The sequence below is a fragment of the Salvia miltiorrhiza genome, chromosome 5 (assembly GCF_028751815.1).
Source record: "Salvia miltiorrhiza cultivar Shanhuang (shh) chromosome 5, IMPLAD_Smil_shh, whole genome shotgun sequence".
Taxonomy (NCBI): Eukaryota; Viridiplantae; Streptophyta; class Magnoliopsida; order Lamiales; family Lamiaceae; genus Salvia; species Salvia miltiorrhiza.
Window position 1 is genome coordinate 56,145,667 of NC_080391.1, and position 53,010 is coordinate 56,198,676.

The 53,010-nt window shown below is 37.8% G+C and overlaps 5 protein-coding genes across 12 annotated transcripts; 2 read left to right on the top strand and 3 right to left on the bottom strand.

Annotated features, from left to right (window-relative positions):
• Nucleotides 1–1,111: 1,111 nt before the first annotated feature.
• On the bottom strand, nucleotides 1,112–9,392 carry LOC131025279 (AP-1 complex subunit gamma-2-like). 4 transcript variants are annotated; one of them, XM_057954981.1, is made up of 18 exons: nucleotides 8,964–9,392; nucleotides 7,906–8,208; nucleotides 7,584–7,725; nucleotides 7,072–7,245; nucleotides 6,780–6,959; nucleotides 6,220–6,374; nucleotides 5,768–5,858; nucleotides 5,205–5,368; nucleotides 4,679–4,733; nucleotides 4,317–4,439; nucleotides 4,130–4,225; nucleotides 3,466–3,593; nucleotides 3,102–3,206; nucleotides 2,752–3,008; nucleotides 2,204–2,449; nucleotides 1,953–2,128; nucleotides 1,716–1,820; nucleotides 1,112–1,586 (listed from the first exon to the last, which is right to left on the bottom strand). In XM_057954981.1, the coding sequence occupies exons 1-18, from the start codon at nucleotides 8,993–8,995 to the stop codon at nucleotides 1,491–1,493; spliced, it is 2,628 nt and encodes an 875-aa protein (XP_057810964.1). In that variant the 5' UTR covers nucleotides 8,996–9,392; the 3' UTR covers nucleotides 1,112–1,490. The 4 variants fall into 4 exon arrangements, with proteins under 4 accessions (XP_057810964.1, XP_057810963.1, XP_057810962.1 ...); XM_057954980.1 differs by having other exon boundaries at nucleotides 1,953–2,134; XM_057954979.1 differs by having other exon boundaries at nucleotides 2,192–2,449.
• Nucleotides 9,393–10,033: 641 nt separating this feature from the next.
• Nucleotides 10,034–15,599, bottom strand: LOC131025280 (potassium transporter 6-like). 5 transcript variants are annotated; one of them, XM_057954984.1, is made up of 11 exons: nucleotides 15,470–15,562; nucleotides 14,544–14,618; nucleotides 14,256–14,321; nucleotides 13,704–13,781; nucleotides 13,145–13,631; nucleotides 13,004–13,057; nucleotides 11,984–12,244; nucleotides 11,857–11,909; nucleotides 11,643–11,760; nucleotides 11,298–11,552; nucleotides 10,034–11,207 (listed from the first exon to the last, which is right to left on the bottom strand). In XM_057954984.1, the coding sequence occupies exons 4-11, from the start codon at nucleotides 13,740–13,742 to the stop codon at nucleotides 10,144–10,146; spliced, it is 2,331 nt and encodes a 776-aa protein (XP_057810967.1). In that variant the 5' UTR covers nucleotides 13,743–13,781; nucleotides 14,256–14,321; nucleotides 14,544–14,618; nucleotides 15,470–15,562; the 3' UTR covers nucleotides 10,034–10,143. The 5 variants fall into 5 exon arrangements, with proteins under 5 accessions (XP_057810967.1, XP_057810966.1, XP_057810969.1 ...); XM_057954983.1 differs by lacking the exon at nucleotides 14,544–14,618 and having other exon boundaries at nucleotides 15,470–15,599; XM_057954986.1 differs by lacking the exon at nucleotides 14,256–14,321.
• A 7,267-nt stretch (nucleotides 15,600–22,866) lies between these two features.
• LOC131026163 (uncharacterized) lies at nucleotides 22,867–23,697 on the top strand. The gene has a single exon (XM_057955932.1). The coding sequence runs from the start codon at nucleotides 22,867–22,869 to the stop codon at nucleotides 23,695–23,697; it is 831 nt and encodes a 276-aa protein (XP_057811915.1).
• A 2,796-nt stretch (nucleotides 23,698–26,493) lies between these two features.
• LOC131025282 (uncharacterized) lies at nucleotides 26,494–33,711 on the top strand. Its single transcript, XM_057954988.1, has one exon. The coding sequence runs from the start codon at nucleotides 27,113–27,115 to the stop codon at nucleotides 33,467–33,469; it is 6,357 nt and encodes a 2,118-aa protein (XP_057810971.1). The 5' UTR covers nucleotides 26,494–27,112; the 3' UTR covers nucleotides 33,470–33,711.
• A 139-nt stretch (nucleotides 33,712–33,850) lies between these two features.
• On the bottom strand, nucleotides 33,851–38,465 carry LOC131025283 (uncharacterized). The gene is made up of 3 exons (XM_057954989.1): nucleotides 37,945–38,465; nucleotides 34,794–36,711; nucleotides 33,851–34,717 (listed from the first exon to the last, which is right to left on the bottom strand). Exons 2-3 carry the CDS (start codon nucleotides 36,702–36,704, stop codon nucleotides 33,995–33,997), a joined length of 2,634 nt encoding a protein of 877 aa, XP_057810972.1. The 5' UTR covers nucleotides 36,705–36,711; nucleotides 37,945–38,465; the 3' UTR covers nucleotides 33,851–33,994.
• Nucleotides 38,466–53,010: the final 14,545 nt, after the last annotated feature.

The following is a 53,010-nucleotide window of genomic DNA, read 5'->3' on the forward strand; positions in this document are numbered from 1 at the left end:
CGTGTATGAACACCAGCTGCAGTGCATGTGCTGTACTATATTTTACGCTACAACTATTAATAAAAAAAAAAACCTTATTTGAGAAGTATCTTGTCTTGAAATTCGAGTAGCCAATACATTTAGACATTGGAAAAAACAATGAAAAAATCTTATACAAAGTACAATATTTGCGTTGTCCTATTATAATTCACATGCACTAGAAAACATGAAAGTATTCATGTGATTTTGAGAGTACAATACGTTAGTCTTGAGCAATTTTAAATCATTTTTATGCCATTCGTATTTTATTGTACCAATACATATTCGATATATATTGACAATAACTCAAACTAGAGATACTAATATCATATTCAATATATATTGATAATAACTCAAACTAGAGATACTAATATCATATGCATGCATGTCTTAATCAAGTAATATAATGATTATACTCCCTCCGTCCCACTGTATGTGAGACTTTTTTTTTACACGGAAAATAAGAAAGGTGTATTTTATTTGTAGTTAAAAAAGTGAAAAGATGTTTAAAGGATAAAATCTTTACAAAAAAAAAAGAATCTCACTTACAGTATGACGCCTAAAATAGAAAGAGTCTCAGATACAGTGGGACGGGGGAAGTATTATCTAAAGACAAAAGTCTCATATTTAAGTCCATCGCTACACTATCTTTGAAAATATTTGTTTCTCTTAACAAATACAGAAGACTAATATATATTTATTCTGTGTAAAAAAAAAGTATATGTATATCTTATGGAAACTTGCCTCACAAAATGCAAGACCTAATGCAATAAAATACAATAGAAAAATACTCCCATTGTCTCGTTATAAACGCCCCAAAGAAATCGGACACGTAAATTAAGATAATGTAGATACAATAAATAAAAATAAAGCAAATGATGAGAGATAGAAAGAGTAGATAAAATAATTTATTTCATTTTTAGAGTTAAGATATTATAAATGAGACATCCCATTCCCAGAAAGGAAATTGAAACGTTTTAAGCAGAACGGATGGAGTATTATTTTACGACCAAAGTCGAAATGAGAAGTTTAGAATAAGTAAGGCACAATGCTACAAAATCAGAATATTTTTTTTTTTTGAGATGAACAAAATCAAAATCAGAATATTTTGAAAAGTCTAAATTACAAAAATGCTTCTTCAATTGAATACAGACAGTTCTATGACAAATTAGGCTTACAAAATCAGAATTCAAGACCTTGTTGAGTAGAAATAAGTTTTGGCACAAAATTTTTGAACATTCTTTTTCTTGTAACAATGTACACAAAGTAACCCATTCAGGGGAAGAAATGACTGAGTAAAATAGAAGCACTCGAAGGGTACCCGGTTGAGCCACTCGAAGAGTCCAAATGCTGCTGTCCCGACAGTCAGAACGACATGACAAAATTTTGCCTCAAACGACCGAGAGACGAAGGATGCTTCTTTACTGTGAAAATTTAAAATGAGTTATATTGTCAAGGGCCGGGACGTTGCCTCACAGACCACGGGGGAAGTTGTTGATCTGTCCCTCCTCGAGGATGTCTTTGTCGTTCGCCTTGTAATTTATCCTCATACGCATGACAAGAGATTTCTGAAAGGCAAAGCATACATTTGTACGTGCTCAGAATGTGTGAACGAACATTGATTACTGTTTCTTTCTCATGGGAAAGCGCATGCTAAACTATGTGAACTATGTTTCTGAATTCATAAGCACACATACCTTGCCGTGTTGGCTGTTCGAAACTCGCAACGTCTGCGTGATCGAACCATCGCCACTCGCAGGAAGTGTATTGCTGCTAGCAGGATCCAAGTGCAATTGAAGAAACTGCAAGGACATGCAAGAACATGATTTAGGCTCTCCAAAGTAGTTACAGGCCGGACTTATCTTAAGACCCGCCTCCTGATTGGCTGACTTTGCCACAAGATAGAAGTTAGGACGACGGTGCCCTTAAATTACCTTGGGAACTGCAGCCTGGAATACAAAATTTGAGTAGATATTAGGTGACTTGTTCATAAATTGAGCCTCGATTAATGTGGTCTGCGGGCTGCCAGGCTCCTTTGAGAAGTTGAATGTTACTTTCAGGGAGCTGCTCTCGAATGCAACAATTGATGGATAGGTTGGGACGTCGGTTACTGCAACTAAAGCGAAAACATGAGAAATTTACCAAGAATATATAGTGATGAATGCAGACGTACAATGATGATTACCGGGCACAGATGGGCTGGCTCCAAAACCATCCAACAAATCCATCATTGAAGAACTTCCAGCAGGGTTAGAAGCTTGCACTGAAGGCGAGGGCGTGGGCAATTTCCCCGAAAGGTCCCCTGCGCTTTGGTTATCTTGACTTATAGATAAAATATCGAGCGTGGATGAGCTACTTTGTGCTGGAGGAGCTCCAATTGACAAAAGGTCCAGCAACATATCGGTACCACTTTTGTTGGTCTGATTGGTTCCTGAATGACATACAAAAGAAGAAAAGAAAAAAAGCATTAAACCAAAACTGGTACAGAAATTACATACAAATAAAATTATATGCAAACTTATCGGCATCTCTTTGAATTATTAATAACAAGCAAACACAGCAACTCTCTAACCAGCAACATACACTAAAATCTATCTCTAACTGCTTATGCATTTTAAAGCAACCAACAAGTTAAATAAGCGAGCGCTTCAGGCAAACATAGAGAAGGGTTTCAGATTATTAAAGAAATCAAAGCTAATTATATTTTCAGTTAAGTCAATTAGCAAAATCAACCTTGTAAAGGAGCTGGGGACATATCGACTCCAAGTAGATCCTGAAGAAAATCTCCGCCAGAGGGGCCAGAGATTGGAACGTCATCAGAACTAAGATCGAGCAAATCAACTAGAGGAGGTGATACGGGTTTGGCAACTCCATTAGGAATTTTTGGTGGAGCTCCTTGCGAAGTTGAAACTGCATTTGGCACAGAACCAGCTCTCCTCCCACTGAAAGTTGCCTCATCAAGTACTGGCATCCTTTCTACCAATGCAGACCTGAAGAAATGCATGTAGCATGCTCATAGAACCATGTAACTGAACCATAGGTGGGGGATGTAGATGCATACAAATTAATTACTCTAATTTTACCTGATTTTCTCATGCTTCCCGATAATAGAATTAAACTCAATTGCTCTCTGTTGCAGTTCAAGCACAAGGCTTCGTTTTTGATGGTGAATAATGTCATTTACCCTCCTGTGACATATTAGAAATGGTTCCTTGCTTGAGTAAGGAAATTATAGATATCAATGTATCTTAAAATGCTATCACATAATGAACGTTAGCAGCCAGAAAAATAGAGAAGCGGAAGTATATTCAACATAGCATATTAATATGGGAGACATTTTGCGCTAGCAGTCAATGAATACTGCAAAAGTTCTCAACAGGTGGGAAAATGTGGTCCAGCTCCACATGATAAATATCAATATTTTACAGTGGAATGATGGTAACGTACTTTGAAACGGAAGGAAATCGACTCGATAGCTTTAACAAAGCAATCAAGCACATAGCTTGAGTCATGAGATCGGAAGAATCGCGTCCAATTGCAGTTTCTACAACATCAACAGCATCAGCCTCTGTTACCTGTTCCAGACAAGAAAAATGGCTGTGATGATTACAAGAATGAAGATTTCATGATTTTATTCACAGCAGATCCTTCTTGACTTCCGTACTAACTAAGGAACCAATGACTGAAAAGGGGCTACTAAGCAAACCAACTGCAAACGATGAAGAGTTATATTTACTTTTTAAGATTTGGGTAGATGCCCCTCTAAGAAAGAAAACTTAAAGAGCTAAACTATTGCAGCCTTACTTATCTCTATGAAGTACCCTAGAGAAATAACTCTATTCCATTAATGTCAAAAAGGGAAAGAAACTTGAGAAAAAGAATGCTTGATGAAGAATGAAAAAAACCAGAGATTCTTCATAACTAATCTAAAGAGTAAAGCTCAATGCAAACTATTATAAAAAAAGCATAGGTGCTCCTAGCATCTATTAGGTCCAGCTGCCACTAACTCATCACGAGAAATTAGCGGACAATTTGAATTCGTAATTGGTAGAAAAAGGTTGATCAAAGTTTGTCATGAAAATTAAGAATGCGTTGAAAAGCATGAACTCACGGTTATTGGGTCCTCTATATCAAGCATTCCGGCATTACTAATCAGCATGTCGCCATATTCTCCAATGCACCAAACAGCTACACGAAGAAGAGTTTCCTAGGGGAGAGACAGCACAACTTTAAGAAACAAGTGGATAAGTGCAGTAAAAACATACCACAATTATTATCCTTCCTCAGCTAGGGCACACCTGTTCAGTTTTCCTTTGCACAGCCTTGTACAGCGATCTTACCGTGTAACCATGGAGATTAGGAGCATTAGTAATTACAACAATAAGGGCATGCCACACGTCATCCTTCACATTATTTCCAGCCTGCACTCAACATTAAAACAGTATAAATCATTAGTGAAATGGTCCGCACATCATAGAATAACAAAAAGATTAGCTACATGGCATTTCTTCTTTGTGCATCCTAGTGTTGCATGAATTCATAAGACAGACAGTATCAGTACACTGAACAATAGTACATGATTTCTTTGTCAAGTATTAAGAAAAAATTTCACAGCCAAGTTCAGTATCAAGGGAAATCTCAGAAAGTATTAGTAGCATACCTCTGATAGGACCTTCAGCATCTGATCGATATACCATATTTTCTCAGGGGAAAACCTGGAGCACCACACAGCAGATGATATAAAGCTATGAAGAACTGCAATAAACTAGAAGACATTTAATTATTCAAGTTCAACCATTTCAAATATGTTGAATGATACTAATAAGGCCCAATGAATCCAATCACTGCTTCAGTGAGAAGAGCCCACAAAAAATGAAAAATGAATGGAATAGCTGCTAACTAAAACTGACAGAACATAGAGATAAAGATAAAGGAAAGAAGTTTTGACACGTAAATACAGTTGTGGGATGAGGGTTAGACAAGGGAGAGATGACTACTAGGAAAACAGATCAAATATAAACTATTGTAAATCCCCTATATGAGTATATGTTAATGTTATTTCCTCCCAAAATAAGACATGTATACGGTATACCACACATTCTAGCACAGCACACATCAATGATTATATCACTTAAATTATTGGATCATGGATAGAGACTAGAAGTCATTTAACTCGTCAAACTTACTTCTCCACAATAGAGCAAATTTTGGCACTGAGGTCTCCCTTAAATTCAAGGTCACTAACTTCAAGATAGTCAACAAGCTCCTTCGTCAACTGCTTCACATTGTTTTCATTTACCAGAAGATAAACAAGCTCAAGGGCCCTTTTACGAATTGAAGCATCTGAATCCTGACATCAAATAAGTCCATGAGTCCCTAAGATTGCACATCCAATATGTGCTTAGAAAAATAAGTTCAGCAGATAATTGGAAAAATGAAAAGAAACTGAACAAAAACAAGTGTACTTTGGGTTGGAATCAGAAAAGTTACCACAGAAACTCAAGAAACCATGATAGTTCAGTAAGATTGTTGGGCTGTTTTTGTTTTCTAAGGAGGGATTGGTTTGTCAAGTCAAAAAGTTGCAGCAAGCACCCAACAACGATGATACTCATTACTTTAGAGAACTAACCAAAAACTAAAGAGATTTTCCAACAATGAAACCCATACAATTAAGTGATATTTTTTTGGAAGCGAAAGAAAAATATATTAAGTTTTAGCATCCACGCAATAGAGATGCATTCCATCACACCTTTACACATTCCAGAATTGTGGCCCGATGCCTTTGCACTGCTTGACTATCTAAGGCCATAGCTTTCATCAGCATATTCAACGCGACATATCTGAATCAAGACCTAAATTCATCAGATATATGAAAATACAAATTTAAAAGAAAAACATTGAATAATACAGAACAAGACAGAATTCTTAGAGAATCTTTTGTCTTGTATGGTACAAGAAAACTTGGATATTGGAATTGTTTGTCTCATTCATAAGGAATAAATTCTTAATTATCACATTGAAGAGGACCAGTTCCTTTCGACAAGGAACACAGGGAAATCATTAGTATCTCAATGAAACTGGAAAAACTTTAAATGAAAATTCGTTTGATTGTCTGAAGCTCGAGAATCCCCAGAAAATAAAGATAACAGATGTTATTCCTGACAAATAGTATGAAGTGTCAAACCAAATTAATAAACAGACCTGATATTGTTGTCCCGGCTGGACAAAAATCTTCCCAATATATTGACAGCAAGCACCCTTAACCCTCCATTATCCTCAATGCTCATTATTGCAGCAACACATTCATAGAGGATGGCATTCCCAGCATTTTTGTTTGACTCAGTTTTGGTTGCCACCTGCAATAAAGAAGCAAAACAAATTAAATTTGTTACTATAGAGATACTGAGATAAAAACACTATGAAGGAATTCAAGAGACAATATCATTTTCATTTTTACAAAAGAACAATGTCTTTTTTTCACTTATTTTCTCATTTACAGTTGTAAAAGGGAGGGCAGATGTGAACAAGATAAGGATGCATCAGATTGTAAGTTTCTTAAGTTTCAAGGATGGTTATAAATAATTTCAACAATATGCATGTAACAGAAAACATATTCCCAATATAAAAATTTATAAAAAGTGCCTCGTGATTGCTTCGAACAACATGTAGAAAGCTAAATGGTTGCAAGAACATCCTTCAACATAAAGAATTATGCCGTCTGAAAAAGAAAGCAAGTTAATGCATGAGAAATGCCAAGTTACCTGGGCAAGAAGATCATTCATGATATCACTAGCATCAGCATCTCCTTCGCCCAAAACGCGCAAGAGCTTGAGCAATCGAATATGAAGAAAAGGATCTGTAATCCCAGAAATATCATACTCAGGTGCGTATGGACTGTTCGTAAGATCCCTTAGAAGTTTGACTAAGCCATCGATGGATTTCTAGAACCAGAGGAAATAAAATAGGAAAAAGATCAAAATCTTGTAAGCTGGCAGCTTCTTCATATTTTAATTTTTAGTAAGAAATACATAGAGATAGTTTTGGAAAAATTACCTTTTTGAAATACTCAAGAGCCTCATCACTGATTTTGCACAGATCCGTGCATAGTCGGACTCCTGTTATTAAGACACCGTGATGCTTTTCCTTCAGTAAGGCAGCTGCAGGATTTATGAAGTTCTCTGCCAGGTCTGGTACTTTCTTAATTATCCTTATTGTGCATAACGCTGCCTACATTATATAGATTGTTGGGTCATAATGAGGTCCGATTCTTAGAGTCTGTGTTCTAAAGCTGCTAGCCTACTACTCTGGAGCCACAAAGTACTGTAAAGGCATGATTGATAAAACTATAAAAATTTCTGATATTTTTTTATCGTTCTCATAAAAACACATTCATCTTAGTTTCTGAAGAAACGAAATACAAAAAAATCGGAATCGTCACTGATAGATAGATGATTATGGTACCACTAGAAATAACAGTAGTTCTTCAACTTGAACCAAGAACACGAAAGGAAGATCTTCTTCGAGATAAGCATACAAATATCAATTTTATTAAGAGAAGGACTTACTTTTTTCCGTATATTTGGGTCTCTAAATTGAAGTAATCTTTCAACATCTGGGGCAAGATCACGAGCCATCTCTGCAGAACCGATATTCCCCAAGGCACACAGAGCAAGTCCAACAATATACTGGTTGGTGTGGTTTAGATCCCTGTGTACAAGTTAAGGTATCCAAATGCAATTAACTTTTAATAGCAACAAATAAATAATCATCTATGGCATCAATAGCTTTGTGTTTCCTTGATTCTGGGTGATCTTGTGTGCAAGAAGAAGTATTCTTGTCAAGTAGGAAACATATATAAAGAAAATCAACTTTAGAGTGGTTACTTACTGTTTTATTGAGTTGGTGACAAGCATCAGAACTTCCTGTCTTTCATCAAGAAGCAACATAAGGCCAAGGTATCCTATTCTCTTCTCTGGGAATCCCGGTGATGCAATTAACTTCAGGCACTCCATTTGACCAAAATGTGTTGGGTATCCAAGCATGTGAATAAACATGAGCTTCGCCAAATTGCGATGGCTATAATCTTGGTCATTTTCACTAATTGCAGCTCGAATTGCAGCACATTCTTTTCTTACAACAGCTCGTTCCTCGGCTGCAGTTTTGCATGCACGTATGGCTCTAATCATGTCCCTGCGAGAAAATAGTCAGCTTAATGGACATTTCCTGACCTAACCCAATTATCATGATAAATAAACAACTCATACATCAATGCAAGGGCAGAAGAGAATAGTTAAAGTTATCATAAGGATATGATGTAAGTTGCAGATGTAGTGATGAGATGGAGGAGGATAGTACGATTGATTACATCAAAATAAACTTTTCTTATTGCAGTCGAAACGGTTTCTGCATTCTGCTCTACCATGATTGCAAATAAGAGAAGAAGAATGGTGAACGAATTTTCTAGACATATAAAACTTTACTTCTCATCTTCATTTACCACTGCTTCATAAACCCAGGATTGAGGATTCCATGTCTCAAATTCCTCAAGATAAAAATCAGAGCTTGACTTGAGACAAGTTCCCATAAGTCATCTCGTCTCATCTCAGACCCTTCTCCAATCACAGCTACCTTCTCTACTGGTTCTTCTCCTTGCATAGTGATTGTCTTTTAACAAATAAGACATGCTAAACTCCCTAAATTAACTCCAATATCCAATCAAGATTTATAATGAACAGACTGCCTCATATTTCCAAGAAACTAAAATGCTACATCGATATCCTACTGCTATCGGTTGCTCATCATTTTACAGGAAAATACAATCTTATCTTCATAAAACATTATCCTACGTGCCCTAACATACTACCAATGCCATCATTCAATCAAATTCGAGCTCATCAAAGCCCAAACTGACTCAATTCCACAAAATCACAACAAGGAGTGCTAACCTCATCCGCGTGCCAGAGGAAAACGGATTCATGGTTGTGCCCGTTTAAAAGCTCCGAGATAGCTCAACCAGATCCAGCTATGATTACTGAAGAATTTTCCTCAAAATCCGAACTCAAATGCTTCAGCAGAATCCTCAAACAGACGAGATCACGAAACCAAAAAAGGTAAAAACCGACCGAGAGATCTGCAGGAGGTGAAGAATAAAATCTGAGATACTCAATTTCGGACAAACGAGCTGATAAATGGCGCAGATTGAGAGCTGATTGATCGGAACAAATGGCGAAATCGATCGAATTTAATGGTGGAAACTCTTGTGTGCATATGATGACGATGATGGCATTGAAGCAGGAGATGGAAATTTTAGAAATTGCGCACTGGAAAAAATTTCTCCTTTCGCGGGAGGAATGTTCCTGTGCGGTGCGGCGTTGGGAGCCGCGGTGTCAGTGAATTTATTATTGGGCTTTACTTTTCACTTTTCTGGTTTAGTGGGCCCATCAACAAAATATTGATGGGCTTTGATATGGCCCAATAAAGCAATTTCAAGTCGAGGCTTCTATGCACGCTCCCATTAATTTTATTAATTTAATTAGTTATTAATTAATCATTGATTATAGTTGAATAATTTCTAGTTAAATTCCAATTATGATTAAAATATTTAATTACATTCCTGTTTATAATTTAATTGAAATTTATTAATCTCCAATTAAGATTTATTAATACTTAATTTTAATTATTGATTAATTAAATAAATCATATCCAATCTAATTAAACTAATTACTAAATTCTAATTATGAATTTATTCATTTTACTAATAATTTAATAATATTTACTATGAATTACTTTTTTTTTGATAAAATATTTACTATGAATTACTAAATCCAAATTAAGTAAGGATAGATACTAAATTGTTAGTATTATTTATTAAAACCGTAAATATTACATAACCCTTAATTGGTAATAAATTATACTAGTAATTAAGTATTAAGAGGATGAATCTCTTAATTGCTAACTAGTTGAGTTGAGTTGAGTTGACAGTAATTCTCATCTCAAATACAAATTTTGAACCAACTTAAAACAATTTAAATCACCATTAACACATGTAAACTTTGCATCTATTCCTTCTTACAATTACAAAAACACATTTTTACATATAAAGAAAAAATATATTTACAACCAAGATCAAATATGGTACACCATCCCAACTTCTAATGTTGAAGCATGAGGCACACTCAATGCATAAGTTGGAGCTCTACAATTCCTCCTCAAAAAATCATACCCTAAATTTATCATCATCTTCTTCATCCAACTTGATCCTTGCTTTGCTCTTACATACGAGTGCCCCAAAATATAAGCTACACCGCCTTCCCGAGCTTCGGCGAGGTCCCGCAGCTCATCCCGGGCGCGTCTCTCGATCGTCGGGCTCTCGGGGATGACGAACCGGACGCGTTTCCTCACATTCATCACCGGAGGAGACCGTATTTCTCTGAGTTCCGATGTGCCCGCCGTTTCACGATCCCCTCTGTCGTCTTCGTCCTCGCAGAACCGGATCCCTTGATGGGTTGAGGGCGATCCGACGACGACCATTTCATCGCTATGCTTTGCGGAATCTACGTCTTCGTCGGTTAGGGCGGCCTTCCCCGTCCTTATAAACTCGGCTATACTACATACCAAATCGTTCTCGAACTCTAGGTCGTCTTTGTGGGCGTCTCGGTAGCCGTAACGAACGATGCATCGGTAGATCCGATGGTCTCTAGGGCCGATATGTCCGACAAGAAACCGTTCCTCGTGCCTAACGTGAGGAACGGGGACGGACTTGACGCAAAGGAACACGAGAACTTGGTGGAAGGCCGGGAGATTGGTGACGAAATGCGAGAATATTGCTGGGATTCCGGAGACCAGCTCCGTGTGTATGAGGCCGATGCCACGGACACGAACAATGCCGAGGCTCGGACCGAGTTTGAGAAGCCAATCGACGGAGACCTTGTTTTGAACGTCAAACTCATATGTCTTGAGCGTCCCGTAGTGCCAGATGCTCATCGTTATCATGAAGAAGAACGAGAGAGCAATCGGCACCCAGGCTCCTTCGAGAAACTTGACCAGAGAAGCCGAGAAGTAGAGGGCTTCGATCGTCCCAAAAAACACGACGAAGAGAATTGCCAGGAGGACGCTCTGATGCCAACACAATACAATAATGAGAGACATCAAGCAAGTCGTGACCAGCATCACGGTGATAACGGCTAGACCTAAATATAGAAAAACATAAGATTGTGATAACCTGAGCAGTAAGACGACCTCACACGAGACTCCTCCTTAACATTGAGTTATTTGCTTACCTGAAGCATTACCGAGACGTCTCGTGTCTCTAAAACCGACAGTTACAGCCAGGCATAGGATCATCAAACTCCAGTTGATTTCGGGGATGTAAATCTGTCCGTGGAACTTCGACGAGGTGTGGACTATCTTGACCCTCGGAAAGCAGCCTAGGGCCGAGCACTGCTTTATGATAGAAAAGGTTCCGGTGATAATGGCTTGGCTTCCAACCACTGCAGCGAGGATCGCTATCACCAAAACCGGCCATCTTAGTTTCTCTAACACAATAACACAAGCACGTCGTGTGAGTGGAAACGGCGTTATGGACATTCTTCCACATCAGATGAGATTCGATTAGGGATTCTTACCAGGTACGGAGACGTAAAACCCGACCTGATTCTGCATATCGTGGTGCTGAGAAAGATACGCAGCTTGCCCCATGTACGCGAGGACTAGGGACGGATAGACAAAAGATGTGAATGCTATCTGCAAATTTAGGAATGATCCTTTCAAGATTCACATTTTACATTTCAAGATTCACTTTCAAAACAGCAAATCACATAAACGACAACTGTGTCAAACCTTAATTGACAATTGGGAGAAGTGCCCGAGATCAGCAAACATTGCTTCCGAACCTGGAAAAACTCAATCTTATATTAAACATATCGCGTAAAGAGAAGACAATGCTATCTCGAGAGCTCCTACTTACCTGTTATGCACAGAAGAATCCCTCCCAACGACATCCAACCTTCTCTTTGAGTTTTCTTTAGAAATACATAAATGTAGTACGGCGATAGAGCTTGATACACGTGAGGGTTCCAATAGAAAATATTGTACAGCCCGATAGAACTTATGCACAAAAGCCATGTCACGACCACAGGTGCGAATAAGAATCCAACCCTGTGGGTGCCATAATGTTGAAGGGCAAACAAGGCTATCAGTACGATACAAGCAACGGGTACTTCTACATCTGCAAGATTATTGCATTTTAAGCAGAGCATGAATGCATCGAACAGATTACAGCGTAATTACAAATCATATCCATGAGGCAATTTTTTTAAAAAAAACAATGCCACAAACAGAAATAATTTGGTCAATAAGCATTCAAGTTGTGCACAAATATAGAAATGTGGCAATATTCTCACATCTCAAAGAAGAAAACCATGAAATGTATTAGGCTACAAGCCTTCAATAACAACTCGAAACTGAGGAATACGAGAGTCTAAGCAGTTGTAGGGTCATTGCAGGAGCATTAAAATTCTCACAAAATAAACGAATGATAGCAAGACATCTCACTTTCACGAGGAAAGCTCGTTGTACAGCACCTTGATTCTGATCCCAATTAAAGAAAACTTCACAACGTTCATATTCATAAATATCACAAAAACACTTCTCCCACACGTATGGTCGGGGAAACCAGGTAGTCAAAGCACGATCAAGAATCTTCCTGAACGATCATTTCAAACTTAATACACACGTTACACTATTCAAGCAGGCGAAAAAAGAGCTTCTAAAGTTAAATATATCCTTGAATTAAAAAAAATATATAGTTTGTGGTTTGAACAAATTTTAGACATTCCCAACTGTTGGAACACTATGCAGACACCATCTCATCCTAATCACTTTCGACTTTTTCGATAATAAAATTCAAGATAATGACATAATACAGTGGAACAAAAAACAATCTTTAGCACAATCAATCAATTCCATAAAAATTGAGAACTCTTACATTTGTGATGCTCTTTTGCCATGGCAACTTCAACACCAGAAACAGCAGAAAACACTGCAGAAAAAATGGCAACAAAACATCAACCAACCAAAAAACTCAAAATCCCAACAAAAAAACAACAACACACACACAGACACACACCAGAAATTGCTGGACTCAATATCCCATCGCCAATCACCATACATGCTCCAAGCAGAGCCAACACAAGCAAGAACCTCTGCAACACTCTGTATCTCTCCAGAGTGGACTTCAGCCTGACCCCGAAGCTTGTCGGCACGGGCCCCACAACATCCCTCTTGTAAGCTGACAAATCCTCATCAGCCTGTTGGAAGCTAGGCAATGGATTCACCCTGGCATGCCTGCACAAGAGTGAATACAAGGCAAATGTGCCTCCTTCGCCATTGTCATCAGCTCTTAACACAATGAACACATATTTCAGCAGAGGCACAAGAGTTAATGTCCAAAACACAAGAGACAAAACTCCATAGATTTCCTCATTCGTGTCTGAATGCTCAATGTCCTCAGCAAAAGTGCTCTGGTACACATACAGCGGTGAAGTGCTCAAATCTCCATACACAACTCCCAAGCTCTGGTAAGCTAGTGTGAGAATCGTTCTCCAAGACTCTTTCTGCAGCAATAACCCATCGCTATAATGCATATATATTGAGATTCTTGAAGGCCCAGAAAATAAAAATCTCACCTTTATTTGATTCTGATAAACCCCACTTTCTAGATCCATCAGAAATGCTCTCTCAGTGATTGAAGAAAACCATCTCCACTGAAAATTCAAGAATTTCAGCTAAAGAGTTTGCGGTGGCAGCCCAATTTATAGATACATATATAAAAATTGATAGTTTATGAAAATATGCCTAAATGTGCCACAAGCGGCAGTTGAACAACCTCCAAAGGAAAAACACCAAACAAAGGAAAAGGCAACCAATATAAGAACTCAAAGAAGTGTGTGACAACAAAATAGAAAATGATTAAGAAAAGTTTGACAATCGGAATCAAAGATATGGTTATTCGGAATATTTTGTTTGTGACTGAGACTGAGATCGAGTTTTTGAAACAATTTTTTTTATAAAGGAAATAAATGCTTAAATAAAATATTTTGAAGACTTGACTCTAAAAAAAACAAGCCCAAAATACCAAGATAATATAATAATAATATTAAACTTAATAAGTCAAACATGAATTATAAATAGTTTAAGACTTAAGAGTTATATATACTACAAAGGGTTTCAAAAGAGACATTATTTTTTTTCAAATGAGTTCGACGTGCCCATTCGACTCTTCATGCGCCTCCAACATCAATGACCTGAAAATATTAAATGTGGGTTGAACATATAAAGTATACTCAGTATGAGATATCATATAATCATTGTCCATTAATAAAACAGTAACACATACAGTATAACATACATAAACTTCAATTCGCACAATGACATCCCAAGACTTTAATGTCTAGGACGCTATTAGAATACATCATATTAAAATAGACAATAAATAACTACGACATGTATTTAAATAAATCTCACACCTGAAACTTGAACTTGAACTTTATAATTATCAGTAACAAATTAATTTCAAAGTCCACGTTCTAATCGCGCCGCACCTAGTATGATAGATTCAATAATAAAGTATAAGGCCTAATTAAACTTTAGAACCTTAGGAATATATTCTATAAGACCATCAAAATCATTGGTCTAATTAACAGAATATCTTTTCATATAAAAATTTTAGCTCAATATTTAACTTAAAAATAAGTTCAAATTATATTCACATGCCAAGCTCAAATTAATTGAAATGAGAAACCCAATTATAAATAATAATGCAAGCCCAATTTGTAAATAAAAGTAAACCCAAATAAGAGCCCAATTGATGAATTAAAGCTTGAGCCCATCAACTTAAGCCCAAAATCTCTTCTCTCTCTCTTAAATTCTTCTCTCTTTATTTTCAGCACACAACTCACGCACACAGCACACACTCACGCCACACCCTCTCTCTCCGCCGCCGCCTCGACGGCGGCGCAGTCGACGGAAACCGCCCCCTCTCTCCTCAACATCTCTCTCTCCCTTCTGACCCTCCCTCATCTCTCGCCCTCCTCCAGATCCAGCGCCCCCTCCAGCCACCCCTGCCGCCGCCGCCCCTCTTCGCCAGCCGCCGTGGCGCAGGCGGCGCCGTCGAGCCGGTTCTCCCCTTCGGCTCGGCAGCACCCACTCACCCCAAAATTTCCATCTCACTCTACCTCAAATTCTGATTTCTTTTCAGTTGCAATGAAAATAGAAGAGATTATTCATTTAGAGCTCTTAGATTAGTTAAATTGTTGATGATGGCATTTGATGTTTATGCGCGACTCAAAATGTTGGGTATTTGGATTTAAGAAGAATGATTGTGAAATGAATGAAAGATAGATTTGTATATTGAAAACAAAGTGTAAGAATTTTGCAGAATTAAATAAATTACCAGTTGAAGATCTCTGTAGAGGAATATAGAGGGATGAGAAGTCTGCTGAAGCAAGGCTTGTTTTTGGTGAAATTTTTAGAAAGATGGGATTTGATCAGCTGATGGGTGGGTGAGTTTAAATAGAGTGTGTCGATGATAGGATTTTTTTTTTTCTTAGATAAATTAGATAAGTAAATAAAAAAATTTTAAATTTTTATGATGGTGAAATTTAGAACTAGGTAGTGTGCGTGTGTTGACCAAGCGATAAGGGGTTAATGCCTAAGGCCAAAAGTTTTTGATTCGAGTCTTCGATCCTATAGCGCGGTCTTTAAAATTCTTTGAGATTCGAGTCTCCTCTTTATTTAATACTGTTTAAAAAAAAAAAAAACACATGCGCACACTAAGATTGAAATAAATGTACACTAAAGATTGAAATAAATGTGATAATAAATAAAGAGATGAAGATGAATTTAATGAAGTAATAAATATTATATAAAAGTATATAAATATTTCAATTAAAGTTAATAATTAATAATGAGGGATGTCAATCGGACCAGCCCATTCGGTTTCGGGTTATTTTCGGTTTGGGCTAGTCGGTTTTTTTATTTTTCGGGCTAAAATTTTTCGACCCTAACCCTAACCCACTCGGTTTCGGGCTAGCCCGTTCGGGCCCACAAGTATTACAATTTTTTTATATGTTTATTTTTTTGTATAGATAATTATATACTTGTAATAAAAATATGTCATATTTTTAAAATCAAGACATTTCACTCCATTTTAGATACAAAAATTAGTGTTTTTTTAACATAAGTTTACATAATATCTAACTTTAATTTCGTTTCTGATAAAAATTGTATATAGATTTAACATAAATGACAATCTTTCTATGATTTTTATATCATAGATTTTTGTTATTAACCTTTGGAAAAAATCAAAACATATTCTACAAGCATCAAAATGTTATTATCGAATTAAAAAGTAAAGTATTAAAGTTTAAAAATCAATTATTAAAAATGTGACGGTTAATCGGGCCAACCCACTCGGTTTTCGGGCCAACCCTATCGGGCTCGGGCTATTTTCGGTTCGGATCATTCGGGCTAAATTTTTTTCGGGCTAAAAAATTTCAGCCCTAATCCACATTTTTTATCAATCTATTCGGGTCGACCCGTCGGTTTCGGACTTTTTTGACATCCCTAGATTTATGTATATATTGGGCCTATCACAATTTGGCTCAATTTAATAGATTTTTCAACTTTCTAAAATTAAAATGAAAGGTTCAATATTAAAGAAATTGTACTAATGTTTATACATCTTTGAACATAAAAATTTATATTGTTAAAAGCATTAGTTGTAGTTCAAAGTCATTTTTCTAATTAGGGGCGCGAACAGACAAATTCATGAATTTGACGTATAATAAAATTTCAAAGGACTTCACCATTTAAATGTTGCACGGTAACTAAAGTTTAAAATAATTAAAATAAATAATTTTAGATAAATTACTCAATCCTAGTCAATTTTAAATCGAGCTCCAAATTAATTAGGATTTTAATAGAATAGCGAGTTATTTACTAATCGAGCTCGAACCGCGGCGAAATTTAATAACTCCTGTTTAAATTGAGCTCCAAATTATTCACTACTTATAGAAATTATGATCGAGCTCAGTTTGAAGCAATTAGACCCTATTCGTAATTAATAGAAAGAAAAAAAGAATTCTTTAATAGCTTTAGTTTAAATTGAGCTCGAACCTAATTATAGGGTAAATATCATTTGAAATTTCAAATTATATCAGTTCTATCAAAAATATATTGAACTATGAGAAGTGTCTTTTAGAACTTGAAACTATTAGGTTTGTATAAAAAGTATCGTTAGTTCATTTTTTCGGCCCGTAAAATCCTTGTGTGATTCATTGAAGATTAGATCATATTTTTGCATAAAAGAGATAGAGCGGCGCTTTTTTGCTGAAAACATACTTGAATAATAAATAAATACTCTCTCCGTCTCACAAAAATATGAACATTTTTTTTTGGTGTCTCACAAAAAATATGAACATTTTCGTTTTTGCACATTACTCCCTTACTTTTTATCTCTTCTTTTTATACTCATTCACAAAAAATCCATCATGGTCCACCACTATTTTTCCTTAATTAATTCATTACTCTCACAACACTTTATAAAGTGGGACACAATCATTTTTAACTAACATTTCTTAAGACCCGTGTCACTCTCGATTGTTCATGTTTTTAAAAAATAGAAATTATGATCGAGTTCAGTTTGAATCATTTACGAATAGGTTAGTGGGAAAATAAATTCTTTGATAAGTAAAATTTCTATTTGAAAAGGTGTGATTATGGTTTATGTGAATAATGGGAAGTTTTTAAGTGGGTGACAAACTAACTGACCATCACTATTTAACTTTTAGAGAGGGAGAGAGAGAGACGTGTAAACGTGTGCAATTATATGCAGATAAGTGAGAGATATTACATCAAATTATCAAAATAGTATCTTGATTTTGGCAAACTAGATTATAATATTCGACTACGTTTTCTACGTGGTTGACTCTTGGGAGATGAAAATGATTTTCGAAATTACTCCTTATTTTGGTTTTTAGCTAAGTGAGTTTTTTAATATTTTTCAAACTCTAATAATACTATATCAATTTTGGGACGTGGTCGAATTCGATATCGAGTTGTGAGTATTTTTAAACAATATTTTAGTTACATGAATCAATTCATGAAATAGTTTAAATAAATAAGTTGTCTACACTATCTTCACATAACACGTAATTAATATGTGTGATTTTTTTATTTAAAACAAAAAAGCTATAGTTCTTGATGTATATTTTCTTTTATGGGAGTTAATGATTAGGGTTTAAATTTACTTCGTGTACATAACTATTGGTAGGGGTGGAAAATCGGGTACCCGCGGGTACCCTACCCGCGGGACGAAAACTGTCGAAAACAGCACCCTCACCCGACCCTCTTCCCCGATGCGGGTACCCGAATACCCGCAGCGGATACCCGCTGCGGGTATGAGGGTACCCTCACAGTCCCGCGATTTTTTTTTTAATTGTAATTTTGCGGGTTTTTGGTCCCGCTGGAGGGTATTTCGTCCCGCGATAGGGTATTTTGTCCCGCATTTCACAAAAAAAATTGAAAATATCCTTTCTATTTCATCGATTATCCATAAAACCTGTGACGAATAAAATTCCTAATATTATTAAATAAAATTATTTAATTTTATTTTTAAATTTTGGTTAATTGGTTTAATTCCTAATATTATTAAATAAAATTGGTTTAATTCCTAATATTTATTGGTTTAATTCCTAATATTATTAAATAAAATTCCTAATATTATTGGTTTAATTCCCAATATTATTGGTTTAATTCATAATATTTATTGGTTTAATTCCTAATATTTATTGGTTCAATTCCTAATTGGTTTAATTCCTAATATTATTAAATAAAATTCCTAATATTTATTGGTTTAATTCCTAATATTATTGGTTTAATTTCTAATATTTATGGGTTTAATTCCTAATATTTATTGGTTTAATTCCTAATAAAATTGGTTTAATTCCTAATATTTAATTTTGGTTAATTGGTTTAATTCCTAATATTATAAAATAAAATTATTTAATTTTATTTTTTAAATATTTATTGCGGGTATGCGGGTACCCGCGGGTATACCCGCGGGTACCCTCTACCCGCGATTTTTGAGGATGCGATACCCGCACCCGACCCTCCACCCGAATTTTGCGGGTATCGGGTACCCGATACCCGCGCGGGTATCGGGACGGGTGAGGGTATACCCGATACCCGCAACCCGATTTTCCACCCCTAACTATTGGTGTATGATAATTGATAATTATAAATAATTATACCATGTCGAATTGGTATCATATGAATGTCATTAGCTAATTACTCCCTCCGTCCCACTGTATCTGAGACTCTTTCTATTTTGGGTGTCCCACTGTAAGTGAGACTTTTTCCTTTTTGGATAAAAGTTTTTCCCTTTAAACACTTTTTCACTTTTTCACCTACACACAAAATACACATTTCTTAATTTCCGTGCCAAAAAAAAAGGTCTCACTTACGGTGGGACGGAGGGAGTAATAGTTTCTTTTTATATATTTTTGTAATTTGGGACGATAGTTTTTCAATTTTTGTTTTCGAATTGTTGTATCTTCTTGTGTATCAACACCTATTGTTTTGTGAATATTTTTTTTAAAGCAAATTCTCCTGTGCGGTCAACTGTATACGATGCGGACGGTTTGAAAGTTTACATTTCTTCACAATAATGTTTACTTTTATTCATAGAACTTTTACTTTTAGTTATTTTCACTCATTAATACTTTTATTCTTAACTATTTGGTCGAGTAATTGTCGTAATAAAAAATAATTATTGTTACAATAAAATGTAATATTTCTAAACTATTACATTTATTTACGATAAGTGTTACTTTTATTTATAAGAACTTGTACTATTACGTAAGTATACATTTGTACGAACAAATGTACTCCGATCCCTCCGTCCCACGAATTTTGACACATATTCAAATAAAGTAATAATTAGTCCAAAAATAAGGGGTCTTAATTACATTCTCTCTCCTACTTTATGACTTTATTACATTTTATCTCCTACTTTATCACTTTTATACTTTATTAGCTACACACTTAAAACATTAAATCTACAATTCCTTAATTCTCGTGTCGAAACCAAACGTGTCAAGATTCGTGGGACGGAGAGAGTATATCTTATGCTTATTAAAAGTATCACACCGCATTCCATGCAGTCAACCGCACAGGAGACCAATTCATTTTTTTTTATGTATATTTGTTGGTTTTATGTACTAACATTATCGTATCTCAATGTAAAAAGAATTGGATTTGTTTAGCATATATTCTCACATGGTGTGTCATTAATTTTTTTTTTTTTGATCAAGTAAGAAATCAATATGAAATGGTACCAGGGGTACCAGCAAAAGTTTTACAAGAGATTGGTGACCAAGTTATCAGTACACCAATCAGAAAAATTCAGGTCTTTCGGAATAATCTCGAAGATTTTGTTCCAACTCCAAGTCCTAACCTTAATATCCGACAAGACGGTTTTACAATCCCAGCCACCGTCTTCAAATCTGCATTCGTTTCTGCGTCTCCACAGCATCCAAATGGAGCACACCCATACCATCATAAGAAACTTCCTGTTCTTCTTTCCGCTTTTCAGATCAACGAACGTCTCGAAGTGTCTTCTTGCCGTATTGAGTCTAACTGTGGTGAATCCCAGCCATTTCTGAATCTCGTCCCAAAGCTCCGCGGTTTTCGAACAAAGGAGGAACAGATGGTCAGTCGTCTCCCTTTGGCTTTTGCAGAATTTACATCTAACCTCTTCGTCGCCAAGCGTCACCTTGTCATTAATGTGTGAGTGAAAAATATGATGGAACTATCATATTTGAACTTCTTTTTTGAGGCGAAATATGAACTCGTGTATTAAAATTCGAGTGAACGATATCCAAAAGTCAAGACGAAAAATTCAATTTGCATATTATTATATTATTAAAAATAAAAATAAAACGAGAAAGCTTGGCACGGCCAACGTGATAAAAATCTAGTACTATTTGAATTAATTGATTGTATTTATATATTTGATTTAAATGATGAGTTTACTTGTAAACATCAAACGCATGCATCTTTATTGTATTGCATTTGAATAGCCGACTGGCTTTTCCCAAATAAAAATAAATAAATACTCCAGTAAATAAATAGCCGACAAACTATATATTAAGAAACTAATTTATATAATCTTAATTAGATCTGATTTAAAATTGTTACCACGAACTAATAATTGTCAGATACTGTGATGCATGTATTGTCGTGCAAGTCTCTTTCTCTATAGGCACCATAAAAACATTAATAATAATTGTCTCTATTATTAATAAATTATTGCCCCAAATTTCTTATACGTTTTGGCACAACGTTTGGAATAATCGTTAATAGTAATATTTTCCAGAAATATCCTATTTATTTTTGCGTAATATTTAATGGTCTAATTAATGAAGTGACGATATAATAAAATACTTATTTTTCACCGCATGCGAAAATAAAATAAAAATGTACAACCGTCAACGATTAGTATTAAATTTAGATACATTTTATGTGGTCAATAATGTTGATCGACGTCAATTCCCATGCCATTTTCATCTTTATTTTAGTACTACTTTTTTCAGATTGACAAATACACATATTTATAAATTTTGTTTCATGAGTGTGACCATATCTTGATATTTTTTTAAAAATTTATTTAGTTTTTTTTTTCGGATTGAAAAATACACATTTTTTAGACGGAAGACGATCGTTTATTCATGGACGATCGTTTTTTAGACAGGATTCAGGTTTATATTGATAAGATGTTTATTCTTCAATTAATAAATTATAGGTTCGAATCACCTAAAGAATTAGTGTGTAAATATGTTGTTTTTTCTCTGTTAATTTTTTTAAAAATAAATAAATTACTTTAATTTTCACTTAATGTATATATTATTTTTTTTTTCTTTGTGGTTTTCTTTAAATTTGAAAAACTCTCAACAATTGAACTGCCATTTTTAACATCTTATTTTAAGATGGGATGTATACTATGTTAAAAAGTAAAGATTTCAATTTGAAATCGATTTCAAAATTGAATGACAATTTTGTAAATAGTAAAATTGAAGGTTTAGTTTACTATATTTTATAATTTCCTTTTTCTTTATTTTTTTATTGCTTTTTAAAATTGTGAAATTTAACTAATTATATAGTAGTAATATTTAATATGCATATCAAATTAAAACCCACGATAAGCTTTAATTTGATACTCCCTCCGTCCCACGAATCTTGACACGTTTGATTTCGGCACGAGAATTAAGGAATTGTAGATTAGTATTTTAAGTGTATAGTTAATAAAGTATAAAAGTGATAAAGTAGGAGAGAGAAGGTAATAATTATTTAGAAATTTGTCAAGATTCGTGGGACGGCCCAAAAAGGAATATGTGTCAAGATTCGTGGGACGGAGCGTGTATATTTTATGTAAATATTTGATTTAAAATGTAAAAGTTACATTTATTTAAAGATTAAATTTAAAAAGAAATCTCTCTCCTCTATCATCTTTTTTTGAATAAATCTAATTTTTTTTTTATCATTTTTATGTCTTTTTATAATATTAATTTTTATTATTGTGAATTTTCTTCTTTATTTTTTATTTTTTTTTATATTTAACACAAATACATTCAATTGAAATTAACTTTTTTTTATATTTATAAATATGATAACTGAATTAGTATCAATTTTATATAAGTATAAAAATATAAAAATATTTTTAGTTTATTGAATGGGCTACAAATAATAAATTTAGTTTATAATCCTTGTTTTCTTCGTGTATACTTTTAAATGGATTATATGTTATTTTGTGATGGATTATTTTCGCTGAGTTCAGATCAACAGGGGTTGGTCGGAGAGTTTGGGAAACGGGTGGGAGAGGAGTGGAATTGGGAGTTCAGGTGGAGAAGAGATTTGCGTGAGAGGGAGATTGGGATGGTTAACAATATGTTGCTGGTTATCTCTACTTTGGCTCCTCGTGCAGGAAAGAAGGATGGATGGAAATGGAAAGCAGCAAAAGATGGAGTTTTCTCAACCAAGTCGGCATATGAGGCCATTTCAAAGGAGAAAGGCGAGATGGCATCTACCCATCACGAGGTGTTGGCCCAAGTTTGGGAGGCGCCAACCCCCCATAAGGCGAGGGTTGTTGCATGGAGAAGCTTGAGAAATAGATTGGCGACGTGTGACAATTTGGTAAAGACGAATGTACCGATTAAAGTTGAAGAGAAGTGGTGCAATGCATGCGTGTGTCATGAAGAGACGGTGGAACACATGTTTCTTCATTGCCCAAAAGCCGAACAAATTTGGGATCAAATTCAGCAATGGCTCAACATCAAAACGGCAAAGCCACAAGGTCTTTCTCAACATTTTTTGTCTTTTACTCATGGCGGCAAAGGTAAGAAAAGCAGAAAATTTTTGAAAGCTCTTTGGGTTGGAACAATATGGCTGCTGTGGAATTATAGAAATGAAAGTAGGTTTGAAGGAAAGGCGTGTGATACACAAAAACTTGTGTTGGATGTTAAAGGTAGACTTTGGAGTTGGAACAAGACTTTTCAAATTGTGGAAGTGAATGTTCCTTTTTCTTTGTGGTGCTCCCGAGAGTACTCACTTTCCTTTTTGTAACTGTGAGTAAAGTATCTACATACAATTAGTCAATACGATTTCGCTGCTCTGACTCTGATTTCTCTGGCGATGCATTTCGCTGCTCTGGCATTCGATTCCTCTGGCGTCTTTGATTTCTCTGCTCTGGTTTTTTCTCCCCTCTGACTGGTAGAATATGTAAGGGTGTTTAGTCTATAGCTGAGGGATCAGTTAGCAAATATGCAAGAGTTAAGGGAGTTCAGTTTTAGGTTAGTTACAACAGATCCAACGGATCTGTTCCTTCATTCCAGAAGTCAGCGCGCAACTCAACCTTCTCAACTGCTATTTCTCTTGTTTAAATACCTAGATTAGTTGTTGAGTTGTAGCTTAAGAATTTTCATTACTGTAAACTAGTTGAGAGTGAGGAATTATAGCAATCTTGATAGATTTGTAGGCTATACACTTCTTCTAGTGTTGAGTGTTCTCAATTGTAATTGTAAAGGTTCTTGAGTGTTCATAGTGAAATAGAATTGATCGTTTCTTCTCCGTGGATGTAGGATTGAAAAATCCGAACCACGTAAATCGCTTTCGTATTCTTTTCTTTTATGTTCTTGCTGCGTTGATTGTCTTCCCAAGCATTTCCACAACAGTAACTGTTTTGGTACTACTGGTACCAAGTTTTTTAATATATTGCACTTTTATTGATAAAAAAATGTTATTTTGTGATGGAAAGATGAGCAATATATATGACAGAAGAATAAAATCATTTATACTTCTTTTTTGAGAGAATATACTTTTGTTTCTTAGTCACCATCACCACAACAATCCTGATTTTTTATCTATATATTTGTATTAAATGCATAATGTCGTTTACCAATAGAATTGTCCTTTTTTAATTCTGGAAAATCGTGGTCCCTGATATTTCTTTTTAAAAAGGTGTTTTATCCTGGAAAAAATGGAATAAGCTAAATCACTTTTTTATAGTCACAATATAATATATTAATATTATAGTTTGTAAAATAAACTTTTTAAACGAAAAGAGGCCACGCAGCATTTTTTTTCTTTCTCGTGATTAGAATTGCATTATTTTAACTATTTTACCTATATTTACATTTCCATGTTATTCATGTTATTTATATTAATGATAATTTTAATGCTCGCTTTCTTTTTTAAAAATATTTATATTGACCCGAAGTGGAAAATATTAGTTTTCTAACTTTTCTTTATGTAATATATATATTTATTATTTATACTAAAATATTTATAGATTATATATATGAAGCATGCGGTTTAATTTTTACTAGTACTCTCTCTCTCCTTTATTTAATTCTCTCCTTTATTTAATTATCTCATGCCGCCAAAGGGAGTTCTAATGTAGGCTGCAAATAAATTAAGCTTTAACCTAAGCTCTAATTTTGAATAATTTTATTTTGAACTGCTGCGACAATCGAAATTTAATAACAGAAAATATTTACTATGCTCTTATTGCATTCCAGCAATAACACAGGATGGAAAATTGGAATAGAAATTTATAGGAGAGATTAAGATATGATGTGGTAATTATAAAATAATATCAATCAACATAATTTGCTATAGAGTTGAAGTAAGCTAGTCAAATTGCCTAAATATAGTATACGTACGTATTTAGTCGATTAAATACCTACTTCGTGAGAACGCATTATTTCTTAATTATTAGAGAAATTTTTAATTTTATAGTATTATATATATATGGGGTCCTACTTTGTTATAACACATCATTTCTTAATTATTAGAGACAAAATAAATTTCATATTATATATGGGGTCCTAGTATAAAACAAAGAGATGACACATGTCAAAGAATTTCAGAACGTCAAGAAAAAAAAAAGTTATGATCCTCATTGACAAATTAAATCCTTATAAGTAAGCATTTTGTCGATAAAAAACGCTTTGTGAAAATATATTTGATAAAAATGTCAATAATTGAGGTCTTTTACTTATATCATTGAAAATTCAGAATACTAATTTATAAGTTAGGCAAGTAATTTGGGATTTAATCTGATAATTATCCCTTTCAAATTTAAGAATTCGAAAAATATCACAGGGCTTGTCAATATTTTTTTAAATAAAAAATTAAAAACAAAAACTATAAGGTGATATGTAGTTCATGATTTTGTGGGGTTTTTACCTTCAAGTATTTAATTAAAGATTAGATACTCCCTCCGTCCCACCATTTTAGTCCTCTCCCATTTTTCACACATATTAAGAAAATGCATTTAATTTTTATACTTTTATCTTTTATACCCTTATTTATTATTTTCACACATCCTTTTCACATTTAAGTAAAGCATTAAATAAGGTTAATTTAATAAAAATAATATTTTTATATAGTATTAATTAGAAAAGTGGACTATCTTTTTGGAACATCTCAAAATGGAATAAGGGACTAAAATGGTGGGACGGAGGGAGTATATATTAACGACCAATTTTTGGTCGATTGGTCTAAAATGCTGTAGACAATTAAATTTGTCGTCGAATTAAATCGTGCCACGTGTAAATTCATGAATTAAATATTCAATTATATTTTCTATTTTATTAAATGGGATTTTATTCCTAAATTAAATAGATATATAATTAATATTTAACATAAATGAATTAATGGGCTTATGGACACCTAAAGCCCTAAGGCCCATGCATGGAGGCCCAAAGCCCATAAAGCCCATGAAGCCCATCTCTGAAATCTATAAATAGAGGTGTCGGGGTGCTCATTATCACAACGTGAAGGAGCGGAAGATCGAAGAGCATAAAGAATTCTCTCTAGTATCACAAGTTGAAGTGGAAGATTGAGGAGTTCAATGAATTCTATCAAGTCTTCGAGTATTCATCAAGTATCCTTCAAATCTTCAAGATCTTCAAGGCAACATTCAAGTATCCTTCGAATCTTCAAGTATTTGAGAATTCAAATCTTCAAGTATCATTCGAATCTTCAAGTATTTGAGAATTCAAATCTTCAAGTATCATTCGAATCTTCAAGTATTTGAGCGTTCAAATCTTCAAGTATCCTTCAAACTCTTCAAGTATTCCTGCAAATCTCTGAAGTGATCTTCAAGTATCCAAAGAAATCAAGTTCGAAAGCTTCAAGGCGTTCTTACAAATTCTAAGGACGTTCTTCAAATCAAATCAAATCAAGTTCAACGTTCAATCCAAAATCATGACTTAAGTCCCTTGGATTGGTGTCATCAAATCAAGTATTTCAAGAACCTTCGATTTTGTTCAAGAATCAAATGGAAGAGAAGAATCAGAGGATTAACTAGAGATTGCAACCCGCATAAATCTATCTTCAAATCTATCAAATTATCTTTGTAACACTTTTGTATTTTATCAAATTGAAATACAAAAAATTTGTGTTTACAAATTTTGGCACGCCCGGTGGGACATCTCTACCTCTCATCTCTACTCTTCACCAAAAATCTTGAACAATGTCCATTCAACCAAATGCAACTGCTCCAGCTTCATCTAAAGGTTCTTCGGAAAGCATCGGTGTGATCACGCGAAGCAAAGCAAAATTGATGCAAGAGGTGTCCAAGACGACCTCCCGTCTTCCATCTATCCATGAAGAAGATGACAACTTTGAGAGAAGCTTCACATTCCCCACTGAAAATTATCAACTCCATGCAAGTGTCATGATGACAAACACTTCCACCATGGAGGAACAACTCTTGAACTTGACAAAGATGGTTGAATCTCTAACCAAGCACATCCAAGAGCAAGATGCCCAGATTGCAAAGCTTAAAGGAGAAAAAGGAGATTCAAGCCACGCCAACAACGATAGGGAAGGCGAAGAAAGCGAAGAAGATGGTGAGAATAACGATGAAGAAATCTCCAAAGACAAATCAAAGAGTGATGGAAAAAAGCCTTCAGGAAAAGACATTCTCTTCTCGTCTGGTGGCCTCATTCCCATTGACCAACTCAAAGAGTTCATCGAAGCAACAATGAAGAATAACTCCGATGGAAGCTCCAAGTCATCGTTAACTTACTCCAAGCCATATACTCGGCGAATTGACAGTATGAGGATGCCTCTTGGCTATCAACCACCAAAATTTCAACAGTTCGATGGCAAAGGAAATCCAAGACAACATGTGGCTCATTTCATTGAAACATGCAACAACGCTGGTACTTATGGAGATCATTTGGTCAAACAGTTTGTTCGCTCATTGAAAGGTAATGCCTTTGATTGGTACACCGACTTAGAATCAAACTCAATTGATAGTTGGGAACAGCTGGAGCATGAGTTCCTCAACCGCTTCTATAGCACTAGAAGAACTGTCAGCATGGTGGAGCTCACAAGTTCACGTCAATTCAAAGAAGAGCCAGTCATTGACTACATCAACCGATGGAGAAACCTTTGTCTCAACTGCAAGGATCGATTGTCTGAATCATCTGCCATCGAAATGTGTATTCAAGGGATGCATTGGGGCTTGCAATATATTCTGCGAGGAATCCAGCCAAGAACATTCGAGGAACTAGCCACTAGAGCTCATGATATGGAGTTGAGCATGATGGCAAGAGGGATCGAAGGACCACCAATCCAGGAGTCTAGCAAATTCAAGCCAGAGTTCAAGAAAGGAGGAAAACCATATGACAAAGCACCAAAGAAGGAATCTATGGCAGTGAAAGCAACTTCTGTGAAATTTCTAAAGAAAGAAGTTAATCAGGAAGACAACCAGAATGCTCCACGAGATAATCAGAACTCTTCCCGAGACATGGGGCAAAGAAGACTTACCTTGAAAGAAATGCAACAAAAGCAATACCCTTTCTTAGACTCTGATGTTTCAGGAATTTTTGATGACCTGCTCAAAGAAAAGCTTATCGAGTTGCCAGAAATGAAGCGACCAAATGAAGCAGGGAGGACAGACGATCCAAATTATTGCAAATACCATCGTCTGGTTGGGCACCCCATACATGATTGCTTCATCTTCAAAGACAGGGTCATGCGGTTAGCTCGAGAAGGGAAAATATCTCTTGAAGAAGACGCTAATACTGTAAATATGGTCTCCACCGACTTGAATGACATAATAGAAGGTATTGGAACCCTGTATGATACATCTAACCAAGTAGATGAAGAACCTGAAATAAACATGGAAGAAGGCGATGATGCATTGGCAATCACATTCTCCAATGAAGACTTGCAACTTGGATTCGAACCTCATAACAGGCCATTGTTCGTGAGTTGTTATACACAGGAACAAAAGGTCAATCGAATTCTCATCGATGGAGGCTCGGCAGTCAATATCTTGCCACTAAGGACTTTGAAGCAATTGGGAATCCAAGCAGAAGAGCTGTCAAACAGTCGATTGATGATTCAAGGTTTCAACCATGAAGGACAAAGAGCTCTTGGAACTATAAGGCTGCGATTGCAGATGCAGGACATGGAGTCCACAGCGTTGCTTCATGTGATTGATGCAAGGACATCCTACACCATGCTTCTGGGTCGACCATGGCTTCACGAAAATGGTGTCATTCCTTCTACATTGCATCAATGCTTCAAATACTATCAAAATGGCACCGTAAGAAAAGTGGTTGGTGATCACAAACCTTTCACAGAAGCAGAGTCACATTTCGCCGATGCTCAATTCTATTTGGGAAGAACTAAAGCAACAATGGTGGAAAGGGATGTACCACAGGAGGAGTCAGGATCCCGCCAAGAGAAAGAATCTCACCCAAAGATGGAAGGTTTCACCATCCCTTTGACTAAGATTGATGCCAAAAAGCCCATTCCTCAGTCACTCAAAGATTTTGACCGACCAAAGCAAAGTGGCGCCACAGAACATGGAGATCTCTCAGACAAAGAACTCTCAAAACACTTTGGTCCGAAGGCATACAAACTCCTTGTGAATGCTGGATACAATCCCCAAGAAAGCTCCACGTCAAAGTCTTATGTGAGAAAAACTGCTAATACAAGCCAAAATCCCAAGGCAGGCTTGGGATACATGGTGCAAAGCCCCATTCGTATTGCCATCAAGAGAGCCACTGCTAACTATGCTAGCACCAAGCAAATCCCGAAATCTTCAAGCAATCCGAGAACCCAAAGGGTTTCTGTTTTCAAAAGATTGGATGAAAGAAAAGCTCAACGAATATCTGTCTTTAAAAGGCTTGGCAAAGGCAAGTCATGGAAAAAGGACGTGACAAAAGGGGCCAATGAATTGGACATAACAGAAAAGCTAAGGAGCTCGATTCCTTCTCGTATGAAGAGGTGTACCACTTTGCTCATATCATGTGGAAAAGAATTGAAGGCCAAAATGAAGACAATCATCTTTACACGGGATGCCGAAGACGATGAAGATAGAGAGAGTGTGGCTTCATCTTACTACACTACTAATAGTGCTAGTAATCCAGTTCCTCTTCCTCATACTACTCAAGGTCAAGTGCGTCGCGAAGATGTTGTTACATCAAACCATATCACCTCATGTGAAGAAGTGGTTGTCGAAGAAGAAGACGCTGAAATAGCTCCTCAACAGTTTGAAGAAGGAGTTAAGGCTACTGTTGATGAATTGAGAGAAATTAATTTGGGCACTGTTGAAGATCCACGACCCACTTACATCAGTGCGTTGCTGACCGTTGATGAGGAATACTCATATATCGAATTGCTCAAAGAATTCAAAGACATCTTTGCATGGTCTTATAAGGAAATGCCGGGGTTGAGCTCCAAGATAGCTGTTCATCATTTAGCTGTTAGAAAGGATGCACGACCAGTCAAGCAGGCCCAGCGCCGATTCCGACCAGAATTAGTTCCTCTAATTGAAGCTGAAGTGAACAAACTCATCAATGTGGGTTTTATTAGAGAAGTCAAATACCCAACATGGATTTCAAGCATTGTTCCAGTAAGAAAGAAAAATGGACAAATTCGTGTATGTGTTGACTTCAGGGACTTGAATGAAGCATGCCCCAAGGATGACTTTCCATTGCCAATTGCCGAATTGATGATCGATGCCACAACTGGGCATGAAGCATTAACCTTCATGGATGGATCTTCCGGTTACAATCAAATTCGCATGTCACCAAATGAGGAAGAGTTAACAGCATTTCGAACCCCGAAAGGAATCTATTGCTACAAAGTGATGCCATTTGGGTTGAAGAACGCTGGTGCCACCTACCAAAGAGCCATGCAGAAGATATTTGATGATATACTTCATAAGAATGTTGAGTGTTACGTGGATGATTTGGTGGTTAAGTCCAAAAAACGAAACAATCACCTACAAGATCTACGAATGGTTTTTGAGCGATTGAGAAAACATCAGTTGAAGATGAATCCACTAAAATGCGCATTTGGTGTCAAGTCTGGCAAATTTCTTGGGTTCATCGTTCGCCATCAAGGGATAGAAATTGAACAAGCAAAGATTGATGCCATACTAAAGATGCCCGAACCTCGAAATATCCATGACCTGAAAAGTTTGCAAGGGAAGTTAGCATACTTACGAAGGTTTATTTCAAATTTAGCTGGAAGGTGTCAACCATTTAGCCGAATTATGAAGAAGGGTATACCATTCGAGTGGGATGAGTCATGTAGAAATGCTTTCAAGAATATCAAATCTTACTTGATGCAGCCTCCTGTATTAGCAGCACCTGTGCCAGGACGCCCCTTGATTTTGTATATTGCTGCTCAAGAACGATCCATGGGAGCTCTGCTTGCGCAAGAAAATGAAGGTGGAAAAGAGAATGCATTATACTACTTGAGCAGAACAATGACACCAAATGAGTTGAAATATGCTCCAATTGAGAAGCTGTGTTTGGCATTGATTTTCTCCATCCAAAAGCTTAAGCATTATTTCCAAGCTCACACTGTCCGCCTTATATCCAAGGCAAACCCTTTAAAGTTTGTGATGTCAAGACCTGTTTTATCTGACAGGCTTGCACGTTGGTACCTCCAACTGCAACAATTTGAGATTGTGTATGTTCCTCAAAAGGCTGTGAAGGGACAAGTGTTGGCAGACTTCTTAGCAGACCACCCAATTCCTGCTGAATGGGAGCTAAGTGATGACCTCCCGGATGAAGATGCACTTGTAATCGATGTCGCCCTACCATGGTGGATGTTTTTCGATGGAGCATCTCATAAAGAAGGTGCTGGTGCCGGGATCGTGTTCGTGACACCAGAACGTCAAGTGCTGCCATTTTCCTTCACTCTAACTGAGAATTGCTCTAACAATGTAGCAGAATATCAAGCTCTGATCCTCGGTTTGGAAATGGCGTTGAATATGCAGCAATCTCACCTCAAAGTATATGGTGATTCTAAATTGGTGGTTAATCAAATACTTGGACTGTATGAAGTGAAGAAACCTGAATTATTGCCATACGTCAAGTATGCTCGCAAGATCATTGAGTGGCTTGGAGATGTGGAAATCGAACATGTTCCAAGAAGTGAAAATAAGCAAGCAGATGCCTTGGCTAAACTCGCATCTACCATAGCTATGATCAGTGGCGAAATTCAAATTCCAGTGTGTGAAAGATGGGTTATACCACCTATTTTTGAAGAAGAGAAATGCGAAGAAATTGAAAGTCATCTTGTTGAGGTCTTCGAAATTGAGGAAGAAGATTGGCGCCAATTGTTGGTTGATTATTTGAAGTATGATAAATTACCAAATGATCCACGTCGAAGGGTTGACATCCGACGGCGCGCCACTCGCTTCATTTTCTTCAAAGGGACGCTTTATAGGAGGTCTTTTGATGGAGTATTTCTCAGGTGCCTAAGTAGTGAAGAAGCTGCTAAAGCCATGGAAGAGGCGCATTCCGGCATTTGCGGTGCTCATCAGTCAGGTCCAAAGCTGCACTTTCGAATCAAGAGGATGGGCTACTACTGGCCAACTATGGTGAAAGATTGTTTGGATTATGCGCAAAGATGTCAAGCCTGCCAATTTCATGCAAACCTCATCCATCAGCCGCCCGAACCACTACACCCCACGGTTGCGTCCTGGCCTTTTGATGCCTGGGGCATGGATGTTGTTGGTCCATTGACAAAATCATCAGGGGGGCATTTATACATTTTGGCAGCGACCGATTACTTCTCCAAGTGGGCTGAGGCGATACCATTAAGAGAAGTGAAGAAAGAGACCGTTGCTGAGTTTATCAAGACCAACATCATCTATCGCTATGGAGTTCCTCGCTACATCATAACTGATAATGGAACACCTTTCAGCAACACGGTGATAAACAAGCTTTGTGAAAAATTCGGCTTCAAGCAACGGAAGTCATCGATGTATAATGCACCGGCAAATGGGTTGGCTGAGGCATTCAACAAGACTTTGTGCAATCTGTTGAAGAAAATTGTTTCAAAATCAAAGCGTGACTGGCATGAACGTATTGGGGAAGCATTGTGGGCATATCGAACCACCTATAGAACTCCTACGCAGGCAACGCCTTACTCTTTGGTATATGGGGTTGAAGCTGTCATTCCTCTCGAGCAACAAATTCCCTCTTTGAGAATGGCCATTCAGGAAGGGCTAACTGAAGAAGAAAATGCACGTCTGCGTCTGGAGGAACTCGAAGCTCTAGATGAGAAAAGGCTGGAAGCTCAGCAAAAGTTAGAATGCTACCAAGCTCGCCTCTCAAAGTCTTTCAACAAGACGGTGCGAGTGCGTTCTTTTCAAGTTGGAGATTTGGTCCTCGCTGTGAGGAGACCAATCGTTGTCACTCATCGTGTTGGAAACAAATTCATATCAAGGTGGGATGGCCCATATGTTGTCAAGGAAGTCTACACAAACGGAGCATACAGGCTTCTTTCTGATGACAACGTCAGAGTTGGGCCTATCAATGGCAAGTTCCTGAAACGTTACTATCCTTGAAAGGTGGTAGAAGTTGAAGCATGTACATATGTATATAGTTTAATGCAAAAAAAAAAAAAAAAAAAAAAAGCCAAAAAGAGGAGTCAGATAAAAAAAAAAAAAAAAAAAAAAAACCAGAAATGGAGAAAAGCAAACAAAATGGAGTGTATGAAGCCAGCTCCTTGACGCACGAGCCTAAACTGCATGTTACTCCTGGCCCGCATGAGTATAAACTGTGCACGGCACCCAATCTCAAACACTTGTTGATCCTATGAACTACGTTTTGACTTGATCCCTTTCAAAAGGGTACGTAGGCAGCTTAGATAATTTCTAAGTTCAGTCGTAAGTTGTGTTTGACTCTTTTCAATTTATATCATCAAGTTATGATTTAAGTTGATTATGTGAAGCCAAAGAAAACGTTTCATTCCAAAAATAGCAAAGAAATCAAGTCATCAAAAGAAGCACAAGCATTGGGAGAAGATGTCAAAATATCCATGATAAACCAAATGAGAATCATCAAAAGAGGAATGATAAAAATGCAATATACTAAGCAAAAGGGTCTTGATCTCTCAAAATCTGCTGCATAGACTCTAGTGAAAGCTTCAAGGCTTCCAAATTCTTCAAGACCTCATCATTTCTCGAAGCCTCCTCAAGCTTGGCCATGTCTTCCTTGAGTACCTTGATCTCACCACGAGTAGTCTTGAGTATCAGGCTTCGCTGCTCCAAAGACACCAACAATTCTTTCTTGCGTTTCTCCAACTCATCAAGATCCGCTTTTAAAGCATCACAATTCGCAGCATCCTTCTTCTCTTTGGCAAACTTCTCTTGAAGGCAAACCTTGACCTCTCGAACTTTGAGTGTGTGGCCTTCATTGATCTCATGAGAAGCCGACCTTACTTTATCAAAAGCGGTGGCTTTGGAGAATAGTTCATCAATACTATCTTCAAGGTTGGAAAGGTCAAGACCACAAATAATCTTCATACGGGAAATGCCACTCCGTATCTCGTCTTCAAGCGCCGATAGAAACTCGACTTTGGTTCTCTCAACCTTGTCACGAAGCTTTCCCCAGATGATCCTGCAGCACGACTTGAGTTCATCATCGATCATGCGTGTGGCATTGAACTCGGAAGGCGCCCCACATGATGGCATTGGTCGGGGGCGGGATTGTTTAGCAAGACAAGGAATCTCGTTTGACTTATTGGATTCAATGGATACACAGTCAATTGGTGAGCCCTTCTCAAGATTATTTCCAAACACTTCTTTCAAAGTCTACAAAAGGGCAAGAAGAAGATGCAATTAGAATGTGAAATTATGTACGAAAAGAAGATAAGAGATGAGGAAAGACCTTGTTCACATCGGCATCCACTAGAGTTTGCTCTTCCTCAATGTGACCCTCGGCCGGTTTTGAGGACCCCGCAATTCTCTTCTTTTTCCAATTACGCTCAGAATTGCTACTACCAGAATCAGCTATGAGGGTGGTAGAGACGACCTTCCTCTTTCCATCTTTGGAGTTGATTGCTTCTTCCTGATCTTTTCCTTTAAAAGTGATATGAGCCGGAGAAGAGATTTTGTCTTCAAAAGAAAATCTGTACGTCCTATCCCACCAAGTCTTATAGTCGACTGAATAATGTATCTTCATGTTCAAAGAAGATCGTGGAAAACATGCCCTTGATCGCGATCTGTGCAGCAAACACATGCGCCAAAGGTTGAGACCTTCTTCCAAAGATGTCCTTCGAATGTTCTGAGTAAGGCTGCTGGGTACGATTTGGTAATAGCTAAATTGACGGCTGAAGCGGTGAGGACCATAAGACTCCACGATGAAGTGGTCATCCAGCCGGCGAACCAAAAAACTCGAGCGAATAGCCATGAAGAAGCATTGCTCAATCTCTCTTGTATTTTCACCATCGACATAGAAAATGTCATCTTCCTTGGTGAATGTGGTACAATTCCAGCGAATCGAATTGTACGATTGAATTCGTTCGCGGCACGCAACAGGCAGATAATACTTCGCAGCTCCTTCGCCTGAGTATAGAGTCATCTTGGCGACACCAAGGCTTCTTGGAAGGGGAATGTGAGTGTTGAAATAGAGCGCTATCCAACCATATATGAAATGAAAGGGTAGCGTCACCAGGACAAGAGAAGGCTCCATAGAACTAGAGATAGTGTTCAACCCTTTGTAGATGCTGGCTAGAACTGGAGCTGTAAGGGCAACTTTCTGTTTGCACGCCATCAAACTTGCCATTTTGAAAGAAGTTGGTCTAATCGACATGGCATCACCATCTGGAAAAACAAAAATACACAACCAGCAAGCTATGTGAGCTGCCAAGTACATAGTGGTGTGATACTTGTCACTAGCATCAAGCTCGATGAATGGGGCCCTTTCTTCAGAAGACCATGGTTGATGCGCTTCAAATGAACCACTCGGATTATGAGTCGATTTGGGGCGTTGAGATTTCTTTGCCCTGCGAGCAGGAGGATGAGAATACTTTGAAGCCTTCTTCGACCAAAATTTGATCCATTCATCGATAGAAACTGAGCTCTTAGGATCCTCGCCATCACGATGCTTAAGAGAATAGTAAGCAGAGAGTAAATATCTACAACTCAAGGGAATGAACGGGTTGCCAAACTGATCTTTGCCAAGAATCTCTTTCGCGCAGGGTACAACCTCATCATACAGTGTCCCGGTACACGGAAGCCCTGATAGATACTGTAAATCCCATAGAGAAATAGACATCTCGCCAGATGAAGTGAGAATGGTGTTCGTCTCAGGACACCAAGCTTCACAGAACGCTTTAACCATCTCGGGCTGGCAATCATAAGTGAAAAGAGAGGCATAAACTGCATCATAGATACCAACAACTCGGAGTTCATTCCCGCAGCGGCTAAGGATATCTTCAGTCCACTCCCAATAGCCTTCAAAGAAATGAAATTCCCCACGAAAGCTTGTAACCCTTCCCCATTTGGCATCTTTATCGATGATCCTTCGCCTCAAAGTCAATAGAAAATTGGATTCCTTGCTTTGCCAAGGACGGGCCGGATGCAATGTATGAGCCTTCGACGCTTTGTTCAAACTGATCTCGCTGGTCCATTCCGACTGATATAGAGAATTCAAAAGTTTGGGCCAAGGTTTCACATAGTGGCCTATCAATGCCGGAAATACTCTTAGATGCATGCCCATTTCCGTCTCTTGCTCATCATCACTCAAAATCAGCAAATAGTCTTGACCCTTGACCACAATATCTTTGAAGACCACCATCGTGATACTGCAAGGAAGCAACACATCCAGACTTAGAAATTTATTTGCATTTAAATAAAATGTGAATTAAATTCTAGTCAAGATAAAAGGAAGCAAGCAAAAGGAGGCAAGATTGAATTATATATATATATATATAAATATATATATATATATATAATAAAAAAGTAGAAATTTAATCATTTAAAAAAAAAAAAAAAAAAAAAGAGGCCACCACTCCTTGAATTATATATATATATGTATATATATATATATATAGAAATTCAATCATTAAAAAAAAAAAAAAAAAAAAAATCGGCCCACTCCTAAACTTTCAAAAAGAAGGCCCAATACCCATCTATTACTCCTTGAGAAAACAAAAGAAAATAAAAGCCCATCTCATTTAAAATGAAAGCCCATTATATTTTTTTTTTCTTAAAAATCGGCCCACTCATCAAATGAAAGGCACACCAGAGCTCACCTCTCTCTCTCTATCTCTACCTGTGCCACTCTTTCTCTCTCTCTCTCACACACACTCGACAATGGATGGCTGCAGAAGCAAGAAGAGATAAAGCGGAAGCAAAAGCAGGAAGAAGAGAGAGAAACAATCGCTGGCGACTGCACAGCTCCCAGCAATGGTGCTGCTCCTCGTCGTCCTCGTCTCCGCCGCCAGCGGCGCAGATCTCTCCAGCGACCGCGCCGTCCTCTTAGCCCTCCGGTCGGCGGTGGGGGGGGGGCGCACCCTCTTCTGGAACACCACCGCCAGCAGCCCATGCAACTGGGCCGGCGTCCTCTGCGAAGACAACCGCCTCGTCGCCGTCAAGAAACCTTCTGCACCGCCCCTCTCCCACAACAATCCTAACGAAGTCGACAACGAAATCGAAATCCTCTCCAGCCTCCACAGCCCCAGCCTCGTCAACCTCCTCGGTTAACAAACAACGTTCGCGGAAGAAAGAGAGGCGAAAGGATTCACCTTGATGAAGCACGGGCGTTTGTTGCTAACGTCGTTCATACCACCGTTGTTTACAAGGAATGAACCAAGCTGCTAGTGATCCATCGACAAGAATACAATAAGTATGCTAATAAAAATAGAGCAAAGCTTGGCGAAAATTGAGAGAGAAGATATGGGGGCAGCGCTGTAAGGAAGAGAGTAAAGTACAGAACTCTATTTTCTTTTATACCTAGCAGATGAAGCAAAATACTCTACTACAGCAGCCAAAGACAGAAGCTCGTAATGAAATATAAATGGTAAAAAGGGATAAACCTCGACGTGGCACGGTTTCTTCGTCGTCGATAAAGCTCTTTCTCCACTCGAAAACTTACGACTTCTCCACCGGTGCTCAGCGAAATCGGCAACAAGTCAAGTTCTTGTCCTCCGACCACCTTCGACCCTTCGGCGGCACTCCGCGAGAACTAGAAGTAAGCTTAGCTTCGTTTTGAGAACTATAGCTATGGCTACTATGGCTATCGAAGGAGAACTCTTAGAGCAGGCTGTGTAGAAGATGATAAAGAGGGACTGCTATGGCTATGAAATACAAGAGAATACACGCTGCCCAAGTTCAGATGGAATGAAACTAATGACAGCTAAAGGCTCTATTTATAAGCAAACTTCTCACCAAATCTCTAAACTTAGCTGTTCTTCCAGCGCCGAAGAGTGGAGTTCCAGCTATGAAAGGCCCTTCAAAACAAGCTGGTAAAGCTTAAAAGGGATGTGGTCCTAAGATTCATTTAATATGTTTGGAGGAACACAGCAAAAAAAAAAAATGAGCAATGTCCCCATTTGCTGCTATCTCAATACAGAGAGCCTAAATGGGCCATGCAAAAGAAAGAAAGAAAGTCACATGAGCTTAAATAAATTAAGAGTATTGGGCTTGAAGTTATATCTAATCCCATTCATTGGAGGAAGTGGGCCGAAGATTACCTATTTGGTTAAATTAAGAAAAAACGTGTGGAGTTGGGCTTGTAATTAATTGCTTTGACTATTTAAAGTTGGAGAATAATTAAGCTCAGACTTCTCTTGATCGGCCCATAAATTGAAGTTCGTTCAAAGGGGCACGAATTAAGAATATTCGACCACCTTTGATTATTAAAAAAAAAAAAAAAAAAAGAAAGAAAAGGGTTTCAAGTCAAAAACTCCTAAATACGAGTATAAACTATTTATAAATCCAAAGAAATTCAAAGAACTCCTAAATACGAGTATAAACTATTTAAAATTCCAAAATCAAATGAAGAACTCCTAAATACGAGTATAAACTATTTAAAAATCCAAAATCAAATGAAGAACTCCTAAATACGAGTATAAACTATTTATAAATCCAAAGAAATTCAAGAACTCCTAAATATGAGTATAAACTATTTATAAAATTCAAATCCAAATCAAGAACTCCTCGATAAGAGTTTAAACTATCAAGATATATTTCGAGACTCGTCTATTACCAAAGGCATTTCGTCCATAAACAAGTCTCGATGGGGCAATTTGTAGACAATTAAATTTGTCGTCGAATTAAATCGTGCCACGTGTAAATTCATGAATTAAATATTCAATTATATTTTCTATTTTATTAAATGGGATTTTATTCCTAAATTAAATAGATATATAATTAATATTTAACATAAATGAATTAATGGGCTTATGGACACCTAAAGCCCTAAGGCCCATGCATGGAGGCCCAAAGCCCATAAAGCCCATGAAGCCCATCTCTGAAATCTATAAATAGAGGTGTCGGGGTGCTCATTATCACAACGTGAAGGAGCGGAAGATCGAAGAGCATAAAGAATTCTCTCTAGTATCACAAGTTGAAGTGGAAGATTGAGGAGTTCAAAGAATTCTATCAAGTCTTCGAGTATTCATCAAGTATCCTTCAAATCTTCAAGATCTTCAAGGCAACATTCAAGTATCCTTCGAATCTTCAAGTATTTGAGAATTCAAATCTTCAAGTATCATTCGAATCTTCAAGTATTTGAGAATTCAAATCTTCAAGTATCATTCGAATCTTCAAGTATTTGAGCGTTCAAATCTTCAAGTATCCTTCAAACTCTTCAAGTATTCCTGCAAATCTCTGAAGTGATCTTCAAGTATCCAAAGAAATCAAGTTCGAAAGCTTCAAGGCGTTCTTACAAATTCTAAGGACGTTCTTCAAATCAAATCAAATCAAGTTCAACGTTCAATCCAAAATCATGACTTAAGTCCCTTGGATTGGTGTCATCAAATCAAGTATTTCAAGAACCTTCGATTTTGTTCAAGAATCAAATGGAAGAGAAGAATCAGAGGATTAACTAGAGATTGCAACCCGCATAAATCTATCTTCAAATCTATCAAATTATCTTTGTAACACTTTTGTATTTTATCAAATTGAAATACAAAAAATTTGTGTTTACAAATGCATTTACGCAATGCAAATTAACCAATGAGGTCTTGCTCTACTGATCACAAAGTTGAGGCACTCAAAGACATTCCTTTGTGAGAGGTCTTGGGTTCAATCTCGCCTGCTTGCGGTGATGTTTTTCCACTTTATGTGATGTTGTATTCCCGCCTGTGTGCGGTGTTGTATTGTTTGGTGTTGAGGTTCGACACGCAGGGCGTTTCTCGCTCGCATGCAGTGATGTTTTCCCACTGTGTGGGTGGTGATGAGGTCCCGCCAGCTTGCGGGTTACATAATTGATTATAATTAGATACTTAATTTTTAAAAAAAATTACCACTTTTTTTTTTAAAAAAAAAACAAACTTACCACTTTTTTTTCTAAACGAAAAGAATACTGATATATTAATTCAAATTGAGAATAGCAATTTCGAAAGTCAGTTGGAAAAATCGGACCTCCAAATCATTACATTAGAAAAAGAAAAAGAAGATCGAGCAAGCTCATGAGCTGCACGATTAACTTAGTAAAGTTACTCACATCATGTAGAACCCCATTATATAAAAAAAAAGTGACACCTGTTGAAAATTGGTTGTGAGTAACCAATATTTGATAATTTTTCGAGTACCGAAAACACTTAATTTTGCAGAATTAAATGGGACAGGATCGATCTACGTTCCGAGTAGATGATCGTAGTATATTTATTTACTCAAAATCGATTTCCGGTGAGTGAGAAATAATTATTTAAAGCTAGGTACTTGAAACATGGAGATGTGGGAAAAGATAAGCATTAAAGAAGATTTAATGCTTATCCCACATTGAAATGTGGATAACATTTATTACAGTATAAATGCTATTACATCAGAGCATGTAATAAAACTGTGTGCACACGTGACGGGTTGCAAAGCCCACACGCGCGCGCCGCCGCCCGCCCGGCCCAGCACCCGGCGCGCGGCCGTGGACTTGGACTTGGACTTGGCAATTGGTCTTTGGGCTGGCCTTTGGGCCTACCCTGGCCCACACCAGCTCTTATCTTTTTGGACCAACGAAAACTTGGTCCGAAGGGGACGAGGCCCAATTCGGTTGGGCCTACATGCACGCACACAAAGCTCGTCTAGGGCTTGGTCCAACGGGAGGACCCTTGGTCTCCCAGGAAGCTTCCCACGCAACTGCTGTTGTCGGTCCAACGGGAGGACCCTTGGTCTCCCAGAAAGCTTCCCACGTAACTGCTGTTGTCGGATGAGTCATGGCAGATTCAAACAGCCCTGCTGTTACGTCTGTTACTGCTGTAACCCCCGACACCTTTTCAATTCCATCAATGGAATTAAACCCGCAGGCTCCCCCTATTGATGTGGTCTGTGCCTATAAATAGGACAACCTCCATGCATAACATCACACATCACAAGCAAGCTAACACTAAAACTCTGCTGCACTCCTGCATCCATAGTTAAGTTCTGTTCTCGCCTCATTCCAGTTCGTCGGAGCTCGTTGGTCTGCGGTGCTGCTACCTACGAGACGAAGCCGTTTCATCTTTGGGGACGACACGCCAAACCGAGAGCACTACCAGGGCGTATCTCGTCTTGCGGAGAGAGGATCCTACTCGACTCGGCTGTTTTCCTGGTTTCATTCTTATTGTAATTTCAATACAGTTTTTGCTTTGTAATCTTATCTCCCACTTTCTGTTTCATTGTAACTACGCCTGCAAGCTTATATTCCAACAACACCTTGAAAAAAAAATGTCTCTAGTTAAAATTCGCCACATGATAGAAGAAGACAAAGAAAAAGACATTATCCTAACGAATTAAAACAAAAAGAAAGATTACACAACCAATCCTCAAACTAAAATAATAAGTGCTAGTTAGAATAAACATTAAAAATCTAAAATCAAAACCTCACTTTAATTAACTCGATCAAATCGTCACTGCTGCTTGGTAAATGGAAGTATTTTAAAATATATACTAAGTTGTTTTCATGTAGTAGTTCAGTTCTTCGAGATATAATAGTTTATTGCATGAGATATTAATAAATTAATTTCTTAGGGGTCGTAGTTAGGTAGAAGTCTAATGACGATTAGAGTAATAAAATATTGTTAGAAGCTCGGAAACTATAATAAACAAACAATACTTTAATTAAACTTAGTCACTAAAATTCGGATTAGGTAGTTAGACTAATAATTACTATGTGCTTAATATTTGGTCAGAGAATTATGTATTAACGAATCGAACTCTGAAAAGTTGCGACAAGCATGCCATGCTACAGTGAAGCTTTCGGCTGAAAAGTTTCTCTCTCCCGTTGAGGGAGTGCGCGCAGCCCACGGGCTTGACTTTAACGTCCTCCGTCTCCCCTTTGCCGGTGACCGGGCCGTCCCCTCCGCCACCCGGCGTTCGGCCACTCCATTAGCTTGCTCCGAACAAGAGCTGAGCGCCGCCGGAACACTCACGGCTGGTCTGGTTCGGCCGTCCGCCACCGCCACCCGACATTCGGCACCTCAGCGGCAGCCGCCATAGCTTGCTCCGACTGAGAGCTGCGGGCTGCTGCTCCATCACGACTGGTCTGGTGCGAGGAAAAGAGGCCGCAGCGGCAGACCAGGGGATCGAGAGCTGCGGACCAGGTTGAGCGCTGCACGCTCCGCTGCTCCTAGCGCAGCGTCTTCACGCCTCCAGCCGTGGACTCGCCGACCGAAGCACCGCTGCACCGAAGCACCAGCGGCGGAAATCAGTCGTCCTCCGGAACGGATGATGCGGTTCTCGTCCTCTTTCTCCGATCGAAAACCCTTGTAAGCTTCATTTTCACCTCTTTCTCTTTAATCTCTAGTAGATAGGTGCGTTCAGTTCGATTTGCTTCTTCTTTTCTTCGTTGGTTGTTTTGCTTGAATCGGTTGATCTTGTTCCCTTTCGGATATATCGTATTTTTGCTATTTTTCTTTTTTGTGTTTGTAATATTATATGGTCCAAGAAGGAATTTCTTTCGATGTCATGAGCAACCCGCCTGCTTTCATGACTTCCGATTTTCCCCCCATCTCCAACAACTTTGTAAGACAAATGCCTGCTTCCTCCGATAAGAACCACACTCGGCCCTCGGATGTTCCCTCAAGTTCCTATCTCAAACCCGATTCTGAGAACGACAAGAGTCATTCCGAGGCTCTTGTCAAATCGACGCTGCATGGAATATCTAGCCCTAGCACTGAGGCGAAAAGGAACAAACTCTCTTTTGCGCGAACGGTCCAGCGATCACTTCCCAAACCAGCAGATGTTTTTGCCCAGGACTACAACGCTCTTCACCCCGTAAACATTGGCAACAAATCTATTCTTCGGATTCCTGAATCCCTGTATCAAAGTAAACTCAAGGAGTTTGAGTTCGCTGTTCACGCCAGGCTTTTGCTGAATAAGGGAGACGCCCCCAGATTTGCTTCTGACATTAAACAAGAACTCATGGCTTTATGGAAAACCTCGGATGAGATCCGTGTGGTGCCACTTGGAAAAGGCTTTTTTTCGATAATTTTCGCGAATGAATATGAGCTTGCTACGGCAAAATCTAGGGCTACTTGGAAATTGAGCAAAGGTATTATTCGAATCAGGGAATGGGTTCCGGATTTTGACCCATACAAAGAATCATCTGCTCTCTCCCAAGTCTGGCTGAGAATCTATTATCTTCCTCACGAATACTGGCATCCGGAAGTGATAATCGGCATCGCCAGATATGTCGGTCTTCCTATTAAACTTGATGGTTTTGCGTTTTCTGGGCAAGTTGGTCACTTTGCTCGTGTTCTTGTCGACATGGATGTCTCTAAGCCTATTCCCGAAACTCTCACAGTGGATAAGGGAACGCGGTCGTTCGAGGTTGAATTCGTATATGAAAATTTGCCGCATTTTTGTGGCTTTTGCAATCTTGCAGGTCATAACATTGCTCAATGCCGCCGCAAGAAACAGCAGGACAACAACACGGACATCACGAATCCTACAAGCTCGGATCAACCTTCTCACAAAACCATTCACAAAAAAACTATGGGGAAAGAATGGCAGAAAAATAAAGAGATTCCGATCGGTAATTCTTTCGAGGCTTTACCTCAAGAGCCTTCCGGAGATGAGGACTTCAACCAGGAGCCTCTTATTGAGAAGGAGAGGACTTCCATTATCAGCGCTTCGGAACATATTAATCACACTCCCCCTGAGGAGTTTCGTCAGACAGATGGGGCACAGAATTTGCCCCAGCGTAAAGAAGGTTTGTCCGGACCTGATTTGCTTACAGCTGCGTGCAGACCCGTTCCTGATTCGAACACCGTACCACTGATAATACCCGAAGATGCAAGTAATAACAAGAGCACTGAGACGGATACTTTTGCTGATAAGGAGGTGGCCTTAGGAAACATGATGAAAGTGCAGATTTTAGAAACAACATTAACTCAAAATCAAAAGGCTGATAGTGCTGGTGAAAGGCAAAAACAGGAGAAAAACTGTCAAACAGTTGGTGCCATTAGTCGTACTACAAACGAGATGATTGAAGCCGTACCAATCAAACGAGGGCGGGGTAGGCCGCCTAAGCAAACTGTCGAACAGTTGGTGCGCACAGCAACTCCGACTATGAAAGATCGTCTAAGACACAATCAGGCCGCTACTATTGGGGATCAGGTTGGACAACTTCAGGGGACCACGACGGAGTTTAACTCTTTGGTTAAGGAAGCGGTGGATAAAGGAGTACAAATTTCAGAGTTCCTTATCTCTCAAACCTCTTCTGCTGCTGGTAAAAGTATGGACACAGCTTCTTCACGGAAATGGGGTGATATGGTGGATGATGATTATGATCCTCAGGAGGAGGAAGATAATATCCACCTTTCTCAATGAATATTCTCGCTTGGAATATTCGTGGTATGACGGACACGGCACGTAACTTGCTTCACAATTACTGTCATGTTCATCATCCTATTATTCTAGGCATTATTGAGCCTAAGACTAACTTTCTTCATATTCCGACCTCATTCTGGAACTCTATCAATTTGACTCCTTTCCATCAAAATGATCGCGCCCCTCATGCTTCCAACATCTGGATTTTCATCGCAAACGGGGTTACCTGCTCGTTGATTTTGTCCACAGAACAGATGGTCATTTTTGACATCATGTTTTCTACCTATTCTTTTAGAGTGGCTATTGTTCACGGAAGTTGTAATTATATCACTCGCAGGATTCTTTGGGATGATATCTCTTCTTGTATGGTCCCTCAAATGGTGATTCTTGGGGACTTTAATGCTGTGCTTGGAGCTCATGAGCGGCGTGGACGCAGGTTTCCCAGCCGTGCTTCCTGTAGAGATTTTCAAGCTTTCATTGATCGTCATACTCTCATTCAAGCTCCCACCTCTGGGCCTTTTTTTACTTGGACGGACAGGCGAAAATTTCCTATGACCACTGAGTCTGTCCTGGACCGCACTCTTTTCTCAGAGGATTTTGCTACGCAATGGCATTCTACTGAGAGTCGGGTTTTGCCTCGTCTTGGCTCTGACCATGCTCCTATTTTGTTTAAATGTTCCACTCCTCCTAATACCTATGGCGCCCGTCCTTTTCGTTTCCTGAACATGTGGAGTTCTCACTCTGATTTTATTCCAATGGTTCAGCGTTCTTGGGCTACTGTTGTTGACACGAACTGCCCCATGGTGCGTATGATGCACAAGTTGAAACGTTTGAGGAAAGAGCTCAAAATTTGGAATAAATTCACTTTTGGGAACTTCAACACTTCGCTTGAAGAGCTCTATAATAAGCTCTCTTCTCTTCAGGCACATATCGATAATGTTGGCTACTCTGACGCGCTCTTTGATCAAGAAGTTGAGCTTGAAGCCTCTATCTCGGTCATGCTCTCTCGGCAAGAGGACCTACATCGCCAGAAAAGTAGAATTCGATGGCTCCAGGATGGCGATCGAAATACAAAGTTTTATCATAACATGTTGAGAATGAAGCGCGCTAGCCATACTATCAAGCATCTTGAGATTAACGACGTCCTGGTTGAAGATCATAACACTTTGGCGTCTCATGTGGAAAACTTTTATAAAGCTCTTTTTGCGGCGGATATCAATCCTGGGGGCGATCTTTCGTGGATTACTAATTATATCACCAGTAGCCTCACTTTGGATCATAAATCGGCTTTGGTTACTTGTCCGACTGCGACGGAGATCAAAGCGGTGGTCTTTGCTATGGACAAAGATAGCGCTCCCGGCCCGGATGGCTTTGGAGGTACTTTCTATCGTTCCGCTTGGGATATTATTGAGCATGATTTCACTTCCGCCATCACAAGATTCTTCACTCATCATTATCTCCCTTCGGGTCTCAATTCCAATACTCTGAGCCTTCTTCCCAAGAAAGTTAATGCCAAGGTTATCTCTGACTATCGGCCCATCGTTCTTGGCAATTTCTTTTTCAAAGTTATTGCCAAGATTCTGGCGATCCGACTGAATGCTGCTGCTGCCACCATCGTCTCCAGCAACCAATTTGGCTTTATTTTGGGACGTTCTATTCATGAGTGCATCACTCTTGCCTCTGAAGGGGCGAACTGCATGGAGAGATCTTTACACGGCAAAAACATGGCTCTTAAAGTCGACATTCATAAGGCCTTTGATACGCTTAGATGGGATTTTCTTCTGTTCGTGCTTCAACAGTTTGGCTTCCCAAATATTTTCTGCTCTTGGATCAAAACTATTCTTAGCTCGGCTCGCATCTCTATTCAATTCAATGGTGCTCTCTATGGCTATTTCGAATGCAGTCGGGGAGTAAGACAAGGAGATCCTTTGTCTCCCATTCTTTTTGCCTTGGCGGAAGATGTTCTTAGCCGTATTTTTCTAGACGCTGGTAATCGGGGTTTAATCGCCGGCATGCGTTTCTCGAGATCTTTGAGTTTCCCTTCTCATCTGCTTTACGCTGACGATGTGCTCCTGTTCTGTCAGGCCACCAAGCGTAATTGCATTATGATTGACTCGATTATTCAGCTCTATTCCACGGTCTCTGGTCAATATTGCAACAAGAATAAGTCTACTCTTTACTTCGGGAAAGGGGTGTCGCCTGGGCGACGTTCTAGGCTCCAACGGATTTTGGACTTCAACATTGGCTCCATGCCTTTCACATACTTGGGAGTGCCTATTTTCTCGGGTCGAGCTTCTTCCGCTAAACTTCGACCTATCTTTGATCGTATTCTTGCACATTTCCCTAGGTGGCAAGGTAGTCAACTCTCTATGGCGGGCAGGCTCTGCTTAGTTTCTTCTGTTATCAACAGTGCTGCGGTACATAGTATGCTTGTTTATAAATGGCCGGTGAAACTTCTGCATGATCTTGACAGAGCTTGTAGATCGTTCATCTGGACTGGGAGTACTATGAAGAAACCTTCTTTTTCTGTGAGTTGGATCAGAGCTCGCGCTATGAAGGAACAGGGCGGCATTGGAGTCAAATCTTTCTCTGACATCAATAATAGTTTCATGTTTCGGCTAGGTTGGTATATTCTGAACATGAACAGCTTCGGTTATCGGCTGCTTCGTCAGAAATATCTCACTCAGACCATGGATTGGGCTTCCCAATGGGCGAGTTCGTCGATTTGGACGGGTGTTAGAAGGACAATTCGGGAGATTGTTTCGGATACCTTCTGCACGATTGGGAATGGTGATACGATTTATTTTTGGAGAGATAATTGGCTCGGGTATCGGCTGATCGACAGACTTCATATTCCGGAGTTCATGACACCCTATTTTTCTCAGAAGATTTCAGACTTCTACTTTAATAATAAGTGGCACCTCACTTATAGTTTTATTCAGTCTTTCCCGCGCATTGCTCTCGACATCATATCTACCCCCATTCCTGGATTGGCGGACGACAGATCCTGGATTCACTCGGGTTTCGGGAACATTACTGCTGCTTCGGCCTTTGCTCACATACGACCTCAGTTCCCTAAGGTCGACTGGGGATCCTGGATTTGGGCCCCTTTTATCCCCGTTCGACGATCTCTCTTTGTCTGGCGCACTATTGTTGGCAAGCTCCCTACCTTTGATATGAATCGCCTGCTTGGTTTTCAGGGGCCTAACCGCTGCCCTTTATGCTCGGCAGCAGAAGAGACGATGGATCACGTTCTGTTGAACTGCTCCTTCTCGGCTTCTATTTGGGCGGATGTCTTTCGTTGGTTTTTGATTGAGCAAACTTTGCCGTTGGATGTGGGCAGCATGATTCGCTTCTCTATCCACCAGAAAAACAGCAAACAAGTTGGCAATTTGTGGAAAGTTGGGGTGGTCTCTCTCCTTTGGAGTCTCTGGTCTCACCGCAACAACATCATACACAACAATTTAGCACCTTCGCGCCACCTCATTCTCAAGCAGGTCAGGGTTTTTCTTTGTGAAGCTGCCAACAATTTCGTCCTTGGCACTATGGCCAACTCGGTTACTGATCTTCTCATTCTTAAGAATCTTTCCATCGCTGGACAACCCAGGAAGCCTTTCTCCTTTATTTACGTTGCTTGGCACCTTCCCCCGCCGTCTTGGATTAAAGTTAATACTGATGGCTCGGTACGGGAAGGGAGGATTCATGCGGGGGGCGTCTTTAGGAATGCCTTCAACGACGTTCTTGGTTGTTATCATTTTTCAGGCGGCCATGGGGTTGCGTTCGAAGCAGAGCTTTTAGCTATTATTATTGCGATTGAATCTGCACATCGCGCAAATTGGGAGAGAGTTTGGTTTGAGTCGGATTCTTCTTACGTGGTTCAGCTTCTTCAGTCACTATCTGAGACAGTTCCTTGGAGATTCAAGCCTCGGTGGCAGCTTGCTCTCTCCAAACTCCATACTTTCACGTGGCGCATTTCTCACATTTTTCGCGAAGGCAACAGATCGGCGGATTTTTTGGCTTCTCAAGCTTCGGAGGAGGGTTTTTGGCCTAATGCCATTGCTGGTCTTAATGATTTTGTCAAGGAGGATGTTTCTATTCCCTATTTTACTCGTTTCGCTTAATTTTTTGGTTTTTTTCTCTTGGTTCTGGATCGGTTGTGAGCCGGGAGGCCTAAGGGTAATGGTTCGGCCGGAGTCCTTGAGACCTCCTAACTCAGCTCTGTCAACCTTGGTCCTTGACGAGTACTCTTTTTCCTCAGCTGTTACGAGGTTTTAACGAGGCTCGGCCCTTAGTCTGCAGCTTTGTGCTTTCAAGGGTTTTTCGTTCTCCGTTGTAAAGTTTCTTTTCTTTTAATAAAATCTTATTTCAGCAGTAATATTTGGTCAGAAAATTAAACGATCTTTATTCTTTAATATTTATTTGAATCATGAACAACATTCTTAATTGGCATAAATGATGTTTGAAACCTAACTCACAAGTCACATCTCTACATAGATAAAATTAGCACTATTTAAAATAAAAGAACAATTAATTGTTTACGTACTAAAAGAAAATAACTTATTCCTAATTAATTACTCACACCCAACCAAGCTAGGCTTGACAAAACGAGATTTTGAATTGAAAGAACCCTCAAAATACATATCAATAATTAGGTGAAACATCTATTTCTGCTAAAAAAAATTAAAATAATTTATTGGTCCACAATAAAATCCGAAACTGGAGAATAATTTGGCAACCCTTTCAGTTTTGGACTCATATGTATTATTGGGATAAAATACTTTTAAAAAGTAAGGAAACATTAAGTATTCATTAATAATTAATTATCTGGCCCTGTGCTGTAAAAGTTTGGTGGAAATTGACCATAATAAATACATTAACTAATGATTTCCACCAGCCCTCCAAATCTAATTTATTTACAAAATTATTTTGCAACCTTATGATTGGACTTGCTACTTTTTGATAATTTCGGGCAAGTCTTAATTTTAAATTTTGTCTGTGTTATATCTTTAAAAGCTATTACCGACTATTGCATTATTGTCAAAATTATATTTTTTCGTGAAATCGTGAGACAATTGCATTGAACACATAAAATAATTGTATTTATCGTTTATACTTGGGGAAAATTAAAAAATCAATTGTAACGGAATTCAAATCAAAATACTAGCATGTAAATACATAAACTTTGTTCATTTTTTGAAATTTAACATTAATTTTATTCTGTCCACAAAATAATGTTGAGATCGACAAGGAAAAACTCTAATATACTGTTGACGTGAATGCCAGAATACCATGTCATTCATTCTCCAATCAAAATAATGAATATAACTACTCTATTCAAATGCATATTTCATAGTCCACGTCATGTGTTTCGGCCTTCACGTCAACAATAAATATAGTTTTTCTTTGTCGGTGTTAAAAAAAAAAAAAAAAAAACGCTAAGTTCATGTATTTGTGGACAGAAAATAAAAGTTATGTTAAAATTCAAAAAGTGAACAAAATTTATGTATTGACATACCAATAATCTTATATTTATCGGAGTCAGGGGATTTTTTAGGACAGTAACTTATGTTGATTTGGAAATTAGGACAAAAACTTTTGGATTTGTAAAAATAGGACACTAATTTTTTTTTAGAGTAAAATATGACTCTAATTAATAAGCGTCGTAAAAATAGGACATTTCTCGTCCGATAATTAATTGGCCGAGAAATGTCCTGCGGGTGCAACACTTGTTAATTAGTGTCCTGTTTTACTCTAAAAAAATTAGTGTCCTATTTTTACAAGTTCGAAAGTTTTTGTCCTAATTTCCAAATCAACCTAATTTACTGTCGTAAAAAAACCCTCGAATTCTATTTGTCGTATATTTTGATAATCGAATGACTGAAAATTATTCTCACATTCTCAATTTAAATAATGACTTGTATTTGAATCTCCCCCTAGAAGTACAAAGGAAGCAAATGTGTTACCAATCAAGAATATCAATCATGGGTCCCCTTGGAATGGCCTAGTGGTTGAGGTGGTTGCCTGTTGTCCAAGAGGTCACATGTTCGAATATTCTCGGCCACAATAACCACTAGGTGGGGTGTGTGTGTGGTTTGTATTATTTATAATGTAATTTCATTAAAAAAAATATATATCAATCATGGTCTAATCAAAATTTACAAATCAAATTGATTCATAATTTCTACATAGAGATGATTCCTAAATTAATTGCAAACTACTTAGAGAGAAAGAAAAAAAAATATAGACTGTAAACTACCTAGAAAAGTACGATTAAATTAATAGATTGAATTGGTGCATGTTTTGCTCAGTGAGTTAATTCCACAACATCATAATTCCAAAATATTTGGGTGGGGGCCTAATATTTCAATTGTTGCCTCATTTATTTTCAAGACCTAATTTTTGAGTGCTACCTGACTCTTATCCCCATTCACACTGACTGTCATGGTCCAATGATTCAAAAAGTGGACACTCGACTACATCAAATAGTGAAAAATTATAGCTTATAGAGCTAAAATTGCAACTTTTAATGGAATACAAGATTACAAGATTGAAAATAAATTGGATGAAGGCATACTAAGCCTCCATGATCATGTGAATGTTCCATAATCTAGTACTCGTTGCCCTCCGTGATTCAGTTTCCTTTTTAGTCTGTCTCATTAATAATGATCTATTTCATAAAAGGAAATCACCTTATCTCATAAAAAATTGTGGGCTCCACCACTTTCTATCACTTTTACCCTTAAATCACTCTTCTTCTTAATAATCGTGCTCAAAGGTAATGAGCTGTTATCAATGGGACGGAGGGAGTATTTTATTTCAATACATTGATAATACTATAGCACTTTTTGATATCCATGGTTAGAAATGGGATGGTTAATAAAAATAAGATAAATAGTTACTATATCATTAAGATTAATTATCTCAGGGGTGAGATGGTGTTATTTTTCAAAGAAGAATTGTGAAATAACAGAGAAACTTGGTTTTATCCAGAGACCTCTTAATTAATAATCTAGAGTACCAAATTATTTAACTATTTACGCTTATAAATTAAAAACCTACCAAACATGCACTTAATATATTGGCAGAAAAGATACAACTCTGTATAAATAAATAAAAACTATATATATAAATATTAGACTGATTTATGTGATTTTGTATAGTTTGGGGACATTATAAACAGGACAGAGGGAGTACATAATACAAATCAAAATTGTAACAATTATTAATTATATATAAGTTTAATACATTATACTAAACAATATGTTATATATTACAAATATTTTAATACATTCTATCAAATATAACATTTAATATATTATAATAAAAAATATTTTAATTAAACATATAATACCACGTACCAAATTAGCCCGAAATGTAAATGGTAGGATTGTAATGACATAGTATAAAAATTGAATTACTTTGTTGAGTAGAGAATGTCACACCTATATATGGACATCTAAAAATGTTGATAGCTTTTCTTTTTATTTTCTTCCTTTTTTTTTTGTAATAATGTTGATAGCTTGTATACAAACAATTTGATTCAATCTGATCACACGTGGCAAACTGTATGGACCCACCCGAAAAATGTGGTCCGAATTCCATGATTTGGACTATTCATTTTTGTCCCTATTATTTTTTCAAAAATAGCAGCCCTACTAATCAAAATGAAAATCTGGGCACAACTTAGTATTTTTAATTATTTTTTGGGGAGTTCTTAATTATCTTTTTCAAAAAAGGGGAGTTTTCATTATCACCACACTTCAAATTTGTGAGATATTATTAATTTTTTTTCCTTTTTAGAATTATAAAAGACATTTAATATATATAATGAAATCAGCAACATGCACACAGTCGAGACATCTGCACCATACAAATGTGGGAAAACAACCGCACGCAGGTGAAAAATTACCCGCATGCAAGCGGGATTGAACCCAAAGCCTCTCACAAAGTTGAGTCTTTGATTGTCTCAACTTTGCCACTTGATCTAGGTCTCATCGACATTATTAATTTACTTTTTTGGTGAAAGATAAATTCGAGCGCAAATGAATCAAAAATTGAAATTCGAATATCACGCTAATATTCCGAGGTATAATTTTTTATACACGTGTTATTTGTTTTACCTGTGAAACTTG

Coding starts and splice junctions, on each gene's coding strand:
- LOC131025279 (XM_057954978.1), bottom strand. CDS start 8,995: ATGAATCCGTTTTCCTCTGGCACGCGGATGAG. Junction 7,726..7,905: donor GTCACCAACTCAATAAAACA/GTAAGTAACCAC, acceptor ACTTGTACACAG/GGATCTAAACCACACCAACC. Junction 4,440..4,678: donor TGCTGAAGGTCCTATCAGAG/GTATGCTACTAA, acceptor TGTTGAGTGCAG/GCTGGAAATAATGTGAAGGA.
- LOC131025280 (XM_057954983.1), bottom strand. CDS start 13,742: ATGGATCTAGAAAGTGGGGTTTATCAGAATCAAATAAAG. Junction 13,058..13,144: donor ATTGAGTCCAGCAATTTCTG/GTGTGTGTCTGT, acceptor TTTTTTCTGCAG/TGTTTTCTGCTGTTTCTGGT. Junction 11,910..11,983: donor GATTCTTCTGTGCATAACAG/GTAAGTAGGAGC, acceptor GAGTTTTTCCAG/GTTCGGAAGCAATGTTTGCT.
- LOC131026163 (XM_057955932.1), top strand. CDS start 22,867: ATGGATTATATGTTATTTTGTGATGGATTATTTTCGCTGAGTTCAGAT.
- LOC131025282 (XM_057954988.1), top strand. CDS start 27,113: ATGTCCATTCAACCAAATGCAACTGCTCCAGCTTCATCTAAAGGTTCT.
- LOC131025283 (XM_057954989.1), bottom strand. CDS start 36,704: ATGGTGGTCTTCAAAGATATTGTGGTCAAGGGTCAAGACTATTTGCTG. Junction 34,718..34,793: donor TGGATGCCGATGTGAACAAG/GTCTTTCCTCAT, acceptor GCCCTTTTGTAG/ACTTTGAAAGAAGTGTTTGG.